Genomic DNA, 72089 nt, shown 5'->3' with positions numbered 1-72089 from the left:
AGTAATTCTGAAGTAACAACCTCCCAAAACTCTTCCTTATCTTTTTGTGACACTAAGGATGAAGTATCAATGCCTCTTTTTTGTAAATCTAAAATAATTCCAATAAGTTCTTCTTCGTTCTCAGACCTCAACAATACCTCATGAATTTTATCATCTACAATTTTATCTTCAGGACTTCTAGAAAATTCCGGGAACAAAGATTTCGATACAGATGAAGTACCTGGTATATCAGGAAATCTTTGCCTGCTCCTTGAGATGGTGTTTGGATTATCCACAGGAGTAGGTGGATCTGGGTCAGGATTACTCCTTGTATATCTTCCTCTCGAATCCACCTTTTTAACTTAAAAATTGTATGGAGTCACCAAGGTAGAACGCAGCCTCGAAAAACTTCTAAGCTCTTGCTACCTTCAGAAGTTCAGCTTCATGATTTCGGGAAAGAATAATCTTCAGGCTCCTGGCCGACGCACCAAAATGTTATCTCAAAATCAGATCCTGATAGGCTGCTGGTCAGGTTGACTCTAAGTAACTATTTCAGACCTACTTTAGGCTGAGGCTTAGCCTCCTCAACCTGAGAGGGCTCTCTCTTAAAGGATTAATGATTTTGATTAAAGATAAGATGGCTAACTATTATAGAACAACTGTGAAAAATATGAATGCTGGAAATACATTAAACAACTATCCATTGGGCTTATGGAGTCAACAACACCTCAATATAACAGTGAACTCAACCTTACATAGAAGTCAGGGCACTCAACATTTAGACATTCAGAACATAACTCATATGGGACCACATTTTATAAATGCATACAGGAAATCAGAGCACATTCAGTGAATTCTGAGTGATTATACATCTATACCACTGTAAAAATTATGGAAAGGACAAGATCACATATTATGAACATAAGAAATCCTTCATGAATCCTGAGAAGTAAAGTCAAAATTATATTACTGAAAATGAGTCTTTACATAAGCCAAATACAAGCTGTATCATAAAATTTTCCAACCTTGATTACATTGCTGTTTCAGCTATATATAGAGTTCTTATTCTAACTGATCGAGATTCCTCCTCCAGCATGAGGGGAATTCGAAAACTACTTCTAATGACACCTATTAACCCTTTAACTAACTAATAAATACAACAAGGTGTTGACTGGAGTTTTTTAGAGATCTAAATCAACTATGACTCTAACTCCATATTACATGCATGATGGCTTCTCCTCGTTCTTTGACATCTGGTTTTCTTTCAGTTTGGCTGAGATGGGTGTTTAATGCTCCATGTTGACCTTGGATGCTGAATCTTCTTAACTGCCCAAAAATATTAGGAGACTATCCTTGCTTCTCGGCTTCAGTTTTCCCCAAAATATTCGAATGCAAAGAAGCATGTCCTTTATCTTTTAATCACCCAAAATTTAGAAGTCTGCCACGTCCTTGATGCGTTGTAAGCTTTTTCCCATGTACATGTGCGCAGGCAAAAGTTTCTTGTAAACTGTTTAACATATCCTGAACTGTGGTAAATTGCTCACTTTACGACAAAAATTTAAAGTTGGATTTTGAATATATCTTTTCTCCACCTGTCTTGACCTGGTTGACTGTTGATAGCTTCAGATGATGCCTTGTATGCCCTTTAGACGTTTCCCTTTCAAAATTCCCGCTTATAATTCAAAACTGCTTGATTTGCGTTAAAATCATCACCTTCAGCAGTTTCGTAGCGCGCTACGAAATTGCTGAGTTATTTAAAACAGCTTGCTTTTAACCCGAGACCTTTATTAGCCGAGTACTTGATTGCCAAAAACTCCTTTAGACTTTCCACATGTCGAATAGGGATTTATATTTCCTTAGAAAGATAAAATCAAGCAAATTTGTCAAAACTTTAAAACAAAATCTTACTTGAAATGAAAACTCATTTAGCAGGTAGCTGACTTAACTGTGCCTTCAGATCTTCAATTTGTTTCTTCATAGCCTTATTCCCAGCTCTCAGTTGCATATTGATCCTTCTGATGTACTTGGCTTCTTTGATTGCTGGTACTGTCCATGTGTGAAATTGTGAATGGCCATCAACCACTGAATTCAGCTGAGCTTCTACAGTAGCATTCCCTTCCCATAGAGTTTTATAATACTTTGCATGTATGGCTGCATGTTTTCTAGCGGCTTTCTTCAATTTGGCAATCTCATATTTAACTGATTCCAATTGGCTCTTCAGGGCTGCTATATTATTTTCTTTAGCTGCAATGACTGTTTTTCCTGTTTCTTTTTGTGTCTCTTCCCCTGTTTCCTTTGTTCTTGGCAGTGCTTCCTGTACTTGCTGGAATCTCCTTGTCATAGGTCTTCTAGGTTTAAAAACGAACTCTTCAGCTGGCACATCAAATCTAAGCCTTTTTGAGGCCTTGGATTTCTTGGTGCTTTCTTGTTCTGACTGAATCAATTCGATTTGAACTGGTAGAGACTGCTCGAATTCAATAGCCTGTAATAAATCATTTAAACTTGCCTTGGACACTGGACTTTCTTCAACTGCTATAGCTTTACGTTTTTCCTTATTTATCTAACTTCTTGTTCTTACCCTTGAGACTACTTCAGATGTGCTTGTTTCAGGTACAGTCTTTTTACCATGAGCTTTTTCCTTAGTTGATTGTTGAGGTTGATCTTGGATGATAAGTGGCTTCACTTGTTTTCTTACTTGTGACTTTGGAACTCTTTTAGCTCTTGCTTCTGTTTGGAGCTCAGCTATTGTAAAATCTCTAGCAGGTGGTGGAGTGAGGCCAGTCTGGCTTTTGAATCCAGCCATAAAAATGAATGAATTCCAATCTCTGTCTATCTTTTGGAGCCCATCTAAAACCAGTAGTTTAATCAAACCATGATGAAACAAAGAGGTTTCACAATCCTCTTTCCTCAGCTGTACCTTATCACACATCTTACTCAAACTACGGAACAGATAAAAAGGTAAGTCTATGGAGACCTTCCCGGTGAAATGCAAAAGGAGTTTAAAATGGTAACAATAAACCGTGTTATACCTTCCTTCACAAGTCAGATATTTTTGTATGCAGGTGAGTAAGTGAGCATAATATTCTTTGACATAATTCCTAGGCACTGCCTTACTTAAATCTTCATTTACATAATCATCCTTCAAAAACTCCTTGCAAGGATTCTTGTCAAATTTGAAATTTTTAAACCATTCCTCTTTTCCTCGTGGGATCTCTGTTACAGTAGATATCACTTCTGGCGAAACCTGCAATTCTAACATGGCTACCTTTGAATTCAAGCCTGTGAAGTTAAGTGCAAATTCCTTAGTTACCTGTGCGTGTCCTCCTTGTAACTTTTTGCAAAACTTCCAGCACCCGGCCTTTTTAAATGCTTTCTTCACCTCTTCATTTCTCAGCGTTATATCCAGGCCTTCAGGTTCAGTCCTTAGACATTTACCGGATCTGTGCTCTTTTTTCTCCATTGATTCTTCCAGATCTTCACAAACAATGACTACCAGCTCCGGTTGGAATTGTGATTCGGCTTCTATTTGAATTCAGCCTCGCTTGAATTTTGAATTTTTCCGTTTAAAACCTTTCAAGATGTAATCTTGCAGATTTCTCACTCATGCAAGACTTACGGCCATCATTAAGGTTTATGCACGGTTGTCTTTCTTGGGAATGATAATTCGTGCGTATCAACAGATCTAGTGGTGGTGATAGTGGCAATGAGAGGTAAAATGTGATAAGAGGGCTACATGAGCTGACATGAGAAGACATGGCCTATGACTCACCTAACAGACTTGACATTTCGGGAAAGATTCGCTGCGGAATGTACGAATCCATTATTTCGCAGCACTGTCAGTTTAAAATTTTAATGATGCGCTGCGAAACTGCCTAATCATGATACACTGCGAAACTGCCTAACTATGATTGCGCTGCGAAACTGCCTAATTGGCATTGCGCTGCGAAATTACAAAAAGACACGGTGACTGACATAAGATAACCGGTGGCTATAGAACAATGGTAGATGGAGGGGAACCAATGGGAGCTGAGAATAACTTGACTAAAAAACTCATCAAAACTCCAGATTCTAAGGGAAAAAATTAAAACCAAATTAAACTAACACTGACCTTCGTCATCAGGCTAGGATGGAAAGTTACATGTATCAATTTTAGTTCTAAGTGATAACAGGTCTGGAGCTCAAAAATAACTAGAGTTTTTACAACAAAAATTCGAATCCTAATGAGGCTCTAGGCCTCTTTATTTATACAATTGAAGTCCCCAATGAATTCCTTAAATCTAGGGAGGCTCGAATCCCAAACTCGAGATAAACTAACTCTTTGATTGTCACTTGCTCGACTGCCTTTTGATCTTCATGACTTGGCTGCTTGTACTCCGAGCTAATGTGATTGATGGAGGAATATTTGAATGAGGGAGGAATAAATGAGGAGGATTTGCCTCCTACAATCTCTCTTCGTTGTCCCATTCAAGTTTCAGCCTTTAATCTTGCCAAAATCCCTGATTTTCTCTCACAAACCTACATTCAATGCACATTCGTCCCCTAGGCATAATATCTCACTTTGGCTCATCTCATTAAACAAAATATAATCAAAACAAGTAATAAATTGTGAGAAGAGTTGATTTGACTAAGCTAGGAGGTGAATTAAGGTCCATATAGTTGCCCAATGATAAGGCTCATCATCACCCCCTAATGAAAGTGTTTCTCATCCTCTGAGCAACTCAATCAATATCCATATCTTTCATAGCCCTAGTGGCCTCTCTGACATCCCATGCTTCTGCTGTGGTTTCCTCTTCTTGAGCATAGAATCTTGCCTTCCTTTCTATCTCCTCCCACTACTTTCTTTCTTCCTCTTCGTTCCTTCCTTCTAACATTCCCAAGAGCAGTGGTGGACTAAGTCTCAAGCCAATCCAATTGACTTTGAGCCTTTGGATGGTTTGCTTGTACATGGGTGTCCCGTTCAGTGCTTCTCTCATTATTTGAGGAGATTAGTACTCTTTGATTTTCAAACTGTATGGCAAAGTATTCCATCTCCTTTGGCAAGCTTGCATGCTGTCATCCCCTAAAATCCTAAACATATCCTCAAAATGTGTAATTTCTTGCTCTTGGGAAGCAAGATACATGGGTGAAAGTTGAGGATCATTTGCAATTACATTATGTGTGCTGATGACAACCATTGGATTTGACCTCTTAGCTCTTATCATGAGAGGCTCTGTTTGTTCCCTTGCCAATATCTTCTTCATTTCTGCAGCCCTTGCTTCCTCATGGTTCATCCATGATGTCAAAGCCATCAACTGTAAATCCCCTATTTTGCATTAGGGTCCCATATATTCAGATTTGTCCAGGCCATGTTATGCAAGTAGAACTCAAACATCTTAGCCCTATCCTCCGATGTGATTTGATCACAAAGATCAATGAACTGTCTATAATCCTGGAATGAAATAATGCCTCTCTGTGCTAGGGTCTTGATTTGGAACTGCGACCACTATTCCTTAAGGTATAATGCATAGGAATTAGCTGGCATCCGACACTAGATTGCCTCTAAGGATAGAATGGCCATGGTTTCCAATTGATTCTCTTTTTCTTGCAACTGTCCTTTCAACCATGCATTTTCTGCCTCCAACAAAGTTTTCATTGTGGCCTCTCTGTCCCTCAGGCTGCTTAGTTCTCTACCCATCTCTTTGATATTTTCCTCTATGTGACCTATGTCCTCCACTCCCTTGGACTTGGAAATCTGCATCCTTCTATGTGTTCTTTCTATTTATTTCTCAAGCTCAAAGAATAATGGGATGGCAATTTTTTTTGGAATGACCCTACCGCCTTCAATAAATCTGTAGTAGGAGTCAAGGTTAGGTTAAGGACTAGGTTCCCTTAATTCTGGATCGTCCTTCTTTGTTTCTTGCTGCATACTCCCTTCCTTATCCAATTTTTTAGTTTCCTGTAGGTTTAGCAGAGTTTCCTGTATGATTGCCTTTGCTTCCTGTAGGTCCTATTGTGTATCATGTAGGATGTCTTTTCCCTTGGATGAGACAGATCTAGTCACAAGCCTTCTCACATAAATGATAGGAGACTTAGGGAAGGTTTGCCCTAAGGATCCTTCTCGTCGAATTTTTATAAGAGGAGCCATATTCTCCTACTGTTTAGGTGAGTCTTCAATAACAATAGGGACATTGGTGGGAGTTTTAGGATTTCCCGACCTTATTCTTGTACTTTTTCTTGTTCTAAAGTACAAAGGATTTTGTCTCTGTCTTTTGCCTTTTTGTTTGATAGGGGTGCTAAGGGCAGTGAGGGTAGTTGCTGCCTTTATTTCAGTGGGTTCTGGAGACACCCTGGGTGACTCCTCCTTGTCTACTTTCTCCTCTTTTCCATTTCTCTTTTCATATTTTTCTTTCTCATCTTCTTCTCCATCTAGTTCCTCACCTTGTTCATCAGTTTCCTCCTTGGCATCTTCTTTCTTTTTTCACCACTTTCCTTCTCTTTATCTTCCTCTTCTTCCTCATATATTTCCTCTTCATCCCTCTCTGATTCTTCTTCATCTGTTTCAGTCTCTTCTTCATCCCTTTCAATGGTAGTAGGGCTCTTGTCATATTCGAGGGCTTTTATATCCTCCTTTGTCTACATGTCTCTGAAAATTGCCCATGTTATAGGAATTCTAAGGTTGTGGAGGGAATCTTCTATGTTGAGTCTAAGTAATCCATGATGGGCCAGCTGTTGGTATTTTCCTTCCTTCACCTTAATGCTCATATCTATTAGTGATTGAAGAAGTAAGTAGGGTATGATGAGTCTGTGGTGAGGAGGTGTATTAGCTCCAAACCTCAATTCTTCAAGAGGCCTAAAGTGGTATCCATATACGACACTATACCTACCTTCACATGATATATATTTTATAAGGTGGTAGCTTATTTCATTCCAGGGGTATGGTAGGCTTGCTCTTCCTACTCCATTTTTGTCTTTCATGGCCTCCTCTCCCTCTAAAAAGAATTTCTTCTTTGTGGTTTGGCTATTTCCCTTGTCTTCCTTTCTCCAAGGCACTCCTAAGGGGAGTGTGGTAATTATGCTTATGAGTTCAGGGGTGGGCTCTATGGAGAGGCCTCTCACCACAACAGTGGCATGGGTCCTAGTTAGTGGAATGAGGGAGAGAGAAAAATCTCTGGCTACTTCATCGTCATACCCCCTTAATTTCTCAAAATAAACTCATCCAATTATGCCTTGTGAATATATCTAGCACAGGAGGGTGTTTGTGAATCCTCATAGTGTTGATGGGCTCCCTTATATTAAACCCCCCTGTCATTTTGTCTGATGGATGGAGGAGTATATATGTCGGATACAAGATTTTAATGAAGGAGGAAATTGAACTGAAATTTCCGTTGATACAATTCCCTTTTACTGCAATCAATGTCAACAAACTAGAGAACTTTTTGTTCCTTTCACCTGGAAAAATAGGAGGAAATGTAGAACCTACCTCCTTACAATGCTTGATGTAGCCAATCCCTATTTTTCTCCCTTTGAAAATGCTCACTGCCAATCCTGTAGACTGCCTAACTGTATCCTGTAGGATTCTTGTGGGATCCTGTAGGATCTTGTAGGTGGTCTTGCGCAGGAAAAAAATGAAATTTACCTCTCCTATAGACTGCTGGAGGGCCGAGAGCAACTTTGCTAGTGTGAGCCTCGAGAATGTGAATGCATCTATGCATGGGGATCAACGTTTATTTCCTCTTATGGTTGATTCGAGTGAGGTGGTGTGCTGGTAGTCGAGGTACGAATATCTATTTTTGGACCGTTGGTCCCACTACCACATCATCATTCTCCTCACCTCGTAATCAACTCCCACTTTGAGCATCCATAGTCTTAACTACTTTCGACCTCATCCTCCTTTTCTTTGACTTGACTGTTGCCACGTGTGTGAGGACTAACTATTTTGTCCTCGTTGACTGAACGAAGGTGGCCAAGTTAACTAGCCACCTTTCACTTATAAACCAACTCATTCACAATTTTTACATCTTTTGATCACATTATGAAAATGAGAGAGTGGAAGCGAGATACTTACCTGTGGTAACAATACCTTGCTGTAGTTATTAAAGAAATGAGGTCTTTGTTGTGTGTTGGCTGCATGTGATTTCTCCCCTTTTTTTATTGTCCTTTGATGATTTTCTTTGATGTGCAAGTACTTGGTGTTGATGATGATGATGATTCTGCTGCTGCTAGGCTCTGGAGGAGATACTTCTACCTTTGGATTTCCATGCTTGAAACTTGCTGCAACCAATGATTTCTGTTTTGTGGGATATGCTGCTAAAGGATTTCCTACAGGATGTCCAATAGCTGCTTCTCCCTCAAAAATTTTAATCATATTCTACTATTAGGACTTGAGGATGATCAGCATGGGTAGAGAGGAGGTCTAGGGGTTTTTGAATGGTGAAAAATAACCTTTAGGTGTTGTCCCCTTGCTCTCTGTCTTCATCTTTTTCTCTGTGTTTTTTCTTGACAACTGTAATTTTTTTTGAAACTAATTTTTTTTTTTTTATGAATGCAGGGGTGATCAAGGTGGAGAGAGGTATGGTAATGAGATGGTGATGTAGGAATTTATTTCTTTGACATGGGCAAGTCATTTCCTTGCTCTAGGGTTACTTCCTTTAGGATTCCCAAGCCATTGTAATTCCTATAGGATCATCCTATAGGTTTTTAGGGGATCCTGTAGAAAACACAAAACCCTTGCAAACTGAGGCAAATGAGTGAAAAAATGAAAGGAATGGTGGAATGATGAAGGATAATGAATGGAGAAATAAAAATATGAGCTGAATAGGTCCCTTTTGATTCTCCATTGTTGCTCTGATCATCCTCCTGTTGACCTGTAAACAATATTTTCATATATATATCTATATATATATATATATATATATATATATATATATATACATACATATATATACATATATACATATATACATATATACATATACATATACATATACATATACATATACATATACATATACATATACATATACATATACATATACATATACATATACATATACATATACATATATATATATATATATATATATATATATTGAAAAACAACTAGTCTACCTATCTGCAAACCATTATCATGACATTTCTCTATGACATGAGGCCCTAACCATCTAGTCCTTAACTTACCCTTGAAGTCTTTTTATCTGGAATCATATAACAAAGCCCAATCACCTTCTTGAAATTGCTTATCCTTGATGTTCTTGTCATGCCAGATATTCCTCTGAATTTGAGTTACCTCTATGTGTATGAGGGCCTGCATTCTGAACTCATATAACCCATTCAACTAGAGCAATCTCTCTTTTTGTGCACTACTGAGATCTAGATCTAGTTGAGCTGCCATCCTCAATGTATTGTACTCAAATTCAATGGAGAACATGGGCTTTTTCCCATAGACCAATTCATAGGGTGTGAATCTAGTGGTGGTATTCCAGGTGGTATTGTAGGCCCAGGTGGCCTCAACTAATCTATCTGCCCAATATTTTCTGCTGCTGCTAACCATTTTGGTTAGGATGCCCTCCAACACTCTGTTGGTCACCTCCACTTTCCCATTATCGTGTGGGTGATAGGGAGTGGAGTTCCTATGCTTGATCTTGTGCTGGCTTAACAAGTCTTCAATCATGTTGGATGTAAACTGGTTTCCTTGATCAATGATCAGTTCTCTAGGGTACCAAAACTTGTAAAAGGCATTTTCCCTTAAGAACTCAACAACCTTCTCCTCTGTTGCTGCCTTGATTTCCTTGGTTTCAGCCTACTTAGTCAGATAGACAGTGCACACAATGATGTACTATTTTTGTTTGGAATGAGGGTTAATAGGTCCAATGAAATCCATGCCCCACTTGTCAAATGGCTCGAAATTCACTTGAGGTTGCAAAGGCATTTCATCCTTTGGAGTAGGCTTTCCCATCCTTTGGCACTGATCACACTGACTAGTATATCTTTTCACATCCTGATGAAGAGTGGGCCAATAATAACCAGCTTGTAACACCTTGAATGTTGTCCTCTTTGCTGCAAAGTGACCTCCACAAGGCCCATCATGACAAGTCAGAAGGATGTCAAAGACTTCCTCCTCCCTGACACATCTTCTCAGAATTTGATCCGGGCCTAGTTTGAAGAGGTTTCCCCCAATCCAAGTGAATGGGGCGCTCTTCCTCACAATCTTGCTTTTCTCTTTGGAGGACAAATTCGATGGGAACTGTGCAGATACCAAATAGTTTTCTATGTCAGCAAACCATGGAGAGAGAACTGAAATGGAGAATAAGTGTTCATCTGGTAACTGATCATCAACCATTCCTTCCTCACTTGCAGGCAAAGTTAATCTGGACAAAAAATATGCAACAACATTTTCCTTGCCAGGCTTATCAACAATGGTTAGATCAAATTGCTGTAATAAAAGTAACCATCTAATAATCTAGGAATTCACATCAGGTTTATTCATTAAATATTTGACTGTAGCATGGTCAGTATGTACAAATGTTTGATAACCTGTAATGTAATGCCTAAATTTTTTCAATGAAGGCACAACAGCCAGGAGCTCCTTTTCGATCACTATGTAGTTCAATTCGGCCTTTGAAAGATTCTAACTGATAAATTAAATGGCATAAGGCAATTTTTCATCTATCTAGCCTAGAGATGCTCCTATGGCTTTGTGTGAGGCATCAACATGTATATGAAAAGGAAGGGCCCAATTTGGGCCTTGGAGAATCGATGCAGTGGTTAACTTGTCCTTCAGGGTGTCTAGGGCCTCTTGACAACTTTTTGACCATACAAACTCAGAGTCTTTGGTCAACAACCCAAATAAAGGAGAAGCTAACTTATTGAATTCTTTTATAAACCTTCGATAACATCCAGCTAACGCTAGGAAACTTTTGAAATCTCTCTACTTTTGCAGAGGTGGGACCTTTGGATGATGGCTATTTTGTTTGGGTCCATCTACAGTCCTTGCTGGGATATTGAATGACCTAGCATAGTCCCTGCAGTCATCAAGAACTCACATTTTTTGAGACTAAGAGACAAGTTCATTTCTATACATTTGTTCAACACCTTACCTAAATTGGACTGAGCCTCCTGGAAATCACATCCATAAGGTGTAAACTCATCCATATAAATCTCAACTGCATCATGGACTAGCTCGACAAAGATACTCATGAATGCTCTCTGGAAATTTGCAGGAGCATTGCATAGGCCAAAAGGAAGGACCCTATAGGTGAAAGTAACCCAAGGGCAAGTGAAGGTGGTTTTATCCTGGTCTTTCGGGCTGATCTAGATTTGATTGTACTCGCTGAATCCATCTAGGAAAGAGAAAAACTTTTTCCCTACCAGGCCATCTAGCACTTGGTCGATGAAAGGTAGAGGGAAATGGTCCTTCTTTGTGGCTTTGTTTAACTCTCTGTAATCAACACAAATCCTCCACTTACCATTTTTCTTTGGAACCAACACCAAAGGAGAGACCCACTCACTGTCAGAGATAGGGTAAATGAATCATGCATCTAGCAACTTTTGTAGTTCTTCTTTGACTATATCTTTGAGAGTTGGATTCATCCTCCTTTGGGGTTGCTGGACTGGTTTGCAACCTTCTTTGATATAAATGTGGTGAGTACACACCGAGGGGTGCACTCCCTTCATTTCTTTGTAACTCCAAGCAAAGGCATCCAGGTGTTCCTTTAGCATGTTGCACAACTTTTCTTCTTGGTGAACAAAAATAGATGGGTTGATTTTCAAAGTTCTCTCAGGGCCAAATTCTATGGTTTTGACACGGATAAGGTTGGAATCGGCTAAGCATAGATCAATCTGATGGTTTTTCTGGGTTTCCTTTACTACTTATTCTAAGGACAATGTACTGGGAGTTGGACTTTGGAGTATGTGTTCAATCAAATCATCTTCGTCCAGTTGTCCCCCTCCCATGGTTGTTTCTAAGGTATAGAGTTGGGTGGAATAAAATTCATCTTCTTCCTCCTCTTCCAGCCATAAAGGCAAGTCATGTTTTAGAGATGGCTGGGCAAGAGGATATAGGACTAACTACTTGGACATATGCCCAGTCTTGATAGTCATATTTCTAGCCCTACAACTAATGTAGGCATCGACAATGGCTAGCCAGGGCCTTCCAAGGATGAGAGGGTAACCGGTAAGCTTGGCCTTAGTTTGGAGAACTAGGAAATCTGCAGGGTATTCCCAAGAGTCAATTAATACCATCACATCCTCCACAATCCCCTTAGGGGTCACTGTGGAGTGGTTTGCAAGTTGCAGGATTGTTGTTGTCTTTCTTAATGAACCCTGGAGGTTGAGCTTGAGCATGATGTCCTTGGTCATCACATTAATGACATCCCCAAGATCAATCAAAGTGTGTCGGACAATGGTGCCATTGATGTGCACATCTACTGCAGCGCTTCCAAGGTCCAAATACTTTGGACAAATTACCTTCCCCAGCATTAAGTCAGATAGTTGTCCAATGACATTAATGGTAGGAGCATCTCTTCTTCGCCTCCCTGGATGCTTGAAGCACTTCTCCTTGATCAGCTTGTTGTAAATAGACACATCTTTTATAGCTTCGAGAAGTGGAATTTTGACACATATATTTTTCAATTCTCCCAAAAGTTCAGTCTCTTATGGGGTAAGCTAGAGTGGTTGGTTTAATCTCTTAGGAAAGGGTGGTGGATTTACTTTAGGCATGCTTCTCTCTCTTTCTTCCTCAACCTCCCTAGGTGTAGGTTGGTTGTTTGGGAGCACTCTCCCAGATCTCAGGTTGATTTCCTGAATTTCCATAGCATAAGCTGGATAGGATGTCTCTCTAATGTATACTTGTTGTGCCTATCTGTTGTTCGGGTTCGGATTTGGCTGGTTAGGCATCTAGGGTTGTTTAGGTGGAGCAGAGTGTAAAAGTTATGGTTGAGCAGGTGGTGAAGGTAATAAAGCTGGAATATTGTTGTATGTGTGCCTCCACCCCTGGGGTGGTGCATTCCGCTGAGGTTGTGGTGGAGCATATGGTTGAAATGACTGGATGGCTGGTTGGGAATGATACTGAAGTGCAAAGGACCAAGGAGGAGGTGTAGACCAGGAAGGATGAGCAGGGGGTCCCCAAGAGGGAATGGATGTGGTCTGGTTGGGGTTGTAATATGCATGGGATGACCCTTGCATTCCCTGCTAGTATGGCCTAGGCCCATGGGGTCTCCTTTGGTTTATGTAGTAGAGCTGTTTAGTTACCCCTTTAGATCCTTGATATATATCTTTTAGTCTAGGTAGAGAAGGGAACTTGTCCGTGGAGTGGTTTTCTTCACAGACTAAGTAGATTTCAATCGAATTCAATGGAAATTCATTCCTAGGGTGCCTCCTAGTGCATCTAGGGTAGAAAATGGCTAAGGATCTCTCTACTTCCTCCTGTTTTCTCTTAATATGCATAGTGTCCATCTGTAGAGTGAGGGTTTGCAACATCTCACTCTTGAAATCCTCCAACATGTTTCCAATTTCACCCTTGATGGATGCATTGGAAGAGGATGGACTGACCATAGGTTGACTACCCCTACCCTTTTTCCTAGCTGCCCTAGAATGGTTTCTAAAGATAGTCTTGATATCCTCATAGGGTAATTGGTAGATGTCCCCTCTTGCTAACAATTTTAGGGTATCCAGAAGATCTTCCCTTACTCCTCTAAGTAAGACTAGCTTCAGTGACTCAAGGTCAAGTGTGCACCTAACCCTTTTGTAGCTAAGCTGGAATCTTTCTTCATAATCCTCTAGGGATTCATCATGCCCTAAGGTCATCCTAAAAATTTCCTCTTTAGTGTCTTTAGACCTACAATAGTCTCAATACTTGTTGTTGAAGGCTTGTTGCATCTGAGCCCAAGTGGTGATGATATCCCCAAGTAAACACATGAACCAACACAAAGTTGCATCCTTGAGAGTGGATGGGAATAGTTTCAACTTCTGCTCATCATTGGTGTAGTCATAGGTTCGACATATGACAACAAATTCAAATAAGAAAGTGTCTAGATCTTTTGTGTTTAGGCCATGGAAATGAGGAAGGGCAGAGGGGATTATATTCTTCATCTTAGTATCCCCGTTGGTTTCCCTGATTGGGAAGGCACCCTCAACTCTTTCTCTATTCCCTCAGTCATTTCTATTTTCAGCCATTGAATCAATAGGAATGGGTTCTTCTTCTTCTTCTTCCCCTGTAGGTTCTTCAAATATTTTAAGTTGCTCTCCTAGGGGTTCCTCCAATTCACAAACATCGAAGAAGAGGGAAGGTTGGCTGTTTGAAGCAGTGGGGGTATTTGGAAAAAAATTCCCTAAGTTATCACTATTCCTATGAGGCATGAAATAAATGTTTTTGTTTTGTTTTGAGTTTTTTTCAAACTTTGAAAGTGATTGCAAAATTGAAATTGCAGACTGAACGAAAATTAACCGACTGAATGAAAACTAAGTACTTGAATGAAATCTTAGCTATAGAATGGAAAGGAAAGCAAATAATTCAGAATGGAAAAGAAAGAAACTAAATTACTCTTGTAGAAATGAAACTAATAGCAGAATATCAGAAACAAGAAATGGAAGAAAGAAAGTAGTAATCACATATTACTCAGACACCTCCCCGACAACGACACCAAAAAGTGATGAGCACCAGTATTGCAGCAAGAATGTTGCAACTCTTGGGGCTACCAACTTTACTTTATCAACTCAGGGTTTGTACAAACTTGGAGGTGACAGTGTTGTATACACAAGTAAAAGTGATGGTTCTTCCCTTTTGTCACTATTCAACTGGTGAGAGACCACTAGGGTTTTTCAAGCCAGACTTCTATGGATTTAGAAGAAGCTTGATTATTGATGAGGGAAAGAGAAATCTACTCTAAGAGAAAGCTTGTTTACTACAATAAGGAAAAAGATTGAAATTCAATGCTAAAATCACACCATTTTCTAACTAACTGCTAAGAGACTCTGCTTCCAAAAGTATGTTAAGTTAATCATATATGAAATTCTACTATCCTAAGCATGTAAATTCAAAACATCAAACATTACTACTGTGCATGTAAATGACGAAAATAAACCTATTTTTCTTTTTATCTTTTTTATGGAAGAGTGTGAAGGCTAATCTCTTTTGGCAATGTGGCAGGTGGCTTAGGAATGCTGGTGGATGGTTGGGAGGTTTGTGAGACCCTTAGGTGACCTTGTCTGGCTTCCTAGAGGCTTTTCCCTCAATTTGGCCTCAAAACAGGCCATTATAGGGAAACCTATAGGACGCCCTAAAAAACATACAAGATACAACCGAGAGCAAAATGATGGGTGCTGAAAGTGATGGAAGGCTTAGGGAAGGTGGTTGGTGGATATAATGAGGTGAGACAATGCCTAGGATCACTCAGAACTCAAAAACGAGGTTGGGAGATGGTTGGATTTGCTCAACATGCTTGGAGAAGTTTCCTTGTAAAATGATGAAATTGGTGAGGGACTTAGTGAAAGCAAGGAATAATCATGGATGTATGAAGTTTGAAGGAGGTTGTTGGCTATGAGATCTCTCTTTACTTCTGAAACACTTGCACTGCATCAAACATTGATATTTGCGCAAAAATCATGTAAACAAGGAGAATTTCAATAAGCTAGGAAAACAAAGTTTAATGAGTTAGCTGTCTACTTCATGCATGAGGAAAAGTTGCAGAATAAGATGGAATCATTGATGATATCTACAGTAAAGCTGAAGATGGAAGAAATGATGACTAGGTCCTACTCTTGTAAACTGATCAAATAGTGGCTTAAGTACAAAAAACTCTAAATTCTATGAGAAGTAGAATTCTATCTTTTTGGGGCTGCATAGGAGTCCTTTCCTCAAATCATGATCCCTGAAGGAAGTAGGCCAAAATACCTATTAACAACTTTTTGATGGTCCTTTATCTCTTCTAAACTACTGCTGAAGTAAAGCACAAATGGAAGCAAACTAATAAACAAACTCATCAAATCTACACTACTTGCAATGAAATACTTCTAAGGACAATTTAACCATGAATCTATGAAATCAGTCTAAGCATACATATACAAGAAGAGGAGTCTTTGCTGCTAGGGTTGGGTCCTAACCCAAGAGCTTCATCCCTTTGAGTTAACTCAGTACTGGATCAAGAAAAAGCTCATTCTCATTATCAAAACAAAAAAGTACATAGCAACGTCTTCCACAAGTCAGGAGCTCAAAAATAACTAGAGTTTTACAACAAAAATTTGAATCCTAATGAGGCTCTAGGCCTCTTTATTTATACAACTGAAGTCCCCAACAAATTCCTTAAATCTAGGGAAGTTCGGATCCCAAACTCGAGGTAAACTAACTCTTTGACTATCACTTGCTCGGCTGCCTTTTGATCTTCATGACTTGGTGGCTTGTACTTTGAGCAAGTGTGATTGATGGAGGAATATTCGAATGAGGGAGGACAAAATGAGGAGGATTTACCTCTTACAATCTCTCTTCCTTGTCCCATTCAAGTTTCAGCCTTCAATCTTGCCAAAATCCTTGATTTTCTCTCATAAACTGGCATTCAATGCACATTACTCCACTAGGCATAATATCTCACTTTGACTCATGTCATTAAACACAATATAATCAAAACCTGTAATAAATTTTGAGAAGAGTTGATTTGACTAAGCTAGGAGGTGAATGAAGGTCCATATAGTTACCCAATGATGAGGTTCATCAGTAACCCATTGGAAAGGTTTATTCATGGAGTATAATTTATGACTGCCATGTGGTTTAGGGCCTCAAAACAAATTCAAAAGTTTAGGACATGAAAAGTAAAAAGTAGGAACCTATCAAGATAGGAAAATCATGTTTTGAGCTAGTGGAATAGGTGGGTGGCCATCAATATCCACCCAGATCAATCCTCCCCCTTAGAATCATATCCATCGCATTGAGTGCCTCCATGAGATGAGGAAACATCTTTTGAACTTGGCCCCTGGTGAGCCACTTGCCTTGGTGCAGGAGTTGGCTTGCTTTGACAACTTGATACAACTGGACCCTTTGTTGGTGAGTGCTCTTAATCTATGCGCCCACAACCTAATCAGTTGTGGCATGTTTAATGCAAAATGGGTTGATATCTATCAATATGAGTTGGTATGCAATTTATGATGTGTCCAACAATGGTGGAAATTATGACTAAAGGTGGTTCACATTGAACACTAGGTGCAAGCCAAGGAATGGGGGATACTTAGCTCAAAAGTGTTGTCACCCATAACCTTGGTGAGGGTGTAAGGTCCATAGTGGAGTGGCTGACGCTTTGATGGTCCCTTGCAAGGCGATTCTTCTATAGATGCAACCAGACCTTGTATCCAACTTGAAGCTTGTGTGGCACTTGGTGATGATCATGGCATTGTTTATACTTAGTATTGGATTTCTGCAAAATATCATGGACATGCTAGAAAATTTGTTGACTCAAGTCAATAAACTTGGGTACCTTTATCGGCTTAAAATTGAACATGTGCAAATTCTGCCTATGCAATGACAAGGTGCAGTGCGACATTAATGGGACCTAATGGTTCAAATCCCAAGCCCACCTGAAAAGGGCTGTATTTAGTTAAGTTATGGAAAATTTTACAGTAGTTGTGCTGAATATAGGGGAGATTCTCATCCCATGTGCATGGATGCTTGTAGTTGTACATGTGCAAAATATGCATGATCATCTGTTTGAGACCTTTGTTTGGCCATTAGTATGGGGTTGGAAGGAAGATGATTTGGTGAACTGGGTGTCCTAAAATGAATAGAGGCTCAACCAAAATGCGCTTAGGAACATTCTATCCCGATATGATATGATGGTCTGTGGGATCCAAAAATGTACCACACTTGTTTGAAGAAGATCTTGGCAATGGCTTCTGTTGTGATACTCTTTTTTTAAGTGTTGAGGATGACCATCTTTGAGAATCTATCGACAAACACAAACACACAATCATGCCATTCTTGGTAGAAGGAAGGCTAAACATATTATCCATCAAGATGGATTCCCAAGGCTGATTACGAGTAGGAATATGGGTGTACAAGCCTTGGTCCTTAATTGTTGTTTTGGCAATGGCATAGGTAGTGCAAGACCTGATATACTTGCAAACATCATGTCAAAGTTTCAACCAATAAAAATGCTTCTGCAGTATTGCCACTATTTTTTCCACACCAAAGTGTCATGCTACCCAACTCTAATGTGCCTCAGCATGCTCGCTTGAAGGAACACAAAGGTGTCCCAAGTAGCACAATAGTGCATCCAGGAGGGGGAAGTATGGAACTTGCTTGCCTACCTTCTACATTTTCTATGTGAGAGTGAATTTTGAATCACTGTTTTATAGCTATGGACACCTAAACGTCTCGTGCCCACAAGAGTTGAGAAAATGGTCAATGCCACAGATGTGTTGAAATTTGGTACCGGAGGACAGGTGGTTCCCTAAGGCTTTGATCTTTGGCCTAGGGAAAAGTGTCCAAAAGAATTTAATTTTTCTCCTAAAGTAACTTTATAATTTTTATAAAGTTAAATCTAATTTGAAAGTGACTTTAAGTGATAAAGTTACTAAGTCTAATTTTAAAGTGACTTTATAAAGTCAATGAAAAATTAGAAAGGAAAAGTGACTTTGGAAATAAATGACTAAGTGGGTCTTTATTAAAGTGGGGTGAATTAAAAAATAGAAAGTGAGATTTAAATGAGCATTTAATCTCAGCCATTGATCTAAATCTATTTCAGCCATTGGATTTAGGGATCACCCAAAAGTCATTTAGGGTTGGGTTAAGGGAGGAAAAGGGGAAAAAGATCATTCATTCTTTCATGAGCAGATTGGGAGAAGGAGAGCAAGAGAGCAATGGAGATTTCTGGACAAGGAGGAGAAAGAGGCAGCAGTTTGGCACACACACCAAGGCAGCATTTCAGCAAATCTGAACAGCATAAAGAACAAGCAGAAAAAGGCAGATTTAGTGAGCAAAACAGTGAAAAAATTGATTTTCAGCACGAATATCGAGGAGGCGATTTTCTGCACGAATTTCGAGGTCTATCCGTACAAGTCCGTACGGACGTCCGTACAGTCCGTACATCCGTACGTACGCACAGTCCGTACATCCGTACGGTCCGTACAGTCCGTACAGCCATTTTCAGACTGTCTGTTAGCTGAAAAAACAGATAAGTTTGCTTGCTGGAAAATTTCTGTTTTTGCTGATTTTTTGCTGAAAAATATTTTCTCTGTAAAAGGCATTTTCCAGAAATAAAGAAGAGCTCTCAAACTGGTTTTCCCCAAGAGTTGTAGGGGGTTTTTCCAGGGTCAAGTTGACCAAAAATCACTGAGTTTAAATGTGTTTTTATGGCTGTTTTAATTGCTGATTTTTTATTTCTGCAATTTCCAGCACTCTGAAAAATTTCCAGAATTTGTGTTTTCAGCAATATTTATTTTTTCAGTCTGTTAAATGTATGGCTATGGGAATGGGCATTTAACTATATGGGAGAAATAAGGTGAAACTGAAAACCGGGGTGGGAAACAGAAAATTTTACATGGTATCGGAGCTTGAGCGCTGAAGGGCAGTTTGGGACAGCAAAAGGAAAAAATACAGCTGCTGATTTTTTCACTCAGAAAATTCCAGCAAGCTGATTTTTCATAAACAGCAGTTTTATCTTTACTACAACAGTGCTATTTTTCAGTTTTAGGACAGCAGGATGTCATTGGGATTGAGGGTGGAGGATAGGCTGGATGGGCATATAAATTACAGCGTTTGGAAGGAGAGAATGCAGAGTATCTTTGAAGAGGCAGAAGTCTGGGATATCATGGTGCATACCGCACAGAACCCTGTTGTTGTGCCCACTGATGTTACTCAGTTGGCTGAGTATAAAAAGAAGAACAATAAGGGTAAGAGGTTGATTCTAGACGGAATCAAAGACCATTGCATTCCTCATGTGAGAGGAAAGAGCAATGCCCATGAGATGTGGACAGCATTGTCCAATCTCTACCAGAGTACCAATGAGAACCGGAAGATGGTCCTGAAGGAGAAGCTGAAGAACATTAAGATGGGTAATGATAGTGCAGCTGGATATCTCACAAAGATTACCAATGTGAGAGATGAGTTGGCAGCGATTGGAGAGGCCATTCCATCCACTGAGTTGGTGCGTATTGCAGTGAATGGCCTCCCCCGTTCATGGTTGAACTTTGCTGATGGGGTTTGTGCACGTGAGACCCTTCCCACATGGGAGAGGTTTTGGGATGATTGTATTCAGACAGAGATCAGGAAAGGACAGCTTGGGGCAGCCAAGCCAGTTGAGCAGGATGAGGATGTAGCACTGGTGGCAGGAGGAAAGAAAGGCAAAGGGAAGAAGCAGGCTTCCACAAGCAGTGGTGGGGGCAAAGGCAAAGGTAAAGGTAAACCGGGGAACTCACAGAAGGACTATTCCAAGGTGAAGTGTTGGAATTGTCAAAAGATGGGACACTATGCAGTTGTGTGTCCGGAGAAGAAGAAGAAGAAGGGGAAGAACCAGGACGTGGCAGCTTCAGCAGAGATTGAGGACTTTGCTGGTCGTTTTGACCGAGAGTTTGCGTTCACTACATGTGAGTCCTCTAGTGCAGGATCACCTGCCACACAGGTTCAGAGGGAGCATGCTTTTCCCTCGATTAGCGGAGCATCTACAGGTATTTGGTATGTGGACAGTGGGGCTTCACGTCACATGACAGGAGTCCGTGAGTACTTCTCAGAGCTTTCAGAGAGTGGTATTGATATTGAGGTAGTACTCGGTGATGACAGAGTTGTTAGAGCAGTCGGGGTGGGGACAGTGACATTTCAGAGGGAGTCCAAACCTCCCTTGAAAGTGTCAGAGGTTCTTTATGTGCCAGGGATGAGGAAGAACCTCATATCCATCTCAGCTTTGGAGGACAGAGGATATGAGGTACTGTTCAGGGGAGGACAGGTGTTGATGTATCCCAGGGGCGATCCAGCTGATTCAGCTAGAGTGATAGGTGTACGCCATGAAAAAGTGTACAAGTTTGCATTTCAGCCCCTTTTGGCATTGAGCAGTAGTACCGACAACAGAGCTAGCAGTTCTGAGCTGTGTGAGATTTGGCACCGCAGGATGGGACATATGTATCATGGAGCCTTGAGGACATTGCGGGAGATCACTACAGGTGTGCCAGATTTCAGTACTGATCACTTTGATACTTGCAGAGGTTGTGCGATGGGCAAGTTTGCCAAATCCCCTTTTCCCAGCAGTGACAGCAGAGCGACGGGGATACTTGATTTGATTCATTCCGATGTGAGCGGTCGGATGTCTCATGTTTCCTTGAGTGGATATGAGTACTATGTTTTATTCATTGATGATCACTCCAGGAGGACCTGGATTTATTTTTTGAAGACCAAGAGTGAGGTCTTCAAGCGGTTTCAGGAGTTCAGAGCTCTTGTGGAGACTCAGACAGGTCGAAAGATCAAGTCCCTGAGGTCGGACAATGGAGGAGAGTACACCCTTGGAGAGTTTGTTGATTATTGTGTGGAGGCAGGCATTAGGAGGGAGTTCACTGTTCCTTACAACCCCCAGCAGAACGGGGTTGCAGAGAGGAAGAACAGATCCATCATAGAGGCTGCCAAAGCTATGTTACATGATCAGGGGTTGCCATTATTCTTGTGGGCAGAGGCCTGCAACATAGCTGTTTACTTGCAGAACAGGAGTCCGCATCGTGCCTTGGGGCACATGACTCCGGAGGAGGCTTTCTCTGGGAAGAAGCCTGATCTTGGTCATCTTCATATCTTTGGATGCATTACATACTCCTATATACCCAAGGAGAAGAGGACCAAACTAGAGCCCACCGCAGAGAAGGGTATCTTTGTGGGCTACAGTGAGACCTCAAAGGCCTTTCGGATTTACATTCCTGCACAGAGGAGAGTTGTTGTCAGACGGGATGTGAAGTTCGAGGAGGACAGGGCCTTTAGGAGGTCACGGGAGTTAGAGTATCTGGATCAGCCAGACCCTCAGCAGCAGTTGAGTCAGTCGCAGGGATCCAGTGGGCAGGGATCAGGAGGATCCGGAGGTACATCTATGAGGATGTCAGGTCCATCAGTGAGCAGTGGCTCGCCGAGCCAGAGGGGTGGTGCTCCGGGCAGCATACAGAGCAGTTCACTAGGGAGTCCACTGATGGACAGTTCACACGGTACCTCAGCTTCTACAGGTTCAGGTGCAGGCAGGAGGACAGCAGACAGACAGTCAGGAGTTCAGGCTACTGATGGGGATGAGGAGGAGGAGTTTCATTCTCCTATGGGAGAAGCATGCTCAGGGAAGAGGAAGCCCAAGTGGCTTCAGGATACCTTGAGAGATGCCACATCTGTTGCTGAGCCGAAGAGGCCGGTCAGAGAGAGTAGACCACCTGAGAGATTTTGTAGCTATATGGCGATGGTTACCAGCATCCTTGACTCTGAGCCTTCTAGCTATGAGGAGGCAGCTAGCGAGCAGGTCTGGAGAGAGGCCATGCAGGAGGAGTATTCTTCTATCATGAAGAATGATGTTTGGGAGGTGGTGCCGAGGCCTGAGGGCAAATCCGTGGTTACTTCCAGATGGCTTTACAAGGTAAAGCATGATGCAGATGGCAGCATTGAGAAATTCAAAGCAAGGTTTGTGGCTAGAGGGTTCTCACAGGTAGAGGGAGTTGATTATGAGGAGACCTTCGCTCCCGTGGCTCGATATACTTCGATCCGCTCCATTATATCGATAGCAGCAGAGATGGGTTGGAAGATCCACCAGATGGATGTGAAGACCGCATTTCTCAATGGCTTCATACAGGAGGAGGTGTACATTGAGCAGCCACAGGGCTTTGAGGTGCATGGGAAGGAGTCCCATGTGTGCAGATTGAAGAAGGCCCTTTATGGCCTGAAGCAAGCTCCCAGAGCTTGGTACTCCAGGATAGATGCATACTTGCAGGGGATGGGTTTCACAAAGAGTGAGGCAGATCCGAACCTTTACTTTATTGTGATTGGTGAGGAGCCTCTCATTCTGGTGCTGTATGTGGATGACTTGATCATTACAGGTGCAGAGAGACTCATAGAGCACTGCAAGAGAGATCTTGCAGCGGAGTTTGAGATGAAGGACATCGGCTTGATGCATTACTTTTTGGGTTTGGAGGTGTGGCAGGAGGAGGGGCATTTCTTCCTGGGGCAGGGGAAGTATATTGTGGACATCCTTAGCAGATTCCACATGGAGGATTGTAGACCCATGTCGACACCGATGATCACCAACTGGAAGAAGCTTCATGCTTCGGATTCCGAGTTGGTGGATCCCACATTGTACAGGCAGCTGATTGGTTCCTTGATGTATTTGGTCAACACCAGACCAGATATCTGTTTTGCAGTCAACACGATGAGTCAGTTTATGTGTGAGCCTAGGAAGGTTCACTGGGTGGCTGCAAAACACATTTTGCGGTACTTGCAGGGGACAGTGGATTATGGTCTGGACTACAGGCAGGGAGATGGAGTGAGATTGGCAGGATACACTGATTCTGATTGGGCAGGTTGTGCTTCTGATAGGAAGAGCACTTCAGGGTGTTGTTTTGGGTTGGGTTCAGCAGTAGTGTCATGGTTCAGCCGGAAGCAGCAGTCAGTAGCACTGAGTTCAGCGGAAGCAGAGTATATGGCAGCTAGTCTAGCTAGTTGTGAGGCCATCTGGCTTCGCAAGATGTTGTTTGGCTTATTTGGTCAGCCGTTGAGACCTTCAGTGATTTACTGTGATAATCAGAGTTGCATTAAACTCACGGAGAATCCAGTATTTCATGACAGGTCAAAGCATATCGGGATCAGATATCATTTCATCAGAGACCATGTTCAGAAGGGAGCTGTAAAGCTTGAGTATATTTCCACTGATGAGCAGGTTGCAGATATTCTTACCAAAGCCTTACCACGGGGCAAGCATGTCTACTTCAGAGACAAGATGGGTGTGGTGAGGAACACCTTCCTCGGTAAGAGGGAGTGTTGAAATTTGGTACCGGAGGACAGGTGGTTCCCTAAGGCTTTGATCTTTGGCCTAGGGAAAAGTGTCCAAAAGAATTTAATTTTTCTCCTAAAGTAACTTTATAATTTTTATAAAGTTAAATCTAATTTGAAAGTGACTTTAAGTGATAAAGTTACTAAGTCTAATTTTAAAGTGACTTTATAAAGTCAATGAAAAATTAGAAAGGAAAAGTGACTTTGGAAATAAATGACTAAGTGGGTCTTTATTAAAGTGGGGTGAATTAAAAAATAGAAAGTGAGATTTAAATGAGCATTTAATCTCAGCCATTGATCTAAATCTATTTCAGCCATTGGATTTAGGGATCACCCAAAAGTCATTTAGGGTTGGGTTAAGGGAGGAAAAGGGGAAAAAGATCATTCATTCTTTCATGAGCAGATTGGGAGAAGGAGAGCAAGAGAGCAAGGGAGATTTCTGGACAAGGAGGAGAAAGAGGCAGCAGTTTGGCACACACACCAAGGCAGCATTTCAGCAAATCTGAACAGCATAAAGAACAAGCAGAAAAAGGCAGATTTAGTGAGCAAAACAGTGAAAAAATTGATTTTCAGCACGAATATCGAGGAGGCGATTTTCTGCACGAATTTCGAGGTCTGTCCGTACGGACGTCCGTACAGTCCGTACATCCGTACGTCCGCACAGTCCGTACATCCGTACGGTCCGTACAGTCCGTACAGCCATTTTCAGACTGTCTGTTAGCTGAAAAAACAGATAAGTTTGCTTGCTGGAAAATTTCTGTTTTTGCTGATTTTTTGCTGAAAAATATTTTCTCTGTAAAAGGCATTTTCCAGAAATAAAGAAGAGCTCTCAAACTGGTTTTCCCCAAGAGTTGTAGGGGGTTTTTCCAGGGTCAAGTTGACCAAAAATCACTGAGTTTAAATGTGTTTTTATGGCTGTTTTAATTGCTGATTTTTTATTTCTGCAATTTCCAGCACTCTGAAAAATTTCCAGAATTTGTGTTTTCAGCAATATTTATTTTTTCAGTCTGTTAAATGTATGGCTATGGGAATGGGCATTTAACTATATGGGAGAAATAAGGTGAAACTGAAAACCGGGGTGGGAAACAGAAAATTTTACAAGATGAAGTTCAACTAAGGAAATGTATGATGTGATTGGTGCTACAATTTTTGTATTTAATGTTCAAAATGGAATTGTTGCATATATGTGGACTATGTTCGATGGCGGTTGTTTTGCCACTTCCTTTGTGTCTGCATAAATTGAAGAGGTTGGTGATTTGTGTGGATGATCATCTGCTTCCCAATAATACAATGTTTCCATTATTGGTAAGTCTGCATGATGCGATACAACTCCTTATTATAAGTGAGATATATCCAGATAATATTAGAGCATGTGTCACTATGATAAGCCACTGGATGTCCTTGCTGAACAAGGATTACACTAATAGCATAGTCGGAGGCATTTGTCTTAATCTTAAATGGTTTTTGTAGGTTTGGCAAGGTGAGGAATGGTGTAGAGCAAAAGTGGTGTTTTAGTACATCAAATGCCTTTTGTTGTGACTCAGACCAATTTTTTTTGTGTTTTCTCCACCTTTGGTAACTTGGACTTAGGGGCCAGGCAATATACAAGAATCCCTACACGAATCTTCAATAGAATTGGAAAGGCCCAAGAAGTTGTGAAGCTCGTTTAGAGTTGTCAGGGTCGAGCAATATCAAATGAATTGGATCGTATTTAGATCCACATTCACACCTTGCTCATCATAATGTGACCTAAAAATTGGACATATTCCATGTTGAAGGAGAATTTATCCAAGTTAGCACATAGCTTGTGTTGTTGCGGAGTGTGAAGGACCTATTGAATATGCTATAAGTGCTTTGCCCAACTCTTGCTAAAGATGAGGATATCATCCAGATATACAAGCATGAAAGAGTTGGTGAAAGACTGCAAGATGTCATCCATCAACCTCATGAACTTTGTTGGAGCATTTGTCAAACCAAAGTGAATGACCAACCATTCTGTTGACATGGAAAATTTTCGCTATACCAACAAGGGGAACTAACTCGATCACAAACCCCAATTAGGCCTATTTTCGTTTGGAATGGCTAGTTCCAATGGGTTTTAGGGACCTCGTGAACTGCGATAGGTGTTGAAAGATTGCTTCTAGGAAGAAGACTTCAATTAAATCAACCAAATAAAACAGCTAACCAATGTGTATTAAATCCTATCTACACTACTTCTAACTACTCTAATCTAGTCCTAACTGTCCTAATTTATCTTGTAGGAACAAAACGAAAGGAGGTTAAACATCATATATAAATCCCAAGTTCAAATGAATCAATTACTAGTCCACATAAGCATAATGTTGTATTAAATCCTAATCACAATGGAATTACTTATACAGGGATATACATTCCTTTCCATACAAATAACACTTGCAACTGATGTTTAACAAAGTCAAGAATCAACAGCCTTTCATGAATTATTAATGCTATTGAATTACATTCAAATAACCGATAACAACCATGAACTGCAAGTTATCAATATGCATAAAGCAAAATCACATTTGTCTTTATACCAACAACAACACACTGATCCTAAACATATGAGAGAAAAGGGAAACAAATTTGAAACAACAGGCTCCTTCTTGAACCAAACAGTCCTCTTTATTCACAATAAATCAAAGTTGTTTTTCTCCAAACAAAAATCCCTTCTCTCCTATCTGGAAGTAATATTTATGCCTCAGGCCTCGACCCTTCATCTTCCCCTGTTCTTTTCAATATACCGATCCGAATAAATAGATGTAGATCCCTCGGTATCACTGCTGACATGTAGAAGGCGTTTCCTGTCACTAGAGCGCTTCATTTCCTGGTGAAATGAATAGATGTTGATTAGAGGATGATGACTGTGTGTCATCTCTTCATGATGAGATCTGGGGCAATTTCGCTTTAGGAATACACAGGCAACACGTGGAACTCGACCGACAACGCCTAAGGCTGCTTCTTTGAATGGAACACATCCGCTCATGCATCTTTCATCTGGAGCCATACTTGATGCCTATGCACCTGTCCTTCGACCTTGCTTGCCTTCTCTCGGTCTTCGCCTGCAGAGATAATTGACATTAGTCATACTCATATAAATATGATAAAATTCCTAAAAATACCAATCTTGCCTTCATAGAGCGTTTTTAATCATCAGAAGGAATAAATGTGAAAGAATTGGCTCCCTTTTTTTAATTCACGCATTGATCAAGTCCCACAAGCAAAAACTCGGTTTACATTGAAAATCACCGTAAAACACAGAAACGGGTGGTATTTCAGAAGGGGTCATAAGTGGTAACCGATATTGCAAGGACGACCCCGATTCCATTCTTCAAATGACACGTAGCATCTAGGAGGAAAGAGGATACCACTTTTCGGGTGGGTATTCCTCGAGCAACTTGGTCACCTGAAATTTGTGTGGACCATTGGATCCACGAAGGGCAGATCAATGGTGGGGGTTGGGGGGGGCTTAACACAAGAAAACATAGAAAACCCCATGGCGGGCCATACAACAGACTTCAAAATTTATAGATGGGAATCTATATCATATCGGGTCCGCCATATGGGCTTTTACATTAAAAATCGCAACTGCAGCGTTTTACCGAATACACAGGAATATACGTGAAAACCCGCAGCTGGGCTGTACAATGGACTTCAAAATTTATGTACCGGAGCCTATAATCATTGGCAGGTCCGCAATATAACACTTTCCTTTGAAAATCAGGTCTGGAGCATTTTAATGAAAATACAAAGGAATACATGGGAAAACCTGTGGCCAGTCCGTACAGCGGACTTGAAAATTTATGCATCCGAATTTATAATTATCGGCGGGTCCGAAATATCGCGGCGCGCCTTATATAAAGCTCTTGGGTTCTGCCGATTGCGATATGCGATTGGGGCTCCGGACCCGATAATATATATATCGCGGTTAATAGTCCTGGCGCGTCTGCAATGTAAGCCTTCCCTTTGAAAAACCCCGACTTCAATGTTTTTCTGAAAAACACAAGAATATACAGGAAAGCCCGCATCCGGCCGTACAATGGACTTCAAAATTTATAGGCCAGAATTTATAATTATCGGCGGGTCCAGGGTATAACGATGCGCCTTATATATGGGCCCCGGACCCTGCCGATTGTGATATGCGATATGGCTTCCAGACCTGAAATATATGTATTTGGGTTGATAATGTGGTCAGGTCCAGAAGAGAGAAATGCACAATGTTAATTGCGATAGGCCAAAAAAGGGGTGACTTATGCATATTTTCGAGTATTTCCATTATAAAGATTTATAATGGAGATCAAGGTGCGATGGAAGGTTTTTGAAGGTTGAAAGGGTGCTGATGGAGGATATGAATGAAGGACTAGAAGGATTATAAATGGATCATACAACGGATTTTCAAAAAGCTTAACCATTAGGAATTGGAGATTTGGCTTGGTCAATGGGTTAAGGTCTATGGAATAAAATAAATCATTTAGAGAGGTGGAAGATCAACTTCAGGGGACCCATTCAAAATTGCTACCAAGGTAGGTTTTGATAGGGTGGTAGTTGTGGCCACAACAAATGACGAACCTCTGGGCGAACTAGTTATCTCTGTTTCCAAATAAACCTCAGATCAATAAAATATCGGGGTGTTAAGATAAACCTAAAATGCAAACGATACAAATGAACAGGCATGGGTTCCACTTTAACATTAATTGCTTTAGGTGGGATAAAGACAAATAGCTTCTACTTACTGATAGGGTTTTGACAGGCATTCTCCAATGGCGATTTTATGGAATTTATTGACCTTCCTTTACCTGTTTCCTACTTTCAAAAATCCTTTTGGGGCCATCACTGGTCTGTAAATACCTGTTTAGGTGTGTACCTCAGCTCTTTATTTCTCATCAAACTTGATGTAGATATGTTTATCTGCACTTTATATGAGAGTTTCAGTGCTATATTTTCATTGATTGAATGGGGCGCAGTTATGGATCATGCCATATTTTTAAACCACTTAAGCAAGGTTGGGCTTGCTGTGTCAACTGGTACTCTAAGCCCAGAAATAGTCCTTACTCTAACCAACTTCCCAAACAACCTGTCCTTTCAAATTGGCACAAGGACTTGAGATTTCATTTTCTTTTAGATAAGTCCTTCCAGTTTCAAGCACAAGGACTAGAGCACAATTGGATTTTCCACATGGTATATGACAGCGAGTTTAGCCCATGAAAGGAGATTTACTTGTGTATAACAGGTATTGGACAATTTAGTGTGGTGGATGGGACCAATGGAGAATGATTGCAAACCTTACAAAAAAGTATAGGCTAGGTCTGAGTGGGATTTATTCAAAATGCAACGTCCCTCCATGCCAATCTAGCTATAGTTACACATTTTTTTTGTTTTATAAATATGCCCCTACATGCTCTAGATATCCAAGTTATCAACAAATATTACCCAGTTCCTAATAGATGCCAATGAGTAGCTTGGTTTGAATTCCACAGCTGATTTTCAAGATCTCATGCGCTGATTGAAAATTTGTTTGATTTGCAAGGCAATGATGGATTTAGGAACAACAGAATCATCAACATGTTAATGAGGAAAGGAAAGGTTGAAGGTGGTGAGTGAGGGAAAATCTGAAAGGTAAAATGAGACTGGAGAACCGAAATCAGTTGGTTGAAAAGACTGCAATTCAAAACAGAAAGAAAACAAAATTTTCAGAAAACAAAAGGAAAAGACAGAAATGCAACTAAACTAAAACAAAAAAATGAATTCTAAACCACTCAGGAGGTAACCACCATGTGGTGGCTACTGGAAGTATCTCTTCAGATGTCGGCCATTAACATGGAGTTTTTCGGTTTCTCCCTCTAAAGTTTTCAACCTGTAAGTTCCTTGACCAATTTTTTCCACAACTTGGAATGGGTCCAACGATAAGTGTTGGAATTTTGTGTGTTTACCTTTTGGCTCATTTAACTTGTCCCATTTCAGGACTAGCTCTCCTACTTGTTAATCTTTATCTCCTGCCAGATGGCAATCAAACCACCTCTTCACAATCATTTGGTGATTTTTGAATTTAATTTTGGATTTATCTCTCAATTCCTCCAACCTCATCAATTTGTTGATCCTTTCTTGAAGCAAGGCTTAAGGGGTTCCTCTTGAAGCTTGGGAGAGCTGTAAAGAGGGCAAGGTAATGTTTGGAGGCAAGATAGCTTTCTGTCCATAGATGAGGAAGTATGGGGAGTTTCCTAAGGCCACTTTAGGGGTGACCCTATTGGCCCAAAGGGCGTTAGTGAGAGCGTTGTGCCAGTTCCTCTGGTTGTCAGTAATAGATTTACATATTATGCGTATGAGGTTCTTATTTGAGGACTCTGCAACTCCATTTCCCTGGGGTAATAGTTTGAGGCATACCTTATGTGGATTGATTTATCAATAACAAACTCGGTCAATTTCGATGAAGAAAAATAAGAAGCATTATCAAATATAAGAGCGTCAGGAATGCCATACCTATTGATAATGAATTTCTCAATAAATGATATTACCTCATCCTCGTTCACCTTCTGAAGTGGGATGGCTTTGGTCCATCTAGTGAAGTAGTCGGTCGCTATGAGTATATACTTATGCTATTGTGAGTACTTTGGAGTGATCTCGCTTATGATATCTAGGCCTCACTTCTAGAATGGGTGATAAATCATAACTGGCGTGAGGGGAACAACTAGCTTCCTTTCTCGTCCTACTGCGGTTTGACACACTTTGCATTTGCAAGCGTAGGCATCCGAGTCTCTTAACACTGTGGGCCAATAATATCCAACTCTTAATATTTTGTGAGCAGTGGTCTCTCCGCCGTAGTGACCACCTGTTGGGCCATCGTGCATTTCTTTCAATACATGGTCGACATCATCCTTTTCCAAACACCTCAGCCAGATTCCATCATAATTTTTTCTATACAATGTGTCATTGGCCAAGTGATACTGATTAGATTTCAATCTGAGCGCTTTCCTCTGTGATGCATCCATGTGTTCAGGACATGATCCTCATGTGAGATAGAAGCGTATGTCGTAATACCACGACTCAGGATCCAAAAGGGCTTTTGATGCTTCGCGTTCATATATTAGCGCTTCATTAATCCGTAGGGGCTCCTCCCTGCATTCTACTTGTTCATTTTGCATGCTCTGCGCTTCTGGTTCTTCTAATGCCCCTTGTCTATCTGCCAAGGCTTCTGCTGCTAGCCTGCACAACCACTGCCCTTAGACTATCTTTGCTGGCTTAAGCTCGAGGTCAAATTCTTGAAATGTGGTGATCCAATTCTGTTAGGTCCCTATAATACTAGTGATTACCCCATTAGTATTGTAGTTGTATCCCTTATTAATATTGTTGTGCCCCTATTGTCCCCATATTGTTATTTCTGTGCTTTATATTGTTATTGTTAGGTCGGCTGGGTTATATTGTGACTCCTTAGACTCCTATATATAGAAAGGAGGTTTTGTCATTTGAATCATCCAAGAATTTTTCATTTATGTAATGTAAAGGAGGTTTCCCCCTCGAAGAGGCTGAATTCTAAGGCGTTGATCTATCCATTCTATCTTTTTTGAGCTGGTTTCATAACATTTGGTATCAGAGCTTTGGATTCTAGGGTTTTGCTGCTCCAAATAGGTGATCGCGGCATTTTCGCTATAACTTTTTTTCTCGACATTTCAAAAGCTAAAAAAAAACCCATTTGAAAAAAATCGCACTAAACCTTGGGTCTAAATTTCAGAGCTTTTCACACTATATTTGCGGAGATGTGATCTGAGGAAGTTTGTCTTTTTGTAGACTCCTGAATTACATTCCAAACAAGTGACTTGGGGAAATCGTCATAACTTTCTCTCTGAGTATCGGATTGAAATTTCATAGAAATGTATAGAAAGAGTACGGACTGTAGTTTCTTGTATATATTTTTCAGAGAAAATGGTCGAAACAGTGACTCGTGGAACATCGTACAAGTTCACTCTACTGAACTAGTCTATAATCAGGTCACTGTGGGAGATTTGGCATAACTCTTCTTTGGAGAATCCAATTTGGATCAAACTGGTGGCATTGGAAAGAGGACACAAAGGACTACTGTAGGTCACAATTTCAGAACTCGATGATTGGAAATTGTAGTGATACATCAGAGGCAATATTGAGCTCCTACAAAGTGAAAAAAAGGTGTGTAGTTTTTTTTAAATTTTTTCTTAAGCTTGGTTTGAAAAATTATTTTGAAGAAATCAAAGGGCATAGTAGAGCATTATTATCGGTAACTAATGCCCCGAGGAAAGAAAATGCAAACACCTAGTAAGCAACCTGAAAGCCCTAGCATGACTCATGAAGAAGAGGAAGAAATGCTACATGATATATCAAAATTACAAGACCAAGTGCAACAAATGTCACTCTCACAAAAGCTAATAGAAGCTAAGATAAATGGCGTGGAATCTAAGATAAATGGTATGGAATCTAAGATAAAGGGCATGGAAGCTAAGATGAATGGCATGGAAGCTAAGATGGACGATTTGAAGATAGATTTGAAGACAGATTTGAAAAAGTTTTTACAAGAAATGCTTACTAATGGTGAAAGGGTAGTAAAGGAAACTCATGATGAGAACAAAAGAAATGTTAATCATGATTTCATAGACTCTAATGTTGGACCGAAGACCCACCATATTCCAAAAATCGATATGAGGAAGTTTGATGGCAAGGATCCCGCAACATGGATATTACAAATGGAGCAATTCTTCGATCTCAATAATGTGCAAAACACACAAAAGGTACATATTGCAACTTTATATTTGGAACCAAATCAGTTTGTATGGTATCAATAGCTTTGCTCTCATAAACAAATTATCACTTGGGTATTTTTTACGGAAGAATTGACATCACATTATGAGGATACAAAAAGCAACACTTTTTTTAGCCAATTGATAAGTCTCAAACAAAAGGGTTCAATAATGGAGCACATTGAGGAGTTCCAAAAATTGAACATAAGGGTAAAAAATATTCCAGAGGAGCATAGGATTGATGTGTTCATAGGTAATTTAAAGGATAATATCCAACATGATGTTCGCCTTTGGGAACCTGATTCATTAGAGAAGGCATTCAGGATAGCAAGAAAAATGGCAAGAAAAATTATGGCAACCAGGAAGCATACCACTCACAACTATAAAGATGGAAGTGTTGTTGCCTCTAGTCTTCTGTTATCACTCAGGTTGTTCCCTTTGACTCCTAAGGGAATACGGCCGAGGTAACCACAAACCAATCTTTTAGTTGCAGGTCCTAGCCTACTTACAACCAGAGAGGGCTCTCTTTTTATGATTTAGCTTTGTTTTGGGGTGTTTTTAGGCTAGTTATGAAGTGCGGAGTTTGTTTTGAGTTTGGTGGGATGGGTGGTGTTTTCAAACAGAGATGGAATGCAAAGTGTGAGAAGTTCAGACCATTGGACATGGAGTCAATGAATATGAACTGCCGGGTGTGTTTTCTTTGGTAAAAGAGAGGAATACAGAGCAGGATAGCTAAACATGGAACAATATTCAAAGCTAGAATTAAGATGAAATGGAGGTCAGGGAATGAAAGGAAATTAAGAATCTTTCATTCAGCTAACAGAGGGAAAGTGAATGAATAATATCTAGGAGCAATGAAGGATTCCTAAATAGCATTCAGAAATGAGAGAACTAGCTTAAGTATTCATATTCATGAATAATTCTGAAGAAAACATAGAAAAATCACATAAATTGAGCACAGATTACATAGAAGTAAAGCCTGAGCTATTCTTTCTTTCTGCAACTTAGATCATGATACATAGATGATATAGACACATAGAAATTGAAAACATAAATAAGAAAGACTTATTGATGCATGAGGAAGCACGAGAATTCCATAATATGCTCTTCAACCATTAAATCCACAACCAGCCAGTTCATAAGCAAACATTCCAGCAATCTTTGTTCATAAAGGTTCCCAAAATATACAGCGCAAGTCTAGAATGACCTTCTTAACCAACCAACCAACCAACCCTTAAAACATTGTTTGGGGAGGTATTTATAAGAAAAATATGTACAAACAAGATCTCATGAAAGATCTAAGAAAATATCTAGATTAACCTAACTTAATCTGTAAGTAAAGTAAAAATATCTATCTACTGCTGCGCTGGAGGCAGCTCCTTCAAAATGAGGCTATGGGCGTCCTTTGTAGCTTTGTGCTGTCTATCTGCAATAACTGTTCCTCGGCTTTTGATCTGTTCCTTTTAGCCGGCTTCAATGTTCATCGATCCTGATTAGATTTAGCTTTTAATATCCTTTAACTCTGTACTGATACTCTTTGACTTTGTTGGATGTTCTTTAATGTTCCTTTGAAGTGGCTTTAATTCTCCATTGGTATTCTTTAACTGATACTCTTTAACGCTCCACTGATACACTTTTCACTGAATCGGGACTCTTTTGCCCAACGGATACACTTTAACTCTGCTAAATCGCGCTTGCCTACCACTTTATGGCAAAAAGGAGCTGTTGCGGTGCTTTCTGCGGGCTTCAGAATTCTTTCGGCGCTGGCCGATCAAAATATTACCAAAAAAGGAGGAAATACTGCAAAATGGTGGAGGATTTGTGGACTGGTAGCTTGTGCTGAGGCCATGCTCGTTGTCCGGAGCAAATTTGGGCCGAGGCGATAAAAAATGGTGAAGAAATGACTAAGCTTCCTTTGAACTGGAAGCGCGTGCGGGCGCAGATTGAGAAATATGAGGAAAATAGCCTTTTTACCTTTATAAGGAAAAAAACACTTTACACAGGAAATTTGAGCTTTACGGGGTGGGAGTGATCACTGTAGCAGAGAATATATCCAGGCCGTTTGATCTAGTGAGGGCAGATCCAACGGCTGCGATGAAGTCACAATATCGCATCGGGGGTGTGCAATGGGGCGGAGGCTTTTAAATACATGTGGCTTGCGATATAGCGATCGCGATATCACATCGACGATCGGATATCGGGGGAGGAATGGGCGATGGCATTTGAACAATAGCGATGAGCGATAGAGAAATGTATATAATGGTCGATGCGATAAAATATGGAGCGTTAGATGGGCGGGGGTTTGATCGGACGGCTGACGCGCAATCGCAATATCGCGTCGGCGGGTTTCCATCGGGGCATAATGCAAAGGGGCCAACACTACTGCTGCGACCTCCGACAACGATATCGCGTCAGAGGGGGGTCTAATGGAATCGGAGGAGGGATTTTAATGCATCGGAAGGGGTCCAATTGCATAGGAAGAGGGCTCTTACTAAGTTTCAAGTAAACTTAGTAATTCCCAAAGCAATATTTATGGTTATATTTCAACCAGAGGGAGGGGATATGTATATAGAGTGATTCTTATCATATTGTTAGTAGGGGAAGGGAAAATAGATAGGGATTTACATAATAAGTTAGCAGTTAATATGAATTTTGATCAAAAAAACACTAAGGATAGATATCTTAGGCTTCAAAGGGGAAATAGGACTTATAGAAGAAAGATAAGCACCTTTAAGCAAAGCAGATCTTTACTCAGGCAAATGTTATGGAATATGATGAATTTTTGAGATATTAAGCAGAGCTTAACATATTTAAGGGAAATTAGTGAATGATTTGGGGAAATGGAAGAAGGGGAAGTTAGTCATGCCTCGCTTGAGCTGCTCCAAGGGGATTTTGCCTTGCAATAGTGATTTGAATAGATATAACACTTGAAAACATGAAATGGATCACAAATCAACATTCTGCCACCTCAGAACTACCTACCCGGCCTACTTACCTAGAATTTTCTCTTCTTTTTGGTTTGGGTGCACCTGAACTAGCAAACCCAGCTTTTCAACTTTTCTTTAGGCTATCCTCCTATCTAAATCGATCCTTATTTTTTCTGGGGCTCAGATTAAGCTGTTGAGCGCCCTTGCTTCTCTACCTATCTACAAATCTACCAAGATTAAATAGTTTGGATAGATATTCATTCTCTACTTTCAAAAACAAGCAATTGAAATTTAGGGAGGCCAAGATTAAGCTATTTGGCCTTCCCTTGACTGTGAAAACCTTCAAAAATGGAACTTTTGCAGCATTGAAAAGATGAACATTTTTGGCCCTTCCACTGTCAATCATGAAACATGAAACCTATTGTATAGGAGGCTAACAGTGGCTCCACTTGGGGATGGCTTTTCCTTGTGAAAAGTCAAGAACAGCAGGTCAGATGGCCTTATCTTCAACTATTTGCTGTAAACTAAAAACTTCTCTTTGCTGGCTGCCTTATTTATGAACATGACAGCCTACTTGAGGAGCTTAGGGCCTTCTCTTCGGGCTTCAACTGCAGCAAGTTGCTATCCAAACAAAAAATTAAAAATCCTACCTACCTACTCTATTTTATTGAAAACCAGGCTGAGTTAAACAACACAAAAGTGCCGAAAAAGCCAATCAAGCAATTGTAGAAACAAATGAACTGCTTGACTGACAATCAGTGAAATCAGAAACATTATTCGATCATGTGCCCTCATAAACAAAATTGTGACATAGCAAGGCCACTGCTGATGTATTTGGTCCTCATAGAGAAAATATGTTAAATATTTTGAGTTGAGAAGAAGCTCTATGTAATCTGCTATAGGATCAACAAAAGCGTAATGTGTGATAGTTTCTTCTGGGCCTTCTTGGTCTGATTGAATAGCTATATCCTTAGTAATAAACCCTGCAATTACTTTTTCAGTATTTGTCTTGAAAGCATGATTATCCTCAATCTGTAAGTCAGAAGGTAGAACAATTTCCTCATGACTTGGAGAAGGAAGATTTTGTAAGAATTCTTTAGGATAACAAAAATCATATGACTAAATTTGAGAATGCAAGAGTTCAATTTCATTTTCATATTTTTCAACAGCTAAATCAAGAAAATAGATATTAATCTTATGCGGGCGTCCTGCTGTTTTGACCTTTAACAACACCAATCTGAAAAATTCTTCATCGGGCTCCAATTGCGATAACCCCTCCATGGCTTCATCTAAAACTTGTTCTACTGAAAGATCTTCCACAAACCTGGTCATCCTGTCTTACTTTTAATGCTTTGAAATATGGACTATTTGGTTGCAGAATCGCTCAGAAACTTAAATATTTCTCTTTCAGGTTCGTTCCTCCAGTGGAGTCTTGATTGTAAAAATGATGTGGAGTCACCAGGTGGATGATTTAACCTTGGTGTGTCTGATCCCTGTCCACCATCACAGATCAGATCTAAACGTGAAAAATAACTCTGAAGAAAAGGTTGATTTTCTCCAGAAAACAAAAATTTTGAGATTTTTATGATTATTTTGATTTTTTTTTGTGATTTTTCAAAATAACTTTTATGATTTTATTGAAGAGGCGAACTGATCAAGTCTTTGGATTTTGGAGTAATAAACAAATGATTCAGGTCCCCAGCGGAGTCGCCAATGATGTTATCACTCAGGTTGTTCCCTTTGACTCCTAAGGGAATACGACCGAGGTTACCACAAACCAATCTTTTAGTTGCAGGTCCTAGCCTACCTGCAACTAGAGAGGGCTCTCTCTTTATGATTTAGCTTTGTTTTGGGGTGTTTTTAGGCTAGTTATGAAGTGTGGAGTTTGTTTTGAGTTTGGTGGGATGGGTGGTGTTTTCAAACAGAGATGGCATGAAAAGTGTGAGAAGTTCAAACCATTGGGCATGGAGTCAATGAATATGAACTGCCGGGTGTGTTTTCTTTGGTAAAAGAGAGGAATACAGAGCATGATAGCTAAACATGGAACAATATTCAAAGCTGGAATTAAGATGAAATGGAGGTCAGGGAATGAAAGGCAATTAAGAATCTTTCATTCAACTAACAGAGGGAAAGTGAATGAATAATATCTAGGAGCAATGAAGGATTCCTAAACAGCATTCAGAAATGAGAGAAATAGCGTAAACATGAGCAATGAAGTATTCATATTCATGACTAATTCTGAAGAAAACATAGAAAAATCACAGAAATTGAGCGCATAGTACATAGAAGTAAAGCCTGAGCTATTTTTTCTTTCTGCAACTTAGATCATGATACATAGATGATATAAACACATAGAAACTGAAAACAGAAATAAGAAAGACTTATTGATGCATGAGGAAGCACGAGAATTCCATAATATGCTCTTCAGCCATTAAATTCACAACCAGCCAGTTCATAAGCAAACATTCCAACAATCTTTGTTCATAAAATTTCCCAAAATATACAACGCAAGTCTAGAATGACCTTCTTAACCAACCAACCAACCAACCCTTAAAACATTATTTGGGGAGGTATTTATAAGAAAAATATGTACAAACAAGATCTCATGAAAGATCTGAGAAAATATCTAGATTAACCTAACTTAATCTACAAGTAAAGTAAAAATATCTATCTACTGTTGCGCTAGAGGCAGCTCCTTCAAAGATGAGGCTATGGGCGTCCTTTGTAGCTTTGTGCTGTCTATCTGCAATAAATGTTCCTTGGATTTTGATCTGTTCCTTTTAGCCGGCTTCAATGTTCATCGATCCTGATTAGATTTAGCTTTTAATAGCCTTTAACTCTGTACTGATACTCTTTGACTTTGTTGGATGTTCTTTAATGTTCCTTTGATGTGGCTTTAATTCTCCACTGATATTCTTTAACTGATACTCTTTAACGCTCCGCTGATACACTTTTCGCTGAATCGGGACTCTTTTGCCCCACTGATACACTTTAACTCTGCTAAATCGCCCTTGCCTACCACTTTATGGCAAAAAGGAGCTGTTGCGGTGCTTTCTGCGGGCTTCAGAATTCTTTCGGTGCTGGCCGATCAAAATATTACCAAAAAAGGAGGAAATACTGCAAAATGGCGGAGGATTTGTGGACTGGTAGCTTGTGCTGAGGCCGTGCTCGTTGTCTGGAGAAAATTTGGGCCGAGGCGATCAAAAATGGTGAATAAATGACTAAGCTTCCTTTGAATTGGAAGCGCGTGCGGGCGCAGATTGATAAATATGAGGAAAATATCATTTTTACCTTTATAAGGCAAAAAACACTTTACATAGGAAATTTGAGCTTTGCGTGGCGGGAGTGATCACTGTAGCGGAGAATATATCTGGGCCATTTGATCTAGCGAGGGCAGATCCAACGGCTGCGATGACGTTGCAATATCGCATTAGGGGTGTGCAATGGGGCGGAGGCTTTTAAATACATGTGGCTTACGATATAGCGATCGCGATATCGCATCGGCGATCGGATATCGGGGGAGGAATGGGCGATGACCTTTGAACAATAGCAATGAGCGATAGTAAAATGTATATAATGGGCGATGCGATAAAATATGGAGCGTTAGATGGGCGGGGGTTTGATCGGACGGCTGACGCGCAATCGCAATATCGCGTCGGCAGGTTTCCATCAGGGCATAATGCAAAGGGGCCAACACTACTACTGCAACCTCCGACAACGATATCACGTCAGAAGGGGGTCTAATGGAATCGAAGGAGGGATTTTAATGCATCGGAAGGGGTCCAATTGCATAGGAAGAGGGCTCTTACTAAGTTTCAAGTAAACTTAGTAATTCCCAAAGCAATATTTATGGTTATATTTCAACCAGAGGGAGGGGATATGTATATAGAGGGATTCTTATCATATTGTTAGTAGTGGAAGGGAAAATAGATAGGGATTTACATAATAAGTTAGTAGTTAATATGAATTTTGATCAGAAAAGCACTAAGGATAGAAATCTTAGGCTTCAAAGGGGAAATAGGACTTATAGAAGAAATATGAGCACCTTTAAGCAAAGTAGATCTTTACTTAGGAAAATGTTATGGAATATGATGAATTTTTGAGATATTAAGCAGATCTCAACATCTTTAAGCGAAATTAGTGAATGATTTGGGGAAAAGGAAGAAGGGGAAGTTAGTCATGCCTCGCTTGAGCTGCTCCAAGGGGATTTTGCCTTGCAATTGTGATTTGAATAGATATAACACTTGAAAACATGAAATGGATCACAAATCAACATTCTGCCACCTCAGAACTACCTACCCGGCCTACTTACCTAGAATTTTCTCTTCTTTTTGGTTTGGGTGCACCTGAACTAGCAAACCCAGCTTTTCAACTTTTCTTTTGGCTATCCTCCTATCTAAATCGATCCTTATTTTTTTCGGGGCTCAGATTAAGCTGTTGAGCGCCCTTGCTTCTCTACCTATCTACAAATCTGCCAAGATTAAATAGTTTGGATAGATATTCATTCTCTACTTTCAAAAACAAGCAATTGAAATTTAGGGAGGCCAAGATTAAGCTGTTTGGCCTTCCCTTGACTGTGAAAACCTTCAAAAATGGAACTTTTGCAGCATGGAAAAGATGAACATTTTTGGCCCTTCCACTGTCAATCATGAAACATGAAACCTATTGTATAGGAGGCTAACAGTGGCTCCACTTGGGGATGGCTTTTCCTTGTGAAAAGTCAAGAACAGCAGGTCAGATGGCCTTATCTTCAACTATTTGCTGTAAACTAAAAACTTCTCCTTGCTGGCTGCCTTATTTATGAACATGACAGCCTACTTGAGGAGCTTAGGGCCTTCTCTTCGGGCTTCAACTGCAGCAAGTTGCTATCCAAACAAAAAACTAAAAATCCCACCTACCTACTCTATTTTATTGAAAACCAGGCTGAGTTAAACAACACAAAAGTGCCAAAAAAGCCAATCAGGCAATTGTGGAAACAAATGAACTGCTTGACTGACAGTCAGTGAAATCAGAAACATTATTCGATCATGTGACCTCATAAACAAAATTGTGACATAGCAAGGCCACTGCTGATGTATTTGGTCCTCATAGAGAAAACATGTTAAAGATTTTGAGTTGAGAAGAAGCTCTATGTAATCTGCTATAGGATCAACAAAAGCGTAATGTGTGATAGTTTCTTCTGGGCCTTCTTGGTCTGATTGAATAGCTGTATCCTTAGTAATAAACCCTGCAATTACTTTTTCAGTCTTTGTCTTGAAAGCATGATTATCCTCAATCTGTAAGTCAGAAGGTAGTACAATTTCCTCATGACTTGGAGAAGGAAGATTTTGTAAGAATTCTTTAGGATCGCGAAAATCATATGACTGAATTTGAGAATGCAAGAGTTCAATTTCATTTTCATATTTTTCAACAACTAAATCAAGAAAATAGATATTGATCTTATGCGGGCGTCCTGCTGTTTTGACCTTTAACAACACCAATCTGAAAAATTCTTCATCGGGCTCCAATTGCGATAACCCCTCCCTGGCTTCATCTAAAACTTGTTCTACTGAAAGATCTTCCACAAACCTGGTCATCCTGTCTTACTTTTAATGCTTTGAAATATGGACTATTTGGTTGCAGAATCGCTCAGAAACTTAAAGATTTCTCTTTCAGGTTCGTTCCTCCAGTGGAGTCTTGATTGTAAAAATGATGCGGATCCGCCAGGTGGATGATTTAACCTTGATGTGTCTGATCCCTGTCCACCATCAAAGATTAGAACTAAACGTGAAAAATAACTCCGAAGAAAAGGTTGATTTTCTCCAGAAAACAAATTTTTTGAGATTTTTATGATTATTTTGATTTTTTTTTGTGATTTTTCAAAATAACTTTTATGATTTTATTGAATAGGCGAACTGATCAAGTCTTTGGATTTTGGAGTAATAAACAAATGATTCAGGTCCCCAGTGGATTCGCCAATGATGTTATCACTCAGGTTGTTCCCTTTGACTCCTAAGGGAATACGACCGAGGTAACCACAAACCAATCTTTTAGTTGCAGGTCCTAGCCTACCTGCAACCAGAGAGGGCTCTCTCTTTATGATTTAGCTTTGTTTTGGGGTGTTTTTAGGCTAGTTATGAAGTGCAGAGTTTGTTTTGAGTTTGGTGGGATGGGTGGTGTTTTCAAACAGAGATGGCATGCAAAGTGTGAGAAGTTCAGACCATTGGGCATGGAGTCAATGAATGTGAACTGCCGAGTGTGTTTTCTTTAGTAAAAGAGAGGAATACAGAGCAGGATAGATAAACATGGAACAATATTCAAAGCTGGAATTAAGATGAAATGGAGGTCAGGGAATGAAAGTCAATTAAGAATCTTTCATTCATCTAACAGAGGGAAAGTGAATTAATAATATCTAGGAGCAATGAAGGATTCCTAAATAGCATTCAGAAATGAGAGAACTTACATAAACATGAGCAATGAAGTATTCATATTCATGACTAATTCTGAAGAAAACATAGAAAAATAACAGAAATTGAGCACAGAGTACATAGAAGTAAAGCCTGAGCTATTCTTTCTTTCTGCAACTTAGATCATGATACATAGATGATATAGACCCATAGAAACTGAAAACAGAAATAAGAAAGACTTATTGATCCATGAGGAAGCACGAGAATTCCATAATATGCTCTTCAGCCATTAAATCCACAACCAGCCAGTTCATAAGCAAACATTCCAGCAATCTTTGTTCATAAAAGTTCCCAAAATATACAGCGCAAGTCTAGAATGACCTTCTTAACCAACCAACCAACCAACCCTTAAAACATTGTTTGGGGATGTATTTATAAGAAAAATATGTACAAACAAGATCTCATGAAAGATCTGAGAAAATATCTAGATTAACCTAACTTAATCTGCAAGTAAAGTAAAAGTATCTATCTACTGCTGCGCTGTAGGCAGCTCCTTCAAAGATGAGGCTATGGGCGTCCTTTGTAGCTTTGTGTTGTCTATCTGCAATAACTGTTCCTCGGCTTTTGATCTGTTCCTTTTAGCCGGCTTCAATGTTCATCGATCCTGATTAGATTTAGCTTTTAATAGCCTTTAACTCTATACTGATACTCTTTGACTTTGTTGGATGTTCTTTTATGTTCCTTTGATGTGGCTTTAATTCTCCACTGATATTCTTTAACTGATACTCTTTAACGCTCTGCTGATACACTTTTCGTTGAATCGGGACTCTTTTTCCCCACTGATACACTTTAACTCTGCTAAATCGCCCTTGCCTACCACTTTATGGCAAAAAGGAGCTGCTGCGGTGCTTTCTCCGGGCTTCAGAATTCTTTCGGCGCTGGTCGATCAAAATATTACCAAAAAAGGAAAAAATACTGCAAAATGGCGGAGGATTTGTGCACTGGTAGCTTGTGCTGAGGCCGTGCTTGTTGTCCGGAGCAAATTTGGGCCGAGGCGATCAAAAATGGTGAAGAAATGACTAAGCTTCCTTTGAACTGGAAGCGCGTGCGAGCGCAGATTGCGAAATATGAGGAAAATAGCCTTTTTACCTTTATAAGGCAAAAAAAACTTTACACATGAAATTTGAGCTTTGCGGGGCGGGAGCGATCACTGTAGCAGAGAATATATCCGGGCCGTTTGATCTAGCGAGGGTAGATCTAACGGCTGCGATGAAGTCGCAATATCGCATTGGGGGTGTGCAATGGGGCGGAGGCTTTTAAATACATGTGGCTTGCGATATAGCGATCACGATATCGCATCGGCGATCAGATATCGGGGGAGGAATGGGCGATGGCCTTTGAACAATAGCGATGAGCGATAGCGAAATGTATATAATGGGTGATGCAATAAAATATGGAGCGTTAGATGGGCGGGGGTTTGATCGGACGGCTGACGCGCAATCGCACTATCACGTCGGTGGGTTTCCATCGGGGCATAATGCAAAGGGGCCAACACTACTACTGCGACCTCCGACAACGATATCGCGTCGAAGGGGGGTCTAATGGAATCGGAGGAGGGATTTTAATGCATCGGAAGGGGTCCAATTGCATAGGAAGAGGGCTCTTACTAAGTTTCAAGTAAACTTAGTAATTCCCAAAGCAATATTTATGGTTATATTTCAACCAAAGGGAGGGGATATGTATATAGAGGGATTCTTATCATATTGTTAGTAGGGGAAGGGAAAATAGATAGGGATTTACATAATAAGTAGCAGTTAATATGAATTTTGATCAGAAAAGCGCTAAGGATAGAAATCTTAGCCTTCAAAGGGGAAATAGGACTTATAGAAGAAAGATGAGCACCTTTAAGCAAAGCAGATCTTTACTTAGGCAAATGTTATGGAATATGATGAATTTTTGAGATATTAAGCAGATCTTAACATCTTTAAGCGAAATTAGTGGATGATTTGGGGAAAAGGAAGAAGGGGAAGTTAGTCATGCCTCGCTTGAGCTGCTCCAAGGAGATTTTGCCTTGCAATTGTGATTTGAATATATATAACACTTGAAAACATGAAATGGAACACAAATCAACGTTCTGCCACCTCAGAACTACCTACCCGGCCTACTTACCTAGCATTTTCTCTTCTTTTTGGTTTGGGTGCACCTGAACTAGCAAACCCAGCTTTTCAACTTTTCTTTTGGCTATTCTCCTATCTAAATCGATCCTTATTTCTTTCGGGGCTCAGAATAAGCTGTTGAGCGCCCTTGCTTCTCTACCTATCTACAAATCTGCCAAGATTAAACAGTTTGGATAGATATTCATTCTCTACTTTCTAAAACAAGCAATAGAAATTTAGGGAGGCCAAGATTAAGATGTTTGGCCTTCCCTTGACTGTGAAAACCTTCAAAAATAGAACTTTTGCAGCATGGAAAAGATGAACATTTTTGGCCCTTCCACTGTCAATCATGACATATGAAACCTATTGTATAGGAGGCTAACATCTTCCACAACCTATAAGGTTGACACCACAACAATTGGAAGAAAAAAGAGCAAAAGGGCTTTGTTATAGTTGTGATAGCAAATACACTAAAGGTCATAAGTGTGCTGAGAAGAAATTATTCTACATCGATTATGAAGAGGAGGAAGAAAAGGAGCAAGAAAGGTTAAAAGAAGAGGATATACTCCAGGAAAAAAGCCTAGATAAAGAAGAAATGAATCTGACCATATATTTTAATGCATTGGCTGGAATTACCACTCCTCAAACCATCAAGATAGAAGGAAAAATCAAGAAGAAAAAGGTAATAGTGTTGATTGATTCAGGAAGTGCCTGCAATTTTATTCACTATAAGATAGCAAAAGAATTGAGTTGCTTCCTATATCCAGCACCAGAGTGTCAAGTGATGGTTGCAAATGGAGGAATGATAAATTTCTCTGGAAAGTGCCATAATATCAAGCTGTCCATGGGAGAAAATGTATTGAATAGCCCAATGCTTTCCATTCCAATGGGAGGTGCTGATGTTGTACTAGGAGTCCAATGGATACAATAGCTTTTAATTTTCAAGAACTTTTCATGAAATTTTCTGTGGAAGGAAAGGAAGTTGAATTAAGGGGTATTGCAGGGAAACCGAGAAATATAATAAGCTCTAATGGTATGACAAAGATTCTAAAAAAGGAACAAAGAGGTGTAATTGCACAATTATGTTCGCTATATGTTTCCACATTGGAATCATCTATTTCTCTAGATCTCCAAAAAGTCTTGGACAATCATTCCAAGGTATTTGAGAATCCCAAAGGTCTCCCACCTATTCGTGATCATGATCATGCTATTCATCTGATTCCAGGAAGTGTTCCTCCAAACATCAGGCCGTACATATATCCCTATGCCCAAAAGAGTGAAATTGAACGTATGGTTGCAGAAATGTTAGAGGCGGGTATAATTCAACCTAGTCAAAGTTCTTTCTCTGCTCCAGTAGTATTGGTGCACAAGAAGGATGGATCATGGCACATGTGTCCGGATTATAGGGAGCTCAACAAGCTCACTATTAAACATAAGTTTCCCATTCCTATCATTGATGAATTACTGGATGAATTTCATGGATCAATTTACTTCACCAAGTTGGAACTTCATTCAGGATATCATCAAATCAAAATGAAGACTGAAGACATTCTAAAAACAGCATTTAGAACTCATGAGGGTCATTATGAATTTTTGGTCATGCCTTTTGGCCTTACTAATGCACCTTCTACATTTCAATGTTTGATGAATTCCATTTTTAAACCCTTCCTTAGAAAATTTGTGTTAGTATTTTTTGATGATATACTAATCTACAACAAGTCTTGACAGGGTGCTACAACTTTTGGAAGAGAAACAATTATATGAAAAAAGATCCAAATTCTTCTTTGGAGTACAAGAGGTGGAATATTTGGGTCATATTGTATCTCATGAAGGAGTTAAGGTAGACCCTAGCAAAATTAAAGCCATTAAGGAATGGAAAATCCCCACATCCATAAAGCATCTGCGAGGATTTCTCGAGTTGACAGGGTATTATCGGAAGTTTGTTAAGAATTATGGGAGAATAGTAGCACCTCTAACAACATTATTGAGGCTGTTTCTTTGAATGGAACACATCCGCTCATGCATCTTTCATCTGGAGCCATACTTGATGCCTATGCACCTGTCCTTCGACCTTGCTTGCCTTCTCTCGGTCTTCGCCTGCAGAGATAACCGACATCAGTCATACTCATATAAATATGATAAAATTCCTAAAAACACCAATCTTGCCTTCATGGAGCGTTTTTAATCATCAGAAGGAATAAATGTGAAAGAATTGGCTCCCTTTTTTTAATTCACGCATTGATCAAGTCCCACAAGCAAAAACTCGGTTTACATTGAAAATCACCGTAAAACACAGAAACAGGTGGTATTTTAGAAGGGGTCATAAGTGGTAACCGATATTGCAAGGACGATCCCAATTCCATTCTTCAAATGACACGTAGCATCTAGGAGGAAAGAGGATACTACTTTTCGGGCAGGTATTCCTCGAGCAACTTGGTCACCTGAAATTTGTGTGGACCATTGGATCCACGAAGGGCAAATCAATGGTGGGGGTTGGGGGGGGCTTAACACAAGAAAACATAGAAAACCCCATGGCCGGGCCATACAACAGACTTCAAATTTTATAGATGGGAATCTATATCATATCGGGTCCGCCATATGGGCTTTTACATTAAAAATCTCAACTGCAGCGTTTTGCCGAATACACAGGAATATACGTGAAAACCTGCAGCTGGGCTGTACAATGGACTTCAAAATTTATGTACCGGAGCCTATAATCATTGGCAGGTCGGCAGGTCCGCAATATAACACTTTCCTTTGAAAATCAGGTCTGGAGCATTTTAACGAAAATATAAAGGAATACATGGGAAAACCTGTGGCCGGTCCGTACAGCGGACTTGAAAATTTATGCATACGAATTTATAATTATCGGCCGGTCCGAAATATCGCGGTGCACCTTATATAAAGCTCTTGGGTTCTGCCGATTACGTCATGCGATTAGGGCTCCTGACTCGATAATATATATATCGCAGTTAATAGTCCTGGCGCGTCTGCAATGTAAGCCTTCCCTTTGAAAAACCCTGACTTCAATGTTTTTCTGAAAAACACAAGAATATATAGGAAAGCCCGCATCCGGCCGTACAATGGACTTCAAAATTTATAGGCCCGAATTTATAATTATCGGCGGGTCCGGGGTATAAAGATGTGCCTTATATATGGGCCCCGGACCCTGCCGATTGTGATATGCGATATGGCTTCCAGACCTGAAATATATGTATTTGGGTTGATAATGTGGTCAGGTCCAGAAGAGAGAAATGCACAATGTTAATTGCGATAGGCCAAAAAAGGGGTGACTTATGCCTATTTTCGAGTATTTCCATTATAAAGATTTATAATGGAGATCAAGGTGCGATGGAAGGTTTTTGAAAGTTGAAAGGGTGCCGATGGAGGATATGAATGAAGGACTAGAAGGATTATAAATGGATCATACAACAGATTTTCAAAAAGCTTAACCATTAGGAATTGGAGATTTGGCTTGGTCAATGGGTTAAGGCCTATGGAATAAAATAAATCATTTAGAGAGGTGGAAGATCAACTTTAGGGGACCCATTCAAAATTGATACCAAGGTAGGTTTGATAGGGTGGTAGTTGTGGCCACAACAAATGACGAACCTCTGGGCGAACCAGTTATCTCTGTTTCCAAATAAACCTCAGATCAATAAAATATCGGGGTGTTAAGATAAACCTAAAATGAAAACTATACAAATGAACAGGCATGGGTTCCACTTTAACATTAATTGCTTCAGGTGGGATAAAGACAAATAGCTTCTACTTACTGATAGGGTTTTGACAGGCATTCCCCAATGGCGATTTTATGGAATTTATTGACCTTCCTTTACCTGTTTCCTACTTTCAAAAATCCTTTTGGGGCCATCATTGGTCTGTAAATACCTGTTTAGGTGTGTACCTCAGCTCTTTATTTCTCATCAAACTTGATGTAGATATGTTTATCTGCACTTTATATGAGAGTTTCAGTGCTATATTTTCATTGATTGAATGGGGCGCAGTTATGGATCATGCCATATTTTTAAACCACTTAAGCAAGGTTGGGCTTGCTGTGTCAACTGGTACTCTAAGCCCAGAAATAGTCCTTACTCTAACCAGCTTCCCAAACAACCTGTCCTTTCAAATTGGCACAAGGACTTGAGATTTCATTTTCTTTTAGATAAGTCCTTCCAGTTTCAAGCACAAGGACTAGAGCACAATTGGATTTTCCACATGGTATATGACAGCGAGTTTAGCCCATGAAAGGAGATTTACTTGTAGATAACAGGTATTGGACAATTTAGTGTGGTGGATGGGACCAATGGAGAATGATTGCAAACCTTACAAAAAAGTATAGGCTAGGTCTGAGTGGGATTTATTCAAAATGCAACGTCCCTCCAAGCCAATCTAGCTATAGTTACACATTTTTTTTTTGTTTTATAAGTATGCCCCTACATGCTCCACATATCCAAGTTATCAACAGATATTACCCAGTTCCTAATAGATGCCAATGAGTAGCTTGGTTTGAATTCCACAGCTGATTTTCAAGTTCTCATGGCCTGATTGAAAATTTGTTTGATTTGCAAGGCAATGATGGATTTAGGAACACCGGAATCATCAACATGTTAATGAGGAAAGGAAATGTTGAAGGTGATGAGTGAGGGAAAATCTGAAAGGTAAAATGAGACTGGAGAACCGAAATCAGTTGGTTGAAAAGACTGCAATTCAAAACAGAAAGAAAACAAAATTTGTAGAAAACAAAAGGAAAAGACAGAAATGCAACTAAACTAAAACAAAAAAATGAATTCTAAACCACTCAGGAGGTAACCACCATGTGGTGGCTACTGGAAGTATCTCTTCAGATGTCGGCCATTAACATGGAGTTTTTCGGTTTCTCCCTCTAAAGTTTTCAACCTGTAAGTTCCTTGACCAATTTTTTCCACAACTTGGAATGGGCCCAACGATAAGTGTTGGAATTTTGTGTGTTTACCTTTTGGCTCATTTAACTTGTCCCATTTCAGAACTAGCTCTCCTACTTGGTAATCTTTATCTCCTGCCAGATGGCAATCAAACCACCTCTTCACAATCATTTGGTGATTTTTGAATTTAATTTTGGATTTATCTCTCAATTCCTCCAACCTCATCAATTTGTTGATCCTTTCTTGAAGCAAGGCTTAAGGGGTTCCTCTTGAAGCTTGGGAGAGCTGTAAAGAGGGCAGGGTAATGTTTGGAGGCAAGATAGCTTTCTGTCCATAGATGAGGAAGTATGGGGAGTTTCCTAAGGCCATTTTAGGGGTGACCCTATTGGCCCAAAGGGCGTTAGTGAGAGCATTGTGCCAGTTCCTCTGGTTGTCAGCAACAGATTTACATATTATGCGTATGAGGTTCTTATTTGAGGACTCTGCAACTCCATTTCCCTGGGGTAATAGTTTGAGGCATACCTTATGTGGATTGATTTATCAATAACAAACTCGGTCAATTTCGATGAAGAAAAATAAGAAGCATTATCAAATATAAGAGCGTCAGGAATGCCATACCTATTGATAATGAATTTCTCAATAAATGATATTACCTCATCCTCGTTCACCTTCTGAAGTGGGATGGCTTTGGTCCATCTAGTGAAGTAGTCGGTCGCTATGAGTATATACTTATGCTATTGTGAGGACTTTGGAGTGATCTCGCTTATGATATCTAGGCCTCACTGCTAGAATGGGTGATAAATCATAACTGGCTTGAGGGGAACAACTGGCTTCCTTTCTCGTCCTACTGCGGTTTGACACACTTTGCATTTGCAAGCGTAGGCATCCGAGTCTCTTAACACTGTGGGCCAATAATATCCAGCTCTTAATATTTTGTGAGCAGTGGTCTCTCCGCCGTAGTGACCACCTGTTGGGCCATCATGCATTTATTTCAATACATGGTCAACATCATCCTTTTCCAAACACCTCAGCCAGATTCCATCATAATTTTTTCTGTACAATGTGTCATTGGCCAAGTGATACTGATTAGATTTCAATCTGAGCGCTTTCCTCTGTGATGCATCCATGTGTTCAGGACATGATCCTCATGTGAGATAGAAGCGTATGTCGTAATACCACGACTCAGGATCCAAAAGGGCTTTTGATGCTTCGCGTTCATATATTAGCGCTTCATTAATCCGTAGGGGCTCCTCCCTGCGTTCTACTTGTTCGTTTTGCATGCTCTACGCTTCTGGTTCTTCTAATGCCCCTTGTCTATCTGCCAAGGCTTCTGCTGCTAGCCTGCACAACCACTGCCCTTGGACTATCTTTGTTGGCTTAATCTCGAGGTCAAATTCCTAAAATGTGGTGATCCAATTCTGTTAGGTCCCTATAATACTAGTGATTAGCCCATTAGTATTGTAGTTGTATCCCTTATTAATATTGTTGTGCCCCTATTGTCCCCATATTGTTATTTCTGTGCTTTATATTGTTATTGTTAGGTAAGCTGGGTTATATTGTGACTCCTTAGACTCCTATATATAGAAAGGAGGTTTTGTCATTTGAATCATCCAAGAATTTTTCATTTATGTAATGTAAAGGAGGTTTCCCCCTCGAAGAGGCTGAATTCTAAGGCGTTGATCTATCCATTCTATCTTTTTTGAGCTGGTTTCATAACATTTGGTATCAGAGCTTTGGATTCTAGGGTTTTGCTGCTCCAAATAGGTGATCGTGGCATTTTCGCTATAACTTTTTTCCCAACATTTCAAAAGCTAAAAAAAAACCCATTTGAAAAAAATCGCACTAAACCTTGGGTCTAAATTTCAGAGCTTTTCACACTATTTTTGCGGAGATGTGATCTGAGGAAGTTTGTCTTTTTGCAGACTCCTGAATTACATTCCAAACAGGTGACTTGGGGAAATCGTCATAACTTTCTCTCTGAGTATCGGATTGAAATTTCATATAAATGTATAGAAAGAGTACGGACTGTAGTTTCTTGTATATATTTTTCAGAGAAAATGGTTGAAACAGTGACTCATGGAACGTCGTACAAGTTCACTCTACTGAACTAGTCTATAATCAGGTCACTGTGGGAGATTTGGCATAACTCTTCTTTGGAGAATCCAATTTGGATCAAACTGGTGGCATTGGAAAGAGGACACAGAGGACTACTGCAGGTCACAATTTCAGAACTCGATGATTGGAAATTATAGAGATACATCAGAGGCAATATTGAGCTCCTACAAAGTGAAAAAAAGGTGTGTAGTTTTTTTTTAATTTTTTCTTAAGCTTGGTTTGAAAAATTATTTTGAAGAATTCAAAGGGCATAGTAGAGCATTATTATCGGTAACTAATGCCCCGAGGAAAGAAAATGCAAACACCTAGTAAGCAACCTGAAAGCCCTAGCATGACTCATGAAGAAGAGGAAGAAATGCTACATGATATATCAAAAATTACAAGACCAAGTGCAACAAATGTCACTCTCACAAAAGCTAATAGAAGCTAAGATAAATGGCGTGGAATCTAAGATAAAGGGCATGGAAACTAAGATGAATGGCATGGAAGCTAAGATGGACGATTTGAAGATAGATTTGAAGACAGGCATGGAAGATTTGAAGACAGATTTGAAAACGTTTTTACAAGAAATGCTTACTAATGGTGAAAGGGTAGTAAAGGAAACTCATGATGAGAACAAAAGAAATGTTAATCATGATTTCATAGACTCTAATGTTGGACCGAAGACCCACCATATTCCAAAAATCGATATGAGGAAGTTTGATGGCAAGGATCCCGAGCAATTCTTCGATCTCAATAATGTGCAAAACACACAAAAGGTACATATTGCAACTTTATATTTGGAACCAAATCAGTTTGTATGGTATCAATAGCTTTGCTCTCATAAAAAAATTATCACTTGGGTATTTTTTACGGAAGAATTGACAGCACATTATGAGGATACAAAAAGCAACACTTTTTTTAGCCAATTGATAAGTCTCAAACAAAAGGGTTCAATAATGGAGCACATTGAGGAGTTCCAAAAATTGAACATAAGGGTAAAAAATATTCCAGAGGAGCATAGGATTGATGTGTTCATAGGGAATTTAAAGGATAATATCCAACATGATGTTCGCCTTCGGGAACCTGATTCATTAGAGAAGGCATTCAGGATAGCAAGAAAAATGGAAAGAAAAATTATGGCAACCAGGAAGCATACCACTCACAACTATAAATATGGAAGTGTTGTTGCCCCTAGTCTTCTGTTATCACTCAGGTTGTTCCCTTTGACTCCTAAGGGAATACGGCCGAGGTAACCACAAACCAATCTTTTAGTTGCAGGTCCTAGCCTACTTACAACCAGAGAGGGCTCTCTCTTTATGATTTAGCTTTGTTTTGGGGTGTTTTTAGGCTAGTTATGAAGTGCGGAGTTTGTTTTGAGTTTGGTGGGATGGGTGGTGTTTTCAAACAGAGATGGCATGAAAAGTGTGAGAAGTTCAGACCATTGGACATGGAGTCAATGAATATGAACTGCCGGGTGTGTTTTCTTTGGTAAAAGAGAGGAATACAGAGCAGGATAGCTAAACATGGAACAGTATTCAAAGATGGAATTAAGATGAAATGGAGGTCAGGGAATGAAAGGAAATTAAGAATCTTTCATTCAGCTAACAGAGGGAAAGTGAATGAATAATATCTAGGAGCAATGAAGGATTCCTAAACAACATTCAGAAATGAGAGAACTAGCTTAAGTATTCATATTCATGAATAATTCTGAAGAAAACATAGAAAAATCACAGAAATTGAGCACAGATTACATAGAAGTAAAGCCTGAGCTATTCTTTCTTTCTGCAACTTAGATCATGATACATAGATGATATAGACACATAGAAACTGAAAACATAAATAAGAAAGACTTATTGATCCATGAGGAAGCACGAGAATTCCATAATATGCTCTTCAACCATTAAATCCACAACCAACCAGTTCATAAGCAAACATTCCAGCAATCTTTGTTGATAAAGGTTCCCAAAATATACAGCGCAAGTCTAGAATGACCTTCTTAACCAACCAACCAACCAACCCTTAAAACATTGTTTGGGGAGGTATTTATAAGAAAAATATGTACAAACAAGATCTCATGAAAGATCTGAGAAAATATCTAGATTAACCTAACTTAATCTGCAAGTAAAGTAAAAGTATCTATCTACTGTTGCGCTGTAGGCATCTCCTTCAAAGATGAGGCTATGGGCGTCCTTTGTAGCTTTGTGCTGTCTATCTACAATAACTGTTCCTCGGCTTTTGATCTGTTCCTTTTAGCCGGCTTCAATGTTCATCGATCCTGATTAGATTTAGCTTTTAATAGCCTTTAACTCTATACGGGTACTCTTTGACTTTGTTGGATGTTCTTTTATGTTCCTTTGATGTGGCTTTAATTCTCCACTGATATTCTTTAACTGATACTCTTTAATGCTCTGCTGATACACTTTTAGCTGAATCAGGACTCTTTTGCCCCACTGATACACTTTAACTCTGCTAAATCGCCCTTGCCTACCACTTTATGGCAAAAAGGAGCTGCTGCGGTGCTTTCTCCGGGCTTCAGAATTCTTTCGGTGCTGGCCGATCAAAATATTACCAAAAAAGGAGGAAATACTGCAAAATGGCGGAGGATTTGTGCACTGGTAGCTTGTGCTGAGGTCGTGCTTATTGTCTGGAGCAAATTTGGGCCGAGGCGATCAAAAATATTGAAGAAATGACTAAGCTTCCTTTGAACTGGAAGCGCGTGCAGGCGCAGATTGAGAAATATGAGGAAAATAGCCTTTTTACCTTTATAAGGCAAAAAAAACTTTACACAGGAAATTTGAGCTTTGCGGGGCAGGAGCGATCACTGTAGCTGAGAATATATCCGGGCCGTTTGATCTAGCGAGGGTAGATCCAACGGCTGCGATGAAGTCGCAATATCGCATTGGGGGTGTGCAATGGGGCGGAGGCTTTTAAATACATGTGGCTTGCGATATAGCGATCATGATATCGCATCGGCGATCAGATATCGGGGGAGGAATGGGCGATGGCCTTCGAACAATAGCGATGAGCGATAGCGAAATGTATATAATGGGCGATGCAATAAAATATGGAGCGTTAGATGGGCGGGGGTTTGATCGGACGGCTGACGCGCAATCGTAATATCGCGTCGGCGGGTTTCCATCGAGGCATAATGCAAAGGGGCCAACACTACTGCTGCGACCTCCGACAACGATATCACGTCGAAGGGGGGTCTAATGGAATCGGAGGAGGGATTTTAATGCATCGTAAGGGGTCCAATTGCATAGGAAGAGGGCTCTTACTAAGTTTCAAGTAAACTTAGTAATTCCCAAAGCAATATTTATGGTTATATTTCAACCAGAGGGAGGGGATATGTATATAGAGGGATTCTTATCATATTGTTAGTAGGGGAAGGGAAAATAGATAGGGATTTACATAATAAGTTAGCAGTTAATATGAATTTTGATCAGAAAAGCGCTAAGGATAGAAATCTTAGTCTTCAAAGGGGAAATAGGACTTATAGAAGAAATATGAGCACCTTTAAGCAAAGCAGATCTTTACTTAGGCAAATGTTATGGAATATGATGAATTTTTGAGATATTAAGCAGATCTTAACATCTTTAAGCGAAATTAGTGGATGATTTGGGGAAAAGGAAGAAGGGGAAGTTATTCATGCCTCGCTTGAGCTGATCCAAGGAGATTTTGCCTTGCAATTGTGATTTGAATAGATATAACACTTGAAAACATGAAATGGAACACAAATCAACATTCTGCCACCTCAGAACTACCTACCCGGCCTACTTACCTAGCATTTTCTCTTCTTTTTGGTTTGGATGCACCTGAACTAGCAAACCCAGCTTTTCAACTTTTCTTTTGGCTATTCTCCTATTTAAATCGATCCTTATTTCTTTTGGGGCTCAGAATAAGCTGTTGAGTGCCCTTGCTTCTCTACCTCTCTACAAATCTACCAAGATTAAACAGTTTGGATAGATATTCATTCTCTACTTTCTAAAACAAGCAATTGAAATTTAGGGAGGCCAAGATTAAGCTGTTTGGCCTTCCCTTGACTGTGAAAACCTTCAAAAATAGAACTTTTGCAGCATGGAAAAGATGAACATTTTTGGCCCTTCCACTGTCAATCATGACATATGAAACCTATTGTATAGGAGGCTAACATCTTCCACAACCTATAAGGTTGACACCACAACAATTGGAAGAAAAAAGAGCAAAAGGGCTTTGTTATAGTTGTGATAGCAAATACACTAAAGGTCATAAGTGTGCTGAGAAGAAATTATTCTACATCGATTATGAAGAGGAGGAAGAAAAGGAGCAAGAAAGGTTAAAAGAAGAGGATATACTCCAGGAACAAAGCCTAGATAAAGAAGAAATGAATCTGACCATATATTTTAATGCATTGGCTGGAATTACCACTCCTCAAACCATCAAGATAGAAGGACAAATCAAGAAGAAAAAGGTAATAGTGTTGATTGATTCAGGAAGTGCCTGCAATTTTATTCACTGTAAGATAGCAAAAGAATTGAATTGCTTCCTATATCCAACACCAGAGTGTCAAGTGATGGTTGCAAATGGAGGAATGGTAAATTTCTCTGGAAAGTGCCATAATATCAAGCTGTCCATGGGAGAAAATGTATTGAATAGCCCAATGCTTTCCATTCCAATGGGAGGTGCTCATGTTGTACTAGGAGTCCAATGGATACAATAGCTTTTAATTTTCAAGAACTTTTCATGAAATTTTCTGTGGAAGGAAAGGAAGTTGAATTAAGGGGTATTGCAGGGAAACCGAGAAATATAATAAGCTCTAACGGTATGACAAAGCTTCTAAAAAAGGAACAAAGAGGTGTAATTGCACAATTATGTTCACTAGATGTTTCCACATTGGAATCATCTATTTCTCTAGATCTCCAAAAAGTCTTGGACAATCATTCCAAGGTATTTGAGAATCCCAAAGGTCTCCCACCTATTCGTGATCATGATCATGCTATTCATCTGATTCCAGGAAGTGTTCCTCCAAACATCAGGCCGTGCAGATATCCCTATGCCCAAAAGAGTGAAATTGAACGTATGGTTGCAGAAATGTTAGAGGCGGGTATAATTCAACCTAGTCAAAGTTCTTTCTCTGCTCCAGTAGTATTGGTGCACAAGAAGGATGGATCATGGCACATGTGTCCAGATTATAGAGAGCTCAACAAGCTCACTATTAAACATAAGTTTCCCATTCCTGTCATTGATGAATTACTGGATGAATTTCATGGATCAATTTACTTCACCAAGTTGGAACTTCGTTCAGGATATCATCAAATCAAAATGAAGACTGAAGACATTCTAAAAACAACATTTAGAAATCATGAGGGTCATTATGAATTTTTGGTCATGCCTTTTGGCCTTACCAATGCACCTTCTACATTTCAAGGTTTGATGAATTCCATTTTTAAACCCTTCCTTAGAAAACTTGTGTTAGTATTTTTTGATGATATACTAATCTACAACAAGTCTTGGAAGGATCATGTTGAACATGTTGACAGGGTGCTACAACTTTTGGAAGAGAAACAATTATATGAAAAAAGATCCAAATTCTTCTTTGGAGTACAAGAGGTGGAATATTTGGGTCATATTGTATCTCATGAAGGAGTTAAGGTAGACCCTAGCAAAATTAAAGCCATTAAGGAATGGAAAATCCCCACATCCATAAAGCATCTGCGAGGATTTCTCGAGTTGACAGGGTATTATCGGAAGTTTGTTAAGAATTGTGGGAGAATAGTAGCACCTCTAACAACATTATTGAAGAAAGATGTATTTTCATGGACTCTAGAAGCAAAAAAGGCCTTCAAACATCTTAAAGAGGCAATGTGCCAAGCATCGGTCTTAGCTGCACCAGACTTCACAAAAACCTTTATTGTGGAATGTGATGCTTTAGGAAATGGAATTGGTGCTCTTTTAATGCAAGATGAAAGACCCATTGCTTTTTACAGTTGTCCAATCAAGGGAAAGTTTTTACACAAAGCTATTTATGAGAAGGAAATGTTGGCAATACTCCATGCACTTAAGAAATGGCGACCCTACCTAATGGGAAGACACTTCAAGGTAAAAACGGATCATGATAGCCTTAAACACTTTTTAGAACAAAGATTATCCTCTGAAGAGCAACAAAAGTGGGTCACAAAGATGTTGGGTTATGACTTTGAAATCATCTACAAAAAAGGGAAGCAAAATGTGGGGGCAGATGCACTCTCAAGAAAGGATGAGGATATGGAAGCATTGTTGTGCGCCATTATCCAGCCAGATTGGATAAACGAAGCAAGGGAGGAATGGAAGAAGGATGAAGAAGTGTGGGCACTTATTCGAAAGTTACAACAAGATTCCAATACATCTTATACATTTAGCTGGAAAAATGATTCGTTATGGTACAAAGAGCGCTTATACCTTTGTAAGAATTCCCAACTAAAACAAAAGATTCTTATGGAATTGCACACTTCTCCCTTAGGAGGGCACTCAGGATTTTTAAAAACTTACCACAGGGTTAAGAAGGAATTTTTTTGGGATGGCCTTAAATCGGATATTCAAAAGTTTGTGGCAGAATTTTGGTTTGCCAACAAAATAAAGTTGAAACAATCAAGACACCAGGTCTATTACAAGCTTTATCCATTCCAAGCCAATGTTGGGAGGAGGTTTCAATGGATTTTATCACAGGTTTACCCAAGTCTGAGGGAAAGAGTGTCATCATGGTGGTAGTTGACAGACTTACCAAGTATGCACACTTTTGTGCATTATCACATCCATTTAAATCCAGTATAGTTTCTACTACATTTATGGAAATAATTCAAAAGCTACATGGAAACCCAAAGATTGTTGTAAGTGACAGAGATCCCATTTTCACTGGAAATTTTTGGACAGAATTATTTTCTTATCTTGGTACTCAGTTAGCTTATAGCTCATCTTATCATCCTCAATCTAATGGGAAAACTGATATAGTAAACAAATGTTTGGAAGAATATCTTCGTTGCTTTGTATCTGATAAACAAACACAATCGGTCAAATGGTTGTCTCTGGCTGAATGGTGGTATAACACTTCCTTCCATACAACAACAAAAATGACCCCATTTATGGCACTTTATGGATATCAGCCACCATCCATCACATCATATTTAAGAGAAAATTATAAGGTTCAAGCAGTGGAACATCACATCGAACATCAACAACAAGTCCTCCAACTCTTAAAGGATAACCTCGTGTTGGCATAGAATAGAATGAAACAATAGGCAGATCAACATCACAGCGAAAGAAGTTTTGATGTAGGTGATTGGGTATTCCTATGGCTACAACCATATAAGCAAATGTCCCTCAAGAAAGCTAAGAAGGATAATAAATTATCACCAAAGTATTATGGTCCATACAAGGTGTTGCAAAAGATTGGTACTATGGCTTACAAATTGGAGCTTCCAACAACTTCTTGATTGCACCCAGTTTTCCATGTTTCATGTTTAAAGAAGGTTATAGGCGACAAGCTCCCAGTTCAAACAATATTGCCAGAACTTGACGAGGAAGAAAAAACTATATTGGAACCGGAAGCAGTCACAGAAACAAGAACTCGACAGCTACGAAATCGATCAATTTCGGAGTATCTTATCAAGTGGAATAACTTATCCATTGAAGATTCCACATGGGAGGATGAAAATTTTATACAGAAGCATCCAAAACTACTGAAGCGTTGAGGACAACACTTTTTTGAAGGAGAGGGGCATGTTAGGTCCCTATAATACTAGTGATTACCCCATTACTATTGTAGTTGTATCCCTTATTAATATTTTTGTGCCCATATTGTCCCCATATTGTTATTTATGTGCCCCATAGAATCCCTCTATTGTTATTTTTGTGGCTTTATATTATTATTGTTAGGTCGGCTGGGTTATATTGTGACTCCTTAGACTCCTATATATAGAAAGGAGGTTTTTTCATTTGAATCATCCAAGATTTGTTCATTTATGTAATGTAAAGGAGGTTGCCCCCTCGAAGAGGCTGAATTCTAAGGCGTTGATCTATCCATTCTATCTTTTTTGACTCGATTTCATAACAAATTCCCTCTCCATTCACCCATTTCTTTCTGCACGAAGAGGGCTCTCAAAGCGGGATGGGGAATGATTACTTAAGTCCTGGCCGTTAATAAATAAGGACGGAAATGTTTTATGACCTCAAAGATTGCAAAGCCTTGTTTCTCCACGTCTGGGTAGTTCAGTTCTTCTCCTTGGAGATTAAAACTCATATAAGAAATAGGGACTTCATTGCCATCATCATTTTTTTGAGTGAGAATTGCGGCATATGAAATATCATAAGCAAAAGTGTACAAGAAGAATTCTTTGCCAAATTGGGGCTGACCAATGCAGGAGCTTCTGCAATGGCTTCCTTGATTCACTAAAATGATTTCTTAGCTTCATCGCTCCATTTATACTTAACATCTTTCTTCATCATCAGCTGCATGGGGCGCACTATTTCTGCGAAGCCCGAGACAAATTTTCTAACGAAATTGATCTTCCCAAAGAAAGATTGCATAGCTTTCTTATTTGCATGGGGTTGTATTCTCATGATGGTCTCTATTCTTTCAGGATCAATAACAATCCATTCTTTAGAGAGGATATGACCTACTTGTTTCCCTTTTGTGACTGCAAAGATGCTCTTTTTGGGATTCAATGATATTCCATACCTTCAGCATCTTTCGAAAATCTGTCTCAGGTGATAAATATGATCCCTTCTGTGATATGAATACACAGTGATGTCATCCATGTAAACCACTACTGATCTGTTAATCAACCCTCGGAAAGCTATGTCCATAGCTCTCTGGAATGTGGCACCCACGTTAATAAGTCCAAAAGGCATTTTACGATATGCGTAGGTGCCCCATTTAGTGTTGAAGGTTGTCTTCAACTGATCCCCATTGGATACCAACACTTGATTATATCCTGAAAACCCATCTAATAGGGACAACATTTCAGACCCAGAAACGCATTGAAGGATGTGTTCCATAGAGGGGACATGATAGTTATCCTTTTGCGATGCTTTGTTTAGGTTTCTGAAATCGATACACAACCTGATATCTCCATTTTTCTTCCTTACTGGCACGATATTGGCTACCCAGTAGGTGTGTTTGACCGGAAAGATGATTTTAGCATCCAACATTTTGTTTAATTATTTCTTCACCAATGGTTCTAGGCTTGGATGCATCTTGCGAAGCTTTTGTTGGTAAGGCTTGGCCTCCTTTTCTAAAGGAATTACATGATGCATAACGCTGGTATCAAAGGTTTTTAGGTCTCCATATGTCCATGCAAAGATGTCCTTGTATTCTTTAAATAGATTGACAAATGCAACCTTTTCCTGTGGAGAGCACCCCAAGCCCAAATTAACAGATTTTGGGTCTTCTTTGGTCCCAAGGTTAATTGATTCGTACTTCATGGATGAGCTATGAATTTTGCAATTAGTTGGATTCTTGAATTTACTATGCAAGTCATACAAGTGCTCCATCTTGACAACTGACTTGGGAATCATATTGGACTGATCCTTTTCTTCATCTTCCCTCTCATTCATAAGCTTGTCGTGCTCTTTTTCATCAATGACTGCATTCTTGAATGTCTTCTCACAATGCAAGAACTCAAGGATTTGCTCGTCATCTTCAAACACTTGCCAGTTTGAGATGTTATCAGGCACAGATGGTCTGAAAACCAATTCAACATAACATTTATTCTTCTTCAATCTAAAATCAGGCAAAATTTTAGTAGCCATACTAGCCATCAGATCGACATCTTGGTTTTTCCCTCGAGGTATGTATGTGATATTAAAAGAATCAAAATTGTAAATTAAGCCCCATATCTCATGCTGGTACCTTACCAGGTGTGGTGAATTACAGTGTATCCTCTTCCTTACCTGATCCACGATTATCTATGAGTCATCAAAAGCTTTAAGATTTTTCACCTTCATATCAATGGCTTTCTTTAGGCCCTGCAGCAAGCCTTCATACTCTGCTGTGTTGTTGGTGCACGTGAACTCCAACCCATTGGCCATCAGATGTTGGTTCCCTTGTGGATCAATGAGAACGCTCCCAATGCTTGCACCTTCAAGGCAGTTAGAGCCATCAAAATAGAGTGTCCAAAATACAGAGTCTAATTTTACATCAATTGAACTGCTTCCTACAAAACTAGTTCTATTATCTACTATATTACAAGGTGGTTCATCAGTTGTATTACAGGGAAGAGCTTCTAACTGTGTGTTTATTGCAGTTTCTTCAGTTGTTTCTACATGGAATTCTCCAAAACAGGTTTATGTGGCACAAACATTGAAACTATAATTCCCAAGGATAGAGTTGGTAAACATTATAGGTTCGTTGGGACCATTTAGCTTCGTCACTACATAATTCATGTATCTTTCACGATCAACTCTCAGCATATCACCCTTCCCCTTCTAAGGCTGGAAGAGATGGGACCAATCAGTTGAGAAGTATCCATTTAGTTTTGTTGAACAATCCCCACTAAGCAGCATTCCATAAGCCTCAGGTATATTGACTACCACTATATCTATGACTTGTGTGTATTTTGGTTTAGTCGTCATCCGAATCAATACATCTTTCAATTCCCAAATCACTTTCAAATTTGTCATGTCTAATTGCATGATTCGAGTTCCAGTTTTCTCAGGTACCACATGAAGTCTTTTAGCAACAACATAAGGCATCACAATGGATGAGGCACTTGAGTCTACCAAGCAATTGTGTACATTCATGTTGAAGATTTCGAATGTGATAAGGAAAGGGGGAGTCATGGATTTAGATTTCCTTCCTATCATGGCTGCATTGACATCTTGGGGGTTTCGATTCATTTTTGATAGGGTGGCTTCCATGGCTGTTGGCTTTTGGGCTGCACCAGGGAGTACTAATAGGTCTGGAGACTAACTTTTGGGTTTGGCTACTCGGGATGGTGGGATTTTTGCAGTTCCGCTCATTCATAGCTTTCAAGAGCAAATCTCTTTGCTGCGTTAATTTCAACAAATCAAAGTATGTGATATTAGCCCTAGATTTCTTAAGATCATCCATAATATTGTAATCAATGTTATAAACAGGATAGGGCAGAGTAAACATACCAGTTTTCCCATTCTTAAGTGGGAATTTACCATCTCGAGTAGCCTTCGTTGCAGTGGGAGATGCATTTTCTTTCTCTATATGGTTTGTAACTGGGGTATTCTTGGACTGACCACTAGGTCTACTCTTCTCAACAGGGACTTTGGGAGCAGGTGCCTTCACAGGGCAGACATCTTTCTTGGTCTAATCTATAGGCTTCATCACACCTGGAAGTGGCCCTTTGCTTCGTGTGTGGATTTCATTAGTGTGGATTTCTGCCATACTGTCTCCTTGGTCATCATCATTCTCATTTGTATAGAAATCCCACAGTACGTTGATTTGAGATTCTTCTTCCAAGGGCTCTTCTACTTGGTATTCTTCCTCATCTTCTTGTTCTGGCTCTAGCTCCACTATAGGTTCTTCTTGGTTAAGGAGCGATCCGATAAGAGCCAACTCTTCTGTATTTAAATTCCCTTCATTGGGTGGAGCAGGCAGTGCAAGTGGACCATGAATACCTTCTGTCTTCTTACGATAGAAAGGTTTGAAAGGTTTTCTGTTGTTATACTCTCCTCCACTCCCACTTGTACTCTCTCCAGAATTCCTTTTCATATCGATGACTGTATTTGTCAACTTTTTAGTAGTCCGATGCAAACCTTCTACATTTGTGGTATCCTTTTCCTTGGTTTCAGCCCCTTTGTTATCACTCCCATTATTCTTCTTGGATGCTTGAGAGGCTTTCTTTTCTCCAGTTGTATGATGGCATGCTATGAGACTGAGCATTTCATTCTCGACTTTTATTGCTTCATCGATAGCACCCTGTAAGGTTTGTGTGTTACTCCCTTTGACCCACATCACAGTAGGGACAGGGAGAGCAGTGATGTAGAATTCCATGAGCACCTCCTCAGTAGGTCTAGTGGTGGTCGAGATTTTGTTGAACAAGGTGTTGAACCAGATGTTAAAATACTTAACCTTTTCTTTGGTCTCCATTTTCAAACAGGATAATTTTAGAACTAAGGCAACAGGGGTTTTGTCATCACCATACTTGTCTAAAAAGGCATGTTGAAAGGCAGCCCATGAGGTGATCGATCCAATTCTCAAGCTAAAGTACCATGTGGAAGCTGCACCAATTAGGGTAAAAGGGAATAAGTGACACACTATATCTTCATCAACCACCCCCAGCATGCACACTGCCAGGAAGAAGGAGTGAATATGGTTATCAGCGGTGTCTCCCTTCCTAGGGTCGAATTTAGGCAGTACTCTTTCTGCATTTTTGGGTAAGGGATGTTGTTGCCTAGGTATCGCTACAACATTCTGAGCGAGCCAGGGAGGAAGTGCTCCCGAAGGAGGTGGGAGTTGGTTTCCACCCGGTTGAGGAATATTAGCCATATCGACGTTAGGGATGTTCTGGTTGAGGGTTTCTTCATTACAATTTTCCAAATCAGGCCAGAGATTGCCTTCAGAAGGGGAATCCTCAGGAATTTCTTCCCAAGGAGAGTCGATACTCTACAAAGAATCAGGTACAATATCTTCAAGAGAAGGGGTTGCAGATGCCTCTTCATTTATGTGATAGACCCTTGGCTTTCTTTTTGTTGTCGGAGGTAAAGACTAAAAGATAGGGAGCTGTGATAAGGAATGAGCATAAGCCCGAGTAAGTCTTCTAACTAGTTGTTCGTGAGTGACAGGATACTCCCGCAATGTCTCTTGTTCGAAACGAGGCTTTTATGAATGAGAGAAAGGGTCTTTTAAACCTTCACAATCCATGCATTAATCTTTTTGAATCCATGTGTGGCACTTATAAATGAAATCTTGAAACATTGTGGACGACAGTTCAAGCCCTCCTTCTAGCGCCAATTTGTTGAAATGGAAAGTTTTCGCTATACCAACAAGGGGAACTAACCCAATCACAAACCCAAATTAGACCTGTTTTAGTTTGGAATGGCTAGTTCCAACGGGTTTTAGGGACCCCGTGAACTGTAATAGGTGTTGAAAGATTGCTTTTGGGAAGAAGACTTCAATTAAATCAACCAAATAAAACAGCTAAACAATGTGTATTAAATCCTATCTACACTACTTCTAGCTACTCTAATATAGTCCTAACTGACCTAATCTATCCTGCAGGAGCAAAACGAAAGGAGGTTAAACATCATATATAAATCCCAAATCCAAATGAATCAATTACTGGTCCACACAAGCACAAGGCTGTATTAAATCCTAATCATAATGCAATTACTTATACATGGATATACATTCCTTTCCATACAAATAACACTTGCAACTAATGTTTAACAAAGTCATGAATCAGCAGCCTTTCATGAATTATTAATGCTATTGAATTACATTCAAGTAACTGATAACAACCATGAACTGCAAGTTATCAATATGCATAAATAAAATCACATTTGTCTTTATACCAGCAACAACACATTGATCCTAAACATATGAGAGAAAGGGGAAACAAATTTGAAACAACATGCTCCTTCTTGAACCAAACAATCCTCTTTATTCACAATAAATCAAAGATGTTTTTCTCCAAACAAAATCCCTTCTCTCCTATCTGGAAGTAATATTTATGCATCAGGTCCTGACCCTTCGTCTTTCCTTGTTCTTTCAGTATACCAATCCGAATAAATAAATGTAGACCCCTCGGTATCACTGCTGACATGTAGGAGGTGTTTCCTATCACTAGGGTGCTTCATTTCCTAGTGAAATGAATAGATGTTGATTAGAGGATGATGATTGAATGTCATCTCTTCATGATGATATCTGGGGCAATTTCACTTTAGGAATACACAGGCAACATGTGGAACTCAACAGAAAATGCCTAAGGTTGTTTCTTTGAATGGAACACATCCACTCATGCATCTTTCATCTGGAGCCATACTTGATGCCTATGCACCTGTCCTTTGACCTTGATTGCCTTCTCTCGATCTTCGCTCACGAGATAACCGACATCAATCATACTTATATAAATACGATAAAATGCCTAAAAACACCAATCTTGCCTTCATGGAGCGTTTTTAATCATCAGAAGGAATAAATGTGAAAGAATTGGTTCCATTTCTTTTATTCATGCATTTATGAGGTCTCGCAAGAAAAAACTCGGTTTACATTGAAAATCACCGTAAAAAACAAAAACAGATGGTATTTCGGAAGGGTCATAATAAGTGGTAACGATATTGCAAGGATAACCCTGATTCCATTCTTCAAACAACACGTAGCATCTAGGAGGAAAGAGGATACTGCTTTTCGGGTGGGTATTCCTCGAGAAACTTGGTCACCTGAAATCTGTGTGGACCGTTGGATCCACGAAGGGCAGATCAACAGTGTGGGGGCGGGAGTGGCGGGGGGGGGGGGGGGGGGCTTAACACAGGAAAACACAGAAAACCCCATGGTCGGGCTGTACAATGGACTTCAAAATTTATAGATGGGAATCTATATCATATCGGGTCCGCCATATGGGCTTTTACATTAAAAATCGCAACCACAATGTTTTACCGAATACACAGGAATATACATGAAACTCGCAACTGGACTGTACAAAAAACTTCAAAATTTATGTACTAGAGCCTATAATCATCGACGAGTTCGTAATATAACACTTTCCTTTGAAAATTGGGTCTGGAACGTCTTAACGAAAATACAAAGGAATACATGGGAAAACCTATGGCCGGTCTGTACAACGGACTTGAAACTTTATACATTCAAATTTATAATTATCGGTGAGTCCAGAATATCGCGGCGTGCCTTATATAAAGTTCTTGGGTTCCACCGATTGTGACATGCGAATGGGGGTCTGGACTTGATAATATATATATCGCGGTTAATAATCCTAGCATGTCCGTAATGTAAGCCTTCCCTTTGAAAAACCCCGGCTTCAATGTTTTTCCAAAAAACACAACAATATACGAGAAAGCCCGCGTCTGGCCGTACAACGGACTTCAAAATTTATAGGCCCGGATTTATAATTATTGACGGGTTCGGGGTATAATGATGTGTCTTATATATAGGCCCCAGACCCCGCCGATTGCGATATGCGATATGGCTTCCGGACCTAAAATATATGTATTTGGGTTGATAATGTTGTCGGGTCCGGAAGAGAGCAATGCGCAATGTTAATTGTGACAGGCCAAAAAACGGGTGATTTATGCATATTTTCGAGTATTTCCATTATAAAGAGTTATAATGGAGATGAAGGTGTGATGGAAGGTTTTTGAAGGTTGAAAGGGTGCCGATGGAGGATATGAATGAAGGACTAGAAGGATTATAAATGGATCATACGACAGATGTCAAAAAGGGGGACCTAACCATTAGTAATTGAAGATTTGGCTCAGTCAACGGGTTAAGGCTTATGGAATAAAACAAATCTTTCGGAGAGGTGGAAGATCAACTTTAGGGGACCCATTCAAAATTGCTATGAAGGCGAGTTTTGATAGGGTGGTAGTTGTGGCCACAAGACATTCAAAAGTACCCTCCTTGGACTTGAAATCAATCTTCTACACATCAATTGGTTCTATTGGAACTTGGTGATAGTCGAAATTCGAATCAATCTTACTAAAGTACTTGGCCCCTTGAGCTAGTAAAGAAGGTTATCAATCAGGGGAATTAGGTAGTTTTTCTTGATTGTGATTTTGTGTAGAGCTCGATAATCAATGTAGAGTCTCCAGGTCCCATTTTTTTCCTACACAAGTACAATTGGGCTCCCACAAGGTGAGGAACTTGGTCGTATGTGCCCTTTTTGTAGCAACTCTTAGATATGTTGCTTAATCTCCTCATTTTTTGGAAGAGAGTAGCAGCAGACTAGCCCATTTGGTAGAGGTATGTCATGGGTTATAACAATTAAATGCTTGACTTGACAGTGAAAAGGTAGCCTCGTGGGTGAGGAGACAATGTCTTTATACTCTTCCATGACCTTATCCACTTGCCTCTACTGAACAAAGGAGCCATGTGTGGAGGCCATGGATGTGGCCATGATCTTCTCCTTATTTTAAGAGTGAATTAGGAAGAAGAAAAATTTCTCTTTCTTGGAAATGATTTTATTGCATTGCGTATCAGAGATCAAAGAAATGGAAGCAGGCAGGGTTACCTCTGGTATCATGTATAATTTTCTATCCAAATTAATAATAACACTACAAGGTCTAGACTCATACACAAATGATGCTTCCATAAGTATGGTTGGCCTAACATAACACCACAAACTTCAAGGGGAGTGACATCACACAATACATCGTCTGTGAAAGACTTGATGTTGTAGGGCAAGCAACATTGTTGGTTGACATGGAGATCTCACCCTTGGTGGAGCCACATGATGGTGTATGGTTGTGGGTGGGGTATTTTTAGTAGGCCCAACTTCTTACTCATTTATGTTGAGATGAGTTTATTTTGATTGCTTCTTCAACAATGAAACACATTGGAGCACGTTTCACCCACATTTTGAGTGAAATAGACACTCACCTTCCTCCAAATATTTGAGATCACTTTGTTGGACCTTGGTGGTGGAAATGGTGGCATTGGGTTCGACATCAATGATCTTTTCCCCCTTGTCTAAGTCTCATTTAGAGTTAGAACCTACATTTGAATCTGAATCTTTTAGCTCAGCCACAATGACTACTTTTCACAAAATTCATTTGTGTTATAAGTGGGGTTCTTGTGCAACTCACACCACTTTCATGTGTCTTTATTTGTCTTCCCATCACCATTCTTTGCTCGTGGCTTCAATGGGTTGTCCTAGGATGGTCCATCCTGGCTTTGTACTTTGTTTAGAGATTTGGGGATGCACTTGTCCTGATTCTGTTGTGAAGGATTCATGGATCCAAAGTCTTTCTTATTTTGTTTAAATTTTTGCTCGATATTGACATCATATCGGTATGTTGTGCCAAGTGAGGAGATGTCCAGGAACTCCATTTATGTTAGGATGTATCTATGCAAATAGCCATGGTACTTAAGCACCATATGTCACTTAGAGTCCTTTATACCTAGCTTGGTGCGCAAGATATGAAATATTTTTGTGGACTTTAACACTACTTGGTCCCTTTTATGCCATAATGTGGTCCATGTCATGTACTGGTCTTTGTGGTTTTGAACAAGGTAATATTGTTCCTTGATAACATCCCTAAAGGAGTTCTAAGTGGGTGTGACTAAAAATAGTGCGGATTTCTCCATGGCCCTTTTCACATAGTAAGTTTCACACTGGTCCATGACATGGGGGCAACCTTAAGGAGTGCAAAAGTAATATTTTCTATATCGAAAAAATTATGGGCCAAGAAATATCCTTCTAGCAAATATGACTATTTTTTTATAGCATCTGCATCTATCTAGCCTTCAAATATAGGAATATAAAAATTGACTTGTACCTTAAAGGGGATTATGCCTCGGAAATGGCCACTAAATGAAGATGTGTTGCCTATTGGAATTTGTCAAAGGAATTGGAAAAAATTATCCATCATCTCATTCCTTTGTCACTCAAGGGATACTTTGAGCAATAGTTTGATAGGATCTCCTACTCCCTCATCTTTTTTTTCTTCCACCATGGGAGGTTGTTGGAGTCAACGTGGATGATATTGCAAGGGCTCAAGCAATTTGAATCCCAACTCCTTATACCCCAACCTCATTGGGGACATTCACAAAAAAAATAGATAAAGAACATACCGCTAATACCATTGATCCAAATTTATGAACGAAATGAATTGAAATAAAAATATAAAACCCAAACACAAAGATATAATGAAACTTGACTTCAATTAATAGAGGGAAAATGCTAAAATTGTATACATGTAAAATGAAAGCAAACTAGCTCGAACGATGGTAGCTTATCTCCAAGAAGAGAGGTGACAACTAAACATCTTCCTTAATTGTGTTACAATGAGGCTTATAGGCATTTTTATTATGAAGAAGCAATGAAAAACCCTAAATATCCATAATCCAAACCCTAGGATATGAAGTACCAAAGACTTATAGCCTTGTGGGGTAAGTTGGAATGTCAACTTCCTAGGGTCGTAACTTTATCATATGATCTCCATTTGGTGAGAATGATAGCCTGTTGGGAAGGTTTATTTGAAAAGTACAATTTCCCACTAGAAATGGTAATTTATGATTGTTTTCAGCCCATTTCCTCAAAAAACACTATTGTGGGCCTCAAAACGACTCTCAAAATTCAAGACCTAAAAACTGCCAAAAATATAAAATTTCCAATATAGGAAAATCATGTCGTGAGCCAGTGGAATAAGTGAGTGGTCACTGATATCCACCTGGATCAAATAGGTGGAATCAACAAATGAAGACAATAATTCCATATGTCAATTTTGTTAAGTTATGGGACCGTCAACATTGCCACAGCGTAGTGCCTCCTCTATCGAGCAATGATAGTAGGGAAGTGACAACATTTGATATGAAAATGGCCGTATGTCAGTGACATTAGATCATGGGACCACCCATCATTGATGGATGGGCTTGTGTACTAGCTAGATTCTATCTGATGACGTGATTGTGAGCACGGTAGGTCAACAACTCATAATCACTTTAAAGTCCCCTAGGTCCATTGTGGGATAACAAAATGGGGGTCTGACATTGGAATTCCTGTCGTGGGGCCCTTGTTAAAGGGAGGCTACCTTTGAATGACATTATCACAATGTGGGGTCGATATGGATCTGATTTTTTCCCATGATTCACCTTGAGTCCTTCGAGGTCCGCTGTGAATTAACGAGGGGGGGAGTTTCTAAAATGGGAAACCATCACAATAAAAACCACTCTGGAAGTACATGACTACTCAGAGAACATGAAGGCCAAAGTGACCATTTTCAACTTAAAAGGAAAAGCCAACGTTTGGTGGGAAGATTTGAGGAACGTTAAGGGTATTTGAGAGAAGTTTTCATGGAAAATGTTTGAGATATATTTCCAAGAAAAGTACCCATTTGAAAGGTACTATAACAAGAAGATTCAAGAATTTAATGAGATTAAACTATGATAAATTACTATTGATTAATACAATAATAGTTTTTTATAACTATTGAGATATGTTACATACATCAAGGATGAGAAAGTAAAGATCCAAGGGTACCTCAAGTACTGTTAAAATGAGTCTAAGCATAAGAATGAGACCCAAACATAATGGAAGAAGAAGGACAAAACTAGATTTAAGGGAATGAGATCAAAACCCTTTGGTCATAGGAAAATGGAGAATGCCAATAAGTTCACCACCCATACTAAAGGTGAATTTCAGTGAACCAGATAATGTTAGGTCCCTATAATACTAGTGTAGCCCCAATACTATTATTGGTGTGCCCCATAGTAGCCCACAATTGTTATTTATGTGCCCTTACATTATTGTTGTTATGTAGGCCCTAATTATATTTTGACCCTTTAAAATCTTATATATACTAAGGAGGTCTTACCATTTGAATCATCCAAGAATTGTTCATTTATGGGATATAAAAGGAGGTTTTCCCCTTGAAGTGGCTTATTATTAAGTTTTTGGTCTATATTTTCTTATGTTTCTTTATTATTTTGATTTGGATACATAAAATTTGGTATCAGCGCTCTTGATCCTAGGGTTTTGCTGCTTCAAATGGGTCATCGTCACATTTTCGCTATATTTTTTTTTGTGAAGCTTTAGACTGTGAAATTTTTACCACATGGAGTCGAGATTGCAATGGACATATGGATAGAATTTTAGACCTTGGTTTGTTATATTTCTAGAGATATGGTCCAAGGAAGTTAGGGTTTTTGTATGCTCCATAATTTAGTCTCAAACAGGTGTTCCGGGGAAAATCATTCTAACTTTCTCTTCAAGCATTAGATTTTAATTCCATAAAAAATGAATGAAATTACATGGATTATATTTTTTTTAGTAAAAGGTTGAAATAGTGACATGTGGTATCACTTACAAGTTTTCTCTACTAAACTAGTCCATAATAAAGTCATTATGGGAGATTTGGCATAACTTTATCTTGAATAATCCAATCTCAGTTTGACTTGTGACATTGGAAAGAAGACACATAGAGGTACCTTCGGACACAATTTTAGACCTCGGGAGGCCAAAATAATAGAGATACAACAGTTTCAAGGTCAACCATATCGAAAATCTCAAAAGTAAGCTCTTAAAAGGTGTGTATTTTTTAATCTGCATAACTTTTGTTTGAAAAAATAGTTTAAAGTGATTCAAAGGGCATAATGAAACACATATATCATTAATTGGTCCCAAAATTTCTCCAAAACAAAATTTTCTACATCCATTAAGTCCTCAGAAAGATCTACTATGACGCATGAATAAGAGGAAGAAATGCAACATGATATATCAAAATAATGAGACTAAGTGCAACAAATTTCACTCTCAGAAAGGTCAACCAAAGATGAACTGAAAGTGATGATGAATGGTTTAAAATCAGACATAAACGCAAACATAGAAGGCAACATGGAAGGTTTAAAAGAAAGTGTAAAAGCAGACATAAAATCATACATGGAAGGTATGAAGGATGGTTTAAAAGTAGAAATGGAAGGTTTGACAAATTTGCTACAAAAAATGCTTCCTAAGGGTGATAAGGTATTCCATGAAACTCACAATGAGGACAAAAGGAATGTGAATCATGATTTTAGAGACCCTAACTTTGGTTGAAGACCAACCATATTCCAAAGATCAATATGAGGAAGTTCAGTGGCAAGGATCCAGTGACGTGGATATTATAGATGGAGCAGTTCTTTGATCTACACGATCTACAACACACATAAAAGGTATGCATCACATCTTTATATTTATAACCTAATCAATTTGTTGGTATCAATGTATTTATTCTCTTAATAACTTGTCACTTGGACAATTTTTCTGGAGG

The sequence above is a fragment of the Pinus tabuliformis genome, chromosome 2_2 (assembly GCF_031772625.1).
Source record: "Pinus tabuliformis cultivar Carrire ecotype Pingquan chromosome 2_2, CPIR1, whole genome shotgun sequence".
NCBI classification, from domain to species: domain Eukaryota; kingdom Viridiplantae; phylum Streptophyta; class Pinopsida; order Pinales; family Pinaceae; genus Pinus; species Pinus tabuliformis.
This window is presented reverse-complemented; position numbering follows the sequence as displayed.